Source organism: Phyllostomus discolor, chromosome 6, assembly GCF_004126475.2.
Source record: "Phyllostomus discolor isolate MPI-MPIP mPhyDis1 chromosome 6, mPhyDis1.pri.v3, whole genome shotgun sequence".
NCBI classification, from domain to species: Eukaryota; Metazoa; Chordata; class Mammalia; order Chiroptera; family Phyllostomidae; genus Phyllostomus; species Phyllostomus discolor.
Genome location: NC_040908.2, coordinates 136,476,030 through 136,547,936, shown reverse-complemented (window position 1 = coordinate 136,547,936; position 71,907 = coordinate 136,476,030). Strand labels below are relative to the sequence as shown.

At 46.1% G+C, this 71,907-nt stretch overlaps 1 protein-coding gene across 2 annotated transcripts; it reads left to right on the top strand.

Moving 5' to 3' along the window:
* The first annotated feature begins 40,271 nt into the window (after nt 1–40,271).
* On the top strand, nt 40,272–56,466 carry E2F8 (E2F transcription factor 8). 2 transcript variants are annotated; one of them, XM_028515999.2, is made up of 13 exons: nt 40,272–40,499; nt 41,691–41,815; nt 43,604–43,882; nt 44,231–44,387; nt 45,981–46,295; nt 46,494–46,655; nt 48,348–48,485; nt 49,948–50,151; nt 50,470–50,557; nt 50,832–51,363; nt 54,692–54,824; nt 54,942–55,336; nt 55,715–56,466. In XM_028515999.2, exons 2-13 carry the CDS (start codon nt 41,801–41,803, stop codon nt 55,895–55,897), a joined length of 2,601 nt encoding a protein of 866 aa, XP_028371800.1. In that variant the 5' UTR covers nt 40,272–40,499; nt 41,691–41,800; the 3' UTR covers nt 55,898–56,466. The 2 variants fall into 2 exon arrangements, with proteins under 2 accessions (XP_028371800.1, XP_035885030.1); XM_036029137.1 differs by having other exon boundaries at nt 40,272–40,511.
* Nucleotides 56,467–71,907: the final 15,441 nt, after the last annotated feature.

Genomic DNA, 71,907 nt, shown 5'->3' with positions numbered 1-71,907 from the left:
GCCCCTCAGAACTATCGGGGTCATCAAAAACAGGGACAGACTGAGATATTGTCCCAGATCATAAGAAACGACAAAGACTAAATTTAATATGGTATCCTTCACGGAATTCTGGAACAGTAAAAGGACATCCGTGAAAAACTAACAGAGTCTGAAATACTTCAGGGCGGGAGTTCGGTTAACAACAGTCATGCGCCTCTGCTGGTGGGTGCCTTCGTGCTGATGAACACGCCGTGGAGATGTCAGATGGTAACAACGGGGAAATTTAAGGCAGTATATGAAAATCCTTTGTGCTATACTTGCAGCTCTTCTATGAAGCTGAAATCATTCCAAAATTAAAACTTCGTTTTAAAAAAATCAGTTGAGGCAATAGATGCTTTTGTTCTTCTTACGGAATCTTTTCCCAAGATGTAAAGAGTATATTTTATTTTTCTTAGCCAAGAATTAATTTGCAAGCCAAGGACAGGAGTTTCTCAGCTTTAACTCATACAACCACCAGGCAGCCTTGTGGTGGGACTCATCCAGCTCTTCCCCTGCCCACCAAAGCCCCCTCTGCCTTTTCCCATCAGCAGAGCCACCTGGCTCTTTGAACCCAACAAAGACATCCTAGTCACCTGGAGAGCCAAGGGTCAGAGGGCAATGGTGGCCTCATGTGCTGCTCTCTTGAAGCCCTACTGGTCAGGTCTGCTCTGGGCAGGACCACTGCTTGGGCGGGAGGGGGAGGGGGTCCCATCTGAGGACAGGGATTCAGGGGATTGCCAGTGCTCCCCTTGAATAAAGTGGTGGTGTGTGTGTGTGTGTGTGTGTGTGTGAGAGAGAGAGAGAGAGAGAGAGAGAGAGTCGGAAGAAATTGAGCCCCGAGTAACGCTGTGGTGAGCGACATTGAACAGGCCCCTGGAAATAATTGCCCAGCAGAGGAGCAGTGAGTCCCTTTGGAAACCAATGAAGCAGAAAAGTGATGTTGACCAACCTATTGTGCAGGCGTTTATTATGTGTAAATAAATGAGAGGCTGACCCTGTCCCCTGCCTCCCCCACCCCACCCTCCATCAGCCCTTGGGGACCGGTTTTCCACCCGGCGTCTGCCATCGGTCCCTCCTTCACAGACCCTTCTCTTTCTGACTTGAGCAGTCACTACCGCTCTCCTGCTTTCTCTCCCAGATTTCCCTCTTTTCCCCTTCCTTCTCCTCTCCACCTGTCTTAAAGGATTGCTTTGCTCTTCAAATGTGGCCACTCACTTTGGAGCCTTAGCACTACCTGCCCCACGCCCCCCACCCAGCAGCCCTGGCCCTGGAAGGACAGCCACACCCCAAGGCCCAGGGCATCCAGCGGCCCGGTGGCCTGCTTGCCCAGGTGCTTCTTCAGAGAGCCTGCACAGGGCATCAGGAGAAAGGCCTGGCACCCGCTGTTCAGAGCAACGTCGGCACCTTCACTTACAAAATGTGCCCTTTTTAGTGAACTTCTCAGGGAGAGCGAAGTCTGCGTGGGCTGTCAGAGAGGGTCCAGTCAGGAAACAAAATCCACGTCAGCTATAGTGTAAAAACATGGCCACAACTCATTGTGGCAACCACTAATATAGACATTATATATGTCGATAATGTTGACATATAGTGGAACATGTCAATAGCTTCATAATACTGGGGGCAGGTGGGAGGGGGACAGTTATTCACCAGGGACTGGAGAACTGAAGAGGCAAACAGGGAGTACTGACGTTTCCCTGAGATGACTGCAGGAAGCAGCTGTGGCCCCACGGATGGAGGAACAACAGGGAGAGTGTGAGGCTGCTAGGACCTAGGTGCCTGAAGGTGGTCCTCCCAGGGGAGGCATACTGGCTGGCCAGGGCTGGAGTCCCCAAGGAGGGACAATGAGACTGTTTTGAGAGAGTGAGAAAAATAAAAACCAGAGTTACCTGCTCTATGGAAATAACTGCCATTGTGAAGGTAAGTAGGAGTGATGCTGGCAGGAACTGGGAGCAAACTGGAAGAAGCACATCTCTTCCCTCCTCTTACCTTCCAGTCTTTATCTAGCACCCCCTACTGGTGGAGCCTGTTTTTGATCCAGCTGGCAAAAAAGAAGGATTTGCAGAGTCCCAGCCCAGCATCACAGAGCAGAGTATAAATAGTAGGTTTGAATTTGAGACACACTAGTGTCATAACCAGCAAGAGCCAATAGAAACATAAGGCAGAAGGGGTATAAACTTAAATTTATCAAATTGCTATTGCATAGACAAACTGTGTGAATGCATACAGTGTGTGAATGTGTAATGTGTGTCTCTGAATAGTAGTGCATCATGTTTCATGGTAGCTCCCTTTTATAATAGTATCTAATACATGCTAAGAGGTTGCCAAGTAAAAGCCAAGTACCAAAGTCTTCACATCAATGATCCAATTCAACACACACAAGAATCAAGGAGGTAAATACTAAAATAATTTTAATTCGGAAGCACAACTACACAACCACAAAACCAAAGGAGAAGCAGGAGTGCTCGCATACCAGTGCAACAGCACCATATGCAGGCAGTAAAATGATGATGTAGAAATACATGTACTGACATGGGGAAATAATAACATTAAAGGAGAGGCTCCCACATGCTGTATTATGGGCTTTTATATGAATATATTTGATCCTCAGTCCAATGTCGTAGACTCTATCATTAATATGCTCATTTTACAGATGACGAAACTGAGGACCAGAGAGGTCATACAATTTGCCCAAGGTCATAGGGCAGTAATTGGTGGTATCAGTATTTGACAGGAGGCAGTCAGAGTTCGGGGCACGTGATACTGACACCACACTATTCTGACACCAGCAGAGTGTAAGAATTTTTGTGACACGTTATTCAGTTAAATAGAAATCAGGTTACAGAATAGTGTGTGTAGTATTTTTCCATGTCTGAGATAAATATATACAATTTTTTGTCCATAAAGGAAAATCTGGAAGGATTTATAATAAAATATTAACAATTGGTATCTCAGAGTAGTGGTTTCATTTTTTTTTACTTTCTTAATTTTAAATAACTGTATGTTCTGGTTTTTCTACAATAAAATGATTTGTATAATAAAAATTTTAAGATTTATTTCTAAAGAAATGAGTGTCATCTCGGGGAAAATGATCTGGCCATTTGAACAGCTCCTAATGTTTGGGGTGGACAAGAAGAGGCCCCTCGTGTTGCCAATACACACGTACAACAGGAAAGAGGCTCACAAGCACCTACTTCCTCCTGGCAGGGCCGTCGAACGCTGCCTGACAGTCACCCCCCCACACACGAATCAGCCCGGGAGCCACATCCCAGCGTTGTTTTAAGCGCGTCCCCTCTTCCGCTGCCTCTGACAAGGGTTTGCGCATCATTGAATGTGAGCATGATGACTACACTTTGAAACGCATGCCACCTCAATTCTAATCAAGATGACTGGGTTCCCCTGAACACCCGGCATTTGCGTGCTGGATGGCATCGTCGTGGCTGCTGTGATGTTATCCCTTTGCACCAAGACTATTCTCTCCAATTTCCCCAAGCCGTGTGTTGCCTTGGAAACATCGATTCTCGTAGAGATCTAAGCAAAGGGAAATAAAAAAATAATAAAATCTTACAGTTGAAGCCTATCTTTCATGCCACCAAGGCGCGTTGCTAAACCCTCCCTCTAGATGAAACGACAGGCAGGCAGAGGGGCGCATACCATGTGTCGTCCTGATAATTAACAATTACAGAAAACACACTGATCTCTGTTCTCTGGGTAATTCAGGTCAAAGTCGTTTTCCACCTGAATTAGGAGGGTTGCCAAGGCCAACAATTACATGAAGAGGAAGATTTTTAGTCCCATATCTAGAAACACCGGCATGAAAGAGGCCTCTGATCCGGGGAGCAGCAAAGCCTCGTGCCGTCAGCGTAGCTCAGCCCCGCTGCTGTAGGGTGCGAGCAGCCGTAGATAAAACAGAAAGGAATGAGCATGGCCGTGTTCCAATCAAATATTTTGTATGAAAACAAGTGGAGGGGTGGGTTAGACCTGCGGACCACAGTTTCCAAACCCTCGCTCTAGAGAATATACTGACTGGCCTCGAGGTGTGTCTACACCTGTGAGTGAAGGATTACCCCCCAGAAAACTCTAATGCGGCAGAGCTGTTCTCACCCATGTATTCAATAAATGTGTGTGGCACTCCTCTAGTGGGCCAGGCTCCGGCCGAAGCATTGCGAATCAGAAGTAGGGAAGCAGATCGAGTGCCCAGAGTCTCCATTTGACAGAGGAGGAGACAGAGGACTGCGCAAGTAAACAAACAAACACACACGAGACGTTCTGGTGACGATGAGCGATAGATGACACACACAGGTAACGGGTTACTTGGTGGGAGAGGGGAAGGTCCAGTCAGGAGGAGGTGGGCAGAGACGACTTCCTGGGGAGAAACTTTTGAGCCCGCATCAGAGTGGAGAGAAAGAGCTCAAACATGAAGGTCTGAGCAAAGGGCAGGCTCTAAGGCGGGAAGAGCACAAACAGGGAGAGCCTGGCGGCAGGTGGGACTCAGCAGGTGTGAGGGGTGTAATGAACAAGGAGAGTGGGGCCTGAGATCAGGCTGAAGAGGAGGTCACGAGTTGCAGCAGGCAGGGCCCTCCAGGACACGGGCCCCTCCCTGCCTTACTCGGCCGTGGTCCAGCGGCTCTGGCTGCCACTGTCACCTCCACAGACGTTCCCAGGCTCTGCACCTTCCTCAGTTCCCCTGCGTCCATCAACTGTGGTGAGCCTGGGGGGGGGGGGGGGGCGGCGGGTTCTAGAAACACTAAGATGGAGCAGGTTCCCCTACCAAGAAAAACACACTTCTTTTCATTGGAGCCATTGGAAGACAGACGAAAGTAAAATAAATTAATGCAGTAGTAAGATTTTAAGCATCTGGTTAAATGTTTTCTATCTCCCTTTCTTAAAGTCAATGACTAGAGCAAGAAGAATAAGGAAGAAACTAGCTGAGTACTTCAGGGCCATGTTCACAAATCAAAAAAAAAAGGGAAAAAAAGGAAGGAAGGAAGGAAGGGAGGGAGGGAGGGGGAAGGAAGGAAGGAAGGAAGGAAGGAGGGGTACTTAATTCCTTTAGCTCTGTCAATGACGATAATCTTTAAACTAGAAAGCATAGAATATACATGTTTAGGAAGACATTGAAGCACAAGGTAGAGTACTAGTAAGACAGTCTTAAGCTGTGTTTTTTTTTAACTTAAATTATATTTTATTGTTTATGCTATAACAGTTGTCCCAATTTTTCTCCCTTTGCCCTCCTCCACTCAGCACCCCCGTCACTCCCTCAGGCCACCCCCACACTGTAGTCCAAGTCCATGGGTCAGGCATATAAGTTCTTTGACTACTGAAGAAACAGATCATAAATACAGAGAACATGTTGATGGTTGCAGGACAGAAGGGGGTCAAGGGGGTGGGTGAAAAAGGTAAAGGGTATTAATCTATTTTAAACGAGATGGACCACCCACACCCATAAGCCCAGGGTAGAAAGCATATCCTGTACCAGTGTTATAATGAACCGGGGTCTGTGAGACCAGGAGAGGAGCCAGAAAGGGCAACGTTCTTTGCAGAAAAGGTTACCAGGCAGATTTCAAAAGCTACGACTCATGAATTGAATATCACTCCCTGCAAAGGACCTGTGAAGGATCATTAAACAATAACATTTCACCAGCCAGAGGGAAGTGGTGAGCAGTATGACTGGCACGGGTTGCTAGGAACACGCTGCACGGAATCAGCCTCATTTCTTTCTTTGATATGATGGTTACAGTCAACAAACCCTTACTACACCCCTCCTACGCTGGGGACAGATGTGACACACAAACAAGGCAGACACAGTGTCCGTCCACACCACTGGGCTCTCTCCTGCATCCTATCTTGTTCAAAACTCTCATCAGTAAGTTGTATGAAGACATGGAAGGCATGACTATCAGCCTATGCGTCACCAGATGGAGTCCAAAACAGTCTGCAATTAATGAGAAGAAATTGAATATGAGCAAATATTCAATCTCGCACAGGTTGACCCTAAAAGTACAGGGTATAGTCTTCTAGTTTAAACCAGTCCATTGATCCCAGGCAAAGAGAATGGGAAAGGGGACATGAGTGGACTGGAGGTTTGAACAAATTTTGGAGGAGGAAAAATTAGTGGAGAAGTGATGGATGGTGTAGCAGGACAATGAAAGGCACACATTCAAATATTTACAGAGGAGAATAAGGCAGAAGGATCGCCCGTCTGCCCTATGGAACCTTGGAGACGCTCGAGACGTGAGCGAGCAAGACTGCCATGGAGAAGGGCAGGACCAGGGCCGAGCTGCGGGCCATCTGTGTGTGGACACTGGAGGCCCTGGCCCTTCCACCAGTTATGCTTCCACTGGAAGCACCAGCAGCTGGACACACTCGTCACCCTCGCCCATCATCACCTCCCCCAGGGGGAGGTCAGGAAAGGACCTTCTGGGAGAATCTGACAGTCTCAAGGAAAAGGCTGTCATTCACACTGATACTCGGGGTTCTCCCAGTGCTCGTCTCCTACCGTGGGTCACCCAAGAGTCAAGTCTTCTGACTGACAGCCCCCATCCCCACAGCCAAGCACAAAGCAATCCATCAGCCCTTTAATGTTGCCATATTGTTAGACAGGAATGGACAACCAAAATCTTTGACAAGAGTCATCAATGCAAAGAGAGGCTAAACTCAGTCTGTAGGAGAAAGGAAACATTGAAACAGAGGGCCCTTACCGCTTTGATTAAATTCAGCGTTAAATCCTAGCTCTAGAAATATCTCTCTGTCTCTCTCTCTTTCTGTTCCCTCCCCGCCCACCCCCAACCACAGACCTAGCCTTGCCCTGGATAATCAGCAATCTCCAAGGCAGCAAAAGATAGTAGCCTGTACCTGACTAATGATCACAAGGTCTGGACCTCAGGCAGGCTGACGATTACATCTTGACCTAAGTTAGGTTTCAGCTCCTGAGCCCTAAGGTAGAACGACTCCCTCGTTACCCTCCCATGAAACCAGACAGAGGGACTCTGGAAAAGAAGTGATTTATTACCATTACCTCACCTCTGACCAATCAGCTCCCGGCACAAATTCAAACTCATAACCCAAGGTGTCTTGTGATTTTGCCCTAGATAATCTGTAACCTATATGCCCTCAGGGAGCTTGGGCTTTTGAGCATTAGCTTTCTATTCTCCTGGGTGGAGCCATTCACAATAAAATAGCCAATATTTCTCCACTGCAATTCTTGGTGGTTACCCTTTGGCTCTGCTAGCTCCAGGGGACAACTCTATTTGATAACAGTGTAATGCAGGAAGCAGACTTAACAAAGAAAAGTACATCTGATCTGTTTCCTCTGGCAGGAGGGAGAGGGACAAAAACCTGACACCTACGACCCCCCAAAAACCAACATTATGAAAAAGAGGTCATTGAATAATAACAAAGAGCTTTTGAAATTAAAAAATATGATACATATGTAAATGATAAATAACAGCCTACATAAGCAGATGAAATACTTGGAAGATAAAGTTGAAGAATCTCACAAGAAGTAAAACAAAGAAACTGACGATATGCGGACAGAATAAAAGATTCAACGTGTGACGCAGGGGAGGCCTGATATCCATCTAATGAGAATTCCAGAAAAACAGAGCAGAGCGAAAGGAGGAAGAAGAAAGTTGTGTGAAGGAGCGAGTCTCCGGGTGGAAGGGCCCGCTGCGGGCCCAGCACAACGCGTGCTCCCGCGGAGACTTCTCACGGTGAAACTCCGAGCCTGGGAATAAAGACGAAACCCTAATGCTTCAGAAAGAAAAACAGGCTGCTCACGAATACCAAGCCCAGACTGACAGAGGACTCCTCAAGGACGCAGCATTCCAGAACTTGGTTTTCAGCCTGTCGCTGACTGCTGCTTTTAGGAAATAGAGTACAGAAGAATTACTGGGAAAAATACAATTCAAAAAACATATAAAAGCCCAAATTTTATTATCTGCTTCAATAGACATAAAAGTGACACAAATGAGTATAAAAGTTTGGAAACACTTACTTTTGATTTCTGCACTTGACCTCCTCACAGATGGGTGACAAATAGTTTGCAGGTCGACAGCGGTCCCTGGACCACGCTTTGAGTAGCAGTGCGGTGGCAGAAATGCCTTCAAGATTCTAGTTCTCAGCCCAGAATTCTATAACCAAACTATCAATCGTGATGACAGCAGAATAATGGAATACTGAGACTTGCAAAAATGGAGACAGTGTATCTCCATGAATCCTTTCCTGGAAAGCTACTAGGAGGTGCTAAAGCAAAATGAAGGAATAAATCTAGAAAGTGTAAGACAAGTCCAGTGGAGGGGAAGTAGCCGCAGGGTCCTCCAGTCTCTCTGTTCCACCCTGGACGGCTGGCATGAGCCCGCCCCCTGCCGGGCTGCTCGGGTCCCTGCCCAGGGGTAGCACACAACCCCAGCGCCCTCCAAGGTTAAACCCGCAGGTGTGAGCCTGTGGTGGGGCTGTACACACGCCTGCGTCAGAGAGGAATGACGACAACCAGGCGAAGCAAGTGCCAGAAAAAGGAAGGCCTTGATTTCACCTGTGCCTTTGCTGGGCCTTTCTTATCTGCGTGAGTCTACCCAGTGATTCCATTGGGCTCCCACCCTCCCACTAAAACCCAGGCTCAAATCCTGAGATTGCTGCTTCCCTTTGGGGTTGTCAGAGGCAAGCACGGGAAGTGCCGGTGAGGTTCCCAGCTTGGTGTCGGCTCCTCTCGGGAGGTCCGTGGAGGCTTACTTCACTCGTGTCTTTCCACTCTGGTGGTCCTGGAGAACAACACAAAATCTAAAATACTTGCATTCCGTTTGAGTTAATGCCACATTTCCTGAAATTATCCCCACTGCTAAAATCACTTTCTTGTGTGCATGTTGAGCAAGAAAGGAGGGGCAGGAGGATACATTTAATTCCTTGGCAACAAAAATCTAATTAATCAAAAACTGTTCTTTGTCATTCAGAACCTCTTCGGCCCATGAAAACAGCAGCCAAAGGGAGCAGGAACAGTTAGCTTGGTAGTCAAAAAAAAAAAAAAAAAAAATCAGGGGCTTCCTTAGCAGCTTCCATGAATGTACATGCGGGAGGCATGGTGGTGCAGGAATCTGGGCAGGGGGCTTTGGGGAACCACCTGAGCGGCGTCTGGGTCCCAGCTCTGCTGCTTCCTGTGGCATAACCTTGAGGAAGTCACTCTGTCCCTTCGGTCTTATCTTTCCACCTGTGAAATGGGGATGATAATACTCTCTCTTAAGATCAGAAGAGAGATTGAAACGCTAACTCTAAAACTTTTACAGCTTTTATCAGATTAAAAACACAAAGGTTGATGATGAATGAACATCCCCAAGCCCTGCTGCCATTGCAGAAAGTATGAACTTTCAGAAGGCAGTTTTTGCAGATTTTTCAAAGCTGTTTTAAATGGCTTTAATAAGTGTGTTATATTTTCAGAAACACATACTAAAGAAAGGAGATGTATGAAGACAATTAGCGTAGGTGTGGCCATCATGCTGTTGATTCTAATAGAAAAAGGAAAACAATCTAAATGTTCTAAAATAGGAATTGGTAAAAATAGATCATGGTCCACCCATGAAATAATAATCACTCTCCAAAGTGCATGTCAAAGAGTAGTTTAGTGATGGGAGTATGGGGGTAGGAGTGTTGGAAGCCAGTTACTAGTTTATAAAGCATAAACAATATTTATTGTGTTCAAAATGTTTCCTACCTTTTGTGTGTATGTGTATGTGTATAGATAGATAAATAGATAATTTTCTGTATGAAAAAGATGGTTTTCTTTTTCCTTTTTAGTATTTATTTTCCTCTCCTGACCACCTGTATTGCCAAATTTCTTTACAGTGAACATAACTCCTTGTGATTTAAAACTTTGAAATTTACTTTACTTATTATAAAAAAAAAAAGCCACAGGCTTTCTAGCTCAGCTCAACTGCATTGCTCTCTGGCTGTGGCCCTTGAATGATTTAAAGCCAGCCTGGGGCTCTGTAAACACACGGGGTGCAGTGCTCTGGGCCCCCGTCCTCAGCCTGGGTCCCTGATAATTTCTGTGAATGCCACCAGTGCTGTGCTGCCCCGGTTAACAGGCAGTAGCTCCAGTGAAATAAATAATTCCACCCTAACGTTAACTGGGGTCACCAGCGTTGTGTGTGGGGTGGGGGTGGGGGTTTTTACTGAGCCGTATCTGCTTGCTTTGCTCTTCTTTGGGGAGGAGGAGCAGGGGACCCTGTTTGCTTGCCCTTTACCTTTGCTTCTCCCCTGAGGAGGCTGTCAGCTCCCTGAGAGCTCACAGGCAGGGCTGGGCTGACAGCCTGCCTGCTCTCTTTCCCACCATCTCCCAGCTGCCACCTTCCCACAAAAGCCCAACGCTGCTGCAGGGCGCAGGGCGGCAGCCTGCTTCTCCCCTCCAGCCCTCCTCTGCTCGGGGAAACAACCGTTCTTCTTCCTGTTCCCCTCACACAAATCCCTCCTTTCCCCCCTGGGAGGACAGACAGGCAGATCTGATATCAATCCCTTATAGCCACTACTGCATGAATTATCTCCATCCTCCGCTTCAGGGTGCAGACAGACGCACCGACTCGAAGAAATAACCTCAGAGGTTCACACGGCCCTTTGGAGTGTGCAAAACCCTCTCCTCTCCAGGGTCTCCTGCAACCCTCACAACAGCCCCTGGTGGGGAAGAAGGTGGCGCTGTCTCCCCATTTTACAGATGAGGAGAGTGAAGTGAGGCTGAGAGGTGAGGCGCAGGTCTGAACCCAGCTCTCTCGGTGCTCCATGCCAGGCCCGTACATGGAGCTGGGACACCAAGTCAGAGCTCCTTGCAGCAAATCTCATTAGCAGCTCACCACTCCCTAAGACAGAAACAGACTTGGGATTTTTCACAGAATTTGAGATCAGCCTGGGGAGTACTGAGCTATAATAACACCAGAACTGTAAAGAAAGAAAGAAGGGGGAAGGAGGGAATAAAAAGAGGGGGAAGGAAGAAGGAAAGAGAGGGAGGAAGGAAGTAGGAAGGAAGACAGGACGGCTGGCATGTCCTCCGGCAATGTTCACTGGTGGAAGCCAACTGAATTGAGATTCGGTGATAGACAGAGCGAGAATGGGCAAGCCAAAGCAGAATATGGGCAAAAGCTCACCACCCAGTCCTAGCATACTGTTCTTGTATGATTCAAACCCTACTTCCATGGCGAGTCTCAAGACTATGGTTTCAGGGTCCCCTGGCACCTCCATGCAGCCCACAGCACTCCCAAGGGGAAAATCCCCAGGCTCTGAGCCTGGCTGAGCAAAGCACAAGGTGATGTTGTCCTAGGAGCTGAAGGCTCTGGTGGAAATTTGAAGACATGCCTTTGGGGCTTTCAAGAACCGTCTGCCAGAGCTTGCGAGGTACGAACAGGTGCCGTAATAAAATGTCATCCTGTTGAATCTCTAATGGAGGAATGAAACTTGAAGCAGAACAACCCTGAAATGGAACATTTTGGCTGCAGAGGTAAAGGAGAAAGCAGTAAATAAGAAAGTGGAAGGAAGTGTAATAATAAAACCCCCCAAACAGCTTGATTTGGACATTCTGTATTGTTAATTTAATTCAGCAAACGCCATGTGGGTCTCTGTGGGCTGTTCTATGAGTGATACAGGGATCAGGACAAGGTTGGACCTTGTGGACCACCCATTTCAGGACGTGTTTCTTCAGGTTCCTTCATATGACAGACTGCATCTTCCGAAACTCAGCCAGCCGCAGTAAAAGTGGAGTCTGTTTCCCCTCCCTTCGGGTCCGGGCGGGCCTCTGTCACACAGCAGAACTGACCCTGCCCATCTTCTGAGCGGAGTCATAAAACCGATGTGACCTCTGACTCTCTTTTCTGGACTCTCACTTCCTGGGTTGGGGGAGGCAGTGCCACCCTGTTACAGGGAAGCCCAAACTAGTCCTTGCAGAGGGAGTTCCTGGTGAAGGCCACATGGAGAGGAACTGAGGCCCCAGCCTCAAGCCTCCCTCAGCAGACAGAGGCCTGAGAGGCCTTCCTTCCGCTGAGCGCAGCCTCCAGCCTTCGAGCCTTCCTGCTGAGGCTCCAGACACATGGGGCAGAAAGCAGCCTTCCTTCTGCCCTCTCTGAGTGTAGAGGTGAGCCCCACGGTGGGTGTCTCTGTTGGGAACCGCCCTGCCTGGTTTCAGAAGCTGTAAACCCCACCAAGGCTAAGGCTGAGGCAGCGACCTTGGACCGTAAGCCACTAAGGAGACAAAAGCTTATCTCCCTGGCAGAAGCACTGCCTCTGCCCACTTTACTTCATCCATAACTGGCCCCCAATGCTTGGTTGGTTAGCCAATGACGGGTAAGATTCCCCAATGGGGGAATGACCCAAGCCAGGCACGATCACGTAGAGGACCCCAAGGACTTTGGGAGCTACAGCAAAAGGGGGTGATGGACCCTCGCCCCTCAGCTTTGACGAAGCCCAATCTCTTGGCTGCCTTACTTCCCCTGCCTGACTTAAGCCTGAAACAATGACAGAGGGTGGTGCAGCCCTGTGCTGGAAAGGGCAGGTTCCCTGGATAATCAGGCCTAAGAAAGAATATGTAAAATCCTGTAAAACCTGCTTTGTTTAGAATGCTCTCAATTAAGTGATAAGGGTCCAAGCAAGAAATAAGTGTGTTCCTGAAAGTTTTACAGCTCTTTAGCTATCTGATCCTGACTCAAAATAGGCCCTCAGAGTTCCTTGTTATCTATTGTTTGATCCTTACTGCCTGGCAATGATTAATGAGCTTTACCTGAGTGCAAATGAACCCAATAAAAACCCATTGAGGAACAGGCTCCTGGTCCTTCTCCTGTGACAGATCGGCCACCTTTCCTCCCCAAGCAGATCATGTCTTGGTAGACTAATTCTCATCCGTGGCTGCTGGTGGGGGGGCCCTGCAGGCAGAGCTCCCCCACATGTCTCCAGCCACTATGTTTTGTAGAAACTAATTACTCACAGTGACTGGGACATCCAGGGTTTTTAGAGCCAGGCAGACCTGTTTTTATGCCCCAGCCCTGTGATTTCCTTCCAGGTGAGGGATGCTGGCAGAGTTATTTAATTTGTCTGAGCCTCACTTTTCCTCTCTGTAAAATGGGAATAACATCTATCTCACATGGATGCTTTGCGGAATGCATGCCACAGTGTGCATAATGCAAGTGGCCAGTATGGTGGGAACAGAGAGAAACTGCTGTGAGCACAGGGGGTCTTCCAAAGGGTGAGAGGCATCGACAAGCGTCCTTGAAAGAGGTGAGATAAGCCCAGCTTTGCACAGTCAGGGTCCCTCACATCAGCTCTGGGCCCTCTCAGTGTTTGGGGGAAAAAGTACTGTCTGAGAGAGCATAGAGTTCCTGTGACATGAGCTCTGGGTCTTCACCAGGAGTGTAAGGGGCAGTGTCATATCAGCCCTGGTCCCCTCTGAGACAGCAAGTTTCCTGCCCAATCAGCTTTTGGTCCTGTTAGTTTGGTTAGCGGTCCCGCCTGAGAGAGTATGCAGTCCTGCCACATACTCTTGGGTCCTACCACTCTGGGTGTATAGACTTCCTGAGCGTGGGGAGATGGAGAGGAGGTGCAGGGCTCCTGGGTGGGCCCAGGGGGCGCCATCTCTGGAGAAGCTGCCCTCGATGAGCAAGCTCTAGGTGGGCCTGCCTGGCCGCCTCCTCCAGGGCCCTGCTGTCCCTGATCCAGGGCTACTCAACAGCCATCTGGAGTTTCTACTCTGCTCTGGAAGCAATTCTGCCCAACAAGGAAAGAGCAATTACAAGATGCCCGAACTTAGATGCCCCACTTCCTGCCCATTCTATCCAACCTCCCTACAAGACAGCCATCGAGGCAGCTGCCGAGAATCCAGAACAATCCTGGCAACTGCATAAGCCTCCCCACATCGCCCCCATTATTTCTGACATGGGCTTTGTCTCATTTTCATCCATCCCTGCACCCGCTCTTTGCATTTGTAGAAGGACCCTGGTTTCCCAAACTTGAACTTGAACACTTTTGAGTGTTCTGGCTCTTCCCATCTTCTGGTTCTTTCTGCCTAACTTCAACACCAGCCAACCATAATGATAAAAAATAGCTCCAGGACGAGGCACACCCTCACATTAATCCTGCACACATCCAACATCCGGTGAGGTTGGTACCACTGGTACCAGCCATTTAAGATGAGGAAATACATGCCACTCAGAGAAGTTAAATCACCAACAAGCTAGTGCTGAAGGCTCTGGGGTCCCTAAAATCCACCTATTCTAAGTAAATCCTGATACTGTGTTACCTACTCGGCTACGTGCGGGTACACACCTACCCCACAGCCTGCAGCAGCACCAGGCCATTCTCCACTGCCTCCTCCCTCCCTCTGGCCCGGAATCCTGCCCTGAGGCCCCACAGTAGCTGTCTGGACACAGACCTGTCCAATCCCGACTGCTTATCTCAGCTCCCTGCTCAGCAGCCAGGACACCCCCACCCCCATCCCCAAGGGCCAGGCTACTTCAGATGATTCAGGCATTTGAAGTGGGGTAGCTACAGGTGCTGGGAGGAAGATGGGCTGGGATAAGGATCTCACAGTATCTGGAGAATGCAGAGGCCGCCCGGGGGCAGCCTTCCCAGTCCGGATCTTCCCTGAGATACCACTGCAGGGCTGCCGGCAGTTCCTCACATGTCCAGATAAGGCCTCAGCCCAAACATTCTCAAAACCTCCTTGTTCCTGGAGGTGGAGAATGTAAGTGTGCCGACTTCCTAGACAGTCCTTCTCATTTACTGCTACCGGTTCTCAAAGCAACTGTGAAGCTGTTTATTGGAAACTGGGCCCCTCAGTACAACCAAGCCGGAATGACTGGGTCCACTAGACAGAGTCAACACGGCAGGTGCCCAACAAAGACCTGAGTAAATGGATGAACACACTAAACTCTAAGTTCCGTGAGGACAATGCCAGGTCTGCTTTGCCCATCAGTGCACCCCCAATGCCCAGTGCTGCCCATGTGATAAATTCTTTGGAGGACAGGGGTGAGTTGACAAGGCCTGGGCCTTGGGGGTGGCACCTGAAGGAGGCCCTGTGACGGGCACCTGGAACACCGGGGAACCACTCTGTAAAGTACATGACTGTCTATGCTGTACCCCTGGAACGGATGCAAGATAATATCGGGTGTAAACTATAATTGATAATTATGAAAAAACATAAAAAGAAATTCTTCCAGGAAAAAAGAAAAACCACTTATCCATCACACCTATGCTTTTCTAGTCACACAAAAGGCGGGGCCCGGGAATTAAAACTCGGCAGACTAGCTGACGGATTCGGTGTGGAAGGTGGTACGAGAGAGAGAGCCAGGATGTCCCTGAGTTTACAGCCTGGGACACCAGAAGGCGGAGGAGGGCTGGGCCAGCAGATGTGGAGGAGAGGGGGGTGCTGACTGGAAGGGGCACGGATGCAGGGTGAGTGCTCCGTGGGCGGCTGTTGCAGGACAGGAAGGAAGGCATGCTGAGCTCGAGAGACTGGAAGAATCCTTAGGGGAAAATGCTCGGCAGGTAGCTGGCTAGACAGGAGCCGTCCTCTAGGGGGGGAGTCGTCTGCAGAGGTGATAATTGAGGCTGGTGGAGGAGGGAAGGAGGCGAGAGTCACTGGGGAGCAGGTGGAATGCCAAGAAGCTGGGCTTGTTTACTGGGAGATAAGCCACTTTCAGCTAACAGAAGGCCTTGCTCCGTGAGCGAGAGGTCTGGCATGACATCCTCGGGGTCAGTCAACCGGCTCCAGGGCTGCAGCAACTCTGACGAGAGCAACAGTGACACCGAGACCCCAGGAGCGAGCAGAGACTGTGGAAAGAGACCTGAGGGGTATAAAAGGGGAATTTGAAAGGAAAAGGAAATCAAATCATAAAGGCAAAAAGCAGTATCAGACAAAGCCAGGGGTCCGGGAAGGAAAGAAAAGCCAGAACAAGGAATCGGAGGGCAAACAGGGAAGGTCTGGACGGTTGTCTGGGAGACAGGGGTTCGAAGAGCCAGAGCAGGTGTGTAGCTGGACAGGGAAGAGCCAGGACCGAGGAGATAAGCCAGGATGCAGATTTCGGCCCAGCAGCAAATATTTCTCACACCCAAAGATGTGACTTTCCTATAACTGGAGGTATGTGACCCTAGCTGGATGCCCCTTGGAAGGGACAGGCAGAGGACACTGAAGCTTCCCTAGGGCACTGGACCAGAGGACCTTTAGGGTCTGTCGCACCCTGAGATGCCAATTCCCACCAGCCCCCTGCCACTCGTCATTAGTGCCTCATCACCAGCCCTTTCCCTCCCTCACTTCTTAGGTTATAATCTTCTCCCCATATTATTACCCTTAACAGATTGTCCCAAAACCTACTAACTCAAAAACAACAGTTACTATCTCATGATTTCTGTGGGTCAGGAACCCGGGGCAGCTAGCTGGTCCTCCCACTCTGACTCCCACAGGCTGCGATCAGGGTGCTGGCTGGAGCGGCCGTGTCCTCCAGGCCCAACAGATCGGCTTCCTGGCTCACTCGTGTGGTTGCTGGCAGGTTGGCTTGAGGCCTCAGTTTCTCAGGAGTTGTCAGTCAGAGGCCACCCCCAGTTCCTTGCCACGTAGGTCTCTCCACAGAGCCTCTCACAGGTAGCAGCCTGCTTCATCAGAGTGAGCAAGAGGGCAAGAGAGAGAGCGAGCAAGTTCAAGCCACTCTCTTTTGCAACCTAACCAGAAGTGACGTCCCATCACTTTGGCTGTATTCTATTTCTTAGAAGTGAGTCACTAGGTCCAGCCCACACTCGATAGTGGGGATTACACAAGGCTGTAACTACCAGGGGCCCCAGCTGCCACACCCCTCCACCCACCCACCCTGGAGGCAAGCTCCGTGACAGCAGGAACCTTCTCTGCCTTGCCCACCCCGCTCCCCCAGTGCCTGGAGTACAGGCAGTGCTCAATATATATTTTTAAATGAATGAACAAGGTAAACTGTAAGCTCTGTGAGCTCCCAGTCCTGGACTACGGAACACCTGCTCGTTGAGTGAGTGAGTGATCTGAATGCCGTAGTAAACACGATACAGTACCTAAATCACCAGCTAAAATAATTTGGGAGACTGAGTGGCTTAGTGGGTATCATGAAAAATGAGTTTTCAGGCATAATGACCAGTAAATCCTGTTTCCCAAATGTGCCCATGGGGCCATTTTGAAGATGCTTAATGACTTGGGGATTCCTCAGGAAGCCACGTGGCAAGAGGGCCTATTGCCCAGGAGAGGGAGGGGTGGAAGGCAGGCCTTTATCCTCTGGCCAAGTTGTGGCAGGGGCTTCGGAGAGTTTCGATTCTCATCATTGTTTCCCCTTGACTGGCTCCCCTCCCTGCTAAGGCTGGTGTCCTGGAGATGCCTTCCCCAGTGACGAGTGTATTGTCAGCTCCAGCCCTGCTGACGGGCAGGCCTATTCAATCACAAAGAAGGCCCCAAACCAGCAACTTGGAGGGAGGGCCTGGAGGAGGAGGCTGATGAGAACACATTTCCCCACTCCACCCCCACCCCTACCACGGCTGTTAATTGTGAAGGGGAGTCTCACTAAATTATATGGAAAACAGATAAAGAACTGGAGCTGTGTTTATTAAAAAAAAATAGTGAACGGCGCAATGCCTGCACGGAGGAGCTTCGCTGTAATCAGTGCATTTATTTCACCCAAAAGGAAAGCCTGTCCGGGCCTCTTATAAGCCTGATAAAGTCATTATGCTAAGTTTCAGCCTTCATAAAACAGAGGCTTTTCTATATGTTAATTTATTTTAGTAAATAATTGTTTGGCTGAGGGAAGGCATGTCTGCATAATTTAATAATTGGGAGGTTTATTACATGTGATTAATAGGAATCATAACCGAATGTTGAGAATATAATAAAGAGGGTCGGTGGGAGAGATTCCTCATCCCCCACAGCCCCTCCTTCTTTTCTTTCCAGAGTTACGGTTTGGTGTTTGGGACAGGAGAAATTGCCTTTCTTCTCCATCTGAAATCCAATTTTGATACATGGCACACTTCCCTTCGGAGCTTTGAAACGTGCCTCTGTGTATCGGTACGCAGCAGATGGGAAAGGGGGACGTCGAGAGAAGAACCAGAGAGCGAGATGAAGAGAGAGGCAGGAACTGAAATGATCGGTTCTTTCAGGCCAGAGGCTCCCAGATGCCCACCTGAGCCCTGACTTGTACCCTCACTGTTGACCAGTGAAGTTTTCAGCAATCCTCAGAAATGAGAAACCCAAGAAAAGCACAGTGGTTTTCCACAGAGCCAAAATGTACCCCAATTTTTTTAAATTCTGGGCTCATCCCTCATGCAGACAGAGTGTCAAATGTCCCTCTGTGCCATCAGGGCCATTGGCAACATCATTCTCCATCTTCTTACTTGGAAAAATGAAAAGCTAGCAACTTTTGACCTCATCCCTCTGAAATTTTTTGGCAGTTTTAGTTTAGAAATTTCCCAGTCTCTGAAACTCCAGTCTTAGAACTTCTGCTTCAGACCAGAATCTCAAGAATGGAAGCCTCCTGGGGCCAGACTTCCAAATATGAGTTTTCTAGGTTACTTCCTTGTTTCTTAAATGGCGAAACTGATTTACCAATTCCGACAATTCAAAAATATTAATTGAGCATCCACTATCTGACAGCCACTAATGTTAGCACTGCTGATAAAGCAAATGATGTATTCCAGTAAGTAAGTTATCTATTTGGTTGAAGGGGAGTTACTTCTGTAAATGTACAGATTTGCTGAACATTAGTAAGGCAACAACCACAATTCCTGGTTCTTAATAAGGGGTCAGTGTTCGTTGACTGAATGAATGAATGTACTGCTCATGGCTGTTATACTAGATATGTAGGTCCTTGACATATTTCAATGTTGTTGCTGTTTCCATTGTTCCTTCCTGCAAATGGACCCTTCTGGCCCAGCCAGGGCCAGCTCCTTATAGGCATCACACACGACTGCCACCCCACTATCACTCCAGACATGCTGGCTCTCCAGCTCCTCTTCTGGTCGGCTCCTCACAGCTGCTTCCCCTCCTGCCCCCCCCCCCCCCCCAAAGCCCAGACCTTCTCTCTCACCCTGCAGTTCTGATTCTGATTCTAGCCTTCCCCAGTCCTGGCCTTTCCCAGCCCTGCCCCCCTCACCTACTCTGGCCCATGGGTCCACGGTCCAGCCTCAGGGTGGTCCCCTCACCGCCCCTGCCCAGCTAGACTCTGCTTCTCAGATTGATTTGGGCAGAGGCTTTTGGGGATGAGGCTGCCTCTTGTCAGACAGGTCTCTTCTCTCCTAGGGTCCCAAAGAATGTAAAAATGTACCCATCCTGAGGCCTTGCAGGCACCAGTGACCTGGGCCACAGTCACTGCTCCTGTGAACACAGCGGCACAGAAAGGTAAAATCTCCAAGATGCATAATCAATCCAACAAATACATTCAATTTGTACCAAATATACACCAGTCATTGGGCGAAGCATTGAGCAAACAGCGATGAACAGAACTCCCCGTAGACACATAGAAATACGTGATATAACACTCAGGAGTGAAGACGAATAAAGCAGGACAAGGGGGTAAGGTCGCACAGCGAGCCTCTCTAAGGTGACAACCTTTGAGGTGAGCTTCACAGTACCTGGGGGGAAGGCGTTCCAGGCAGTGATAACAGCTAACAGCCTCTGCAAAGGCCCTGAGGCCCAAGCATGCTGGAATGTTATAACAATGGCAAAAAAAAAAAGCCAGTGTGGTAAGCCCTGGAGGGGTTGCAGAGTAGCAGAGAAAAGCTAATGGGCAGCCGGTTCACGTGGTGTCTACAAGACAGCTGGGAGGGCTCCAGGTTTATTCTGAGTACTTAGGGAACTCACCAGAAAGTTTCTGATTGATCAAAAGCCAGGGGAGGCTCTGAGTCCTGGCCTGGCCAACCGCATAGTCTCAGAAGAGGTCATATGTCTTCATAGTCTTCCTTCCAGTCTTTTCTACCTCCTATACCCCATCTGACACCCTTCCAACTGTCCCCTCCCCAAGGTCTCTCCTTGTCTCTCATTCCCACTGCTCATTGGATCCCTCATCAGCCAATAACCCTGAAGGTGGGGGTTAGCCGGATAAACACAACCAGCAGGCAGCCTGGTTTGGTAGAGACAATACCAGATATGGGACCGGAGGAGATGGTTCCAGTCCAGCTTTGCCATTTAATAGCTGTGTGGCTTTGCACAAGTTAGTTAACCTCTCTGGGCTGCCCTTATCTTAAATGGCAACTGAAATACCTGTGGCAATGCCCCAGGTAAACTGCAGCTTGTCGGTTGCTTGTGCCACACTGACTACAATTATTAAACCCTCAGCCTCCACATGGGATCTCACCCTTGCAGCTAAGTGTCTTTATAAACACACCAACCTTCCTGACTTCCTTAGGTGCTGGGCCCCAGAGCTGCCCCACCTCCATTCCACCCTTTGAACTTTCCTGACCCGTTTCCCAGCACTCTAGGAAATTCTGACCTTTGAGATCCCAGAGGTCACAGGGAACACATATGACACGTGCAGGGCATGGCTTAGTGTCTGACACACCCAGCACAGTACTGGGGGCCCTCCTATCGCTTCTCGGCCTTTTGGCTAAGATCAAGTGTCCTGGGGGACCTCCTCCAGACACCTGCCTCGACAGCCTCACAGACAGACAGATGGACACACACACACACACATGCGGTCAAAAGGGCCCTTGAGCACACTTTTTCCTCTGCTCAGTTGATCAGCTGATCGATGAGGATCAATGGCAGTGATGGAAAATCATGTTTATACATTCATTCAGTCCATCATCAAACATTTGTTCAGAGGCTTCTCCAGGCCAGGCTCTGGGCCAGGCCCCGAGGCTCCGTCAGTGAACCAGACAGACCTGACCCTGGCTTCCAGGAGCGTCCTCAGACAGCGCTGCTGCACAGCTGTGGTCAGCAGCGCCCGGGGCGCCATGGGGGCTGCAGCCATCCGAGGCGTCGGGGTTGACTAGGGCTCCTCTGGGGAAACGTCCGTGCCTCTCTCGAAGACTACGTTTGCCATTCTGTGGGGTGGCCCATGGGACAAGCCGCCTTTCTCCAAGGGAGTGGCCACCCCCGCAGCCTGGCAGTAGACAGCGAGCCAGGTGACCATGCCAGGTCAGCTTGTAACTTTGGACACATCCCTTCTGCGCTTTGGGCCTCCAGCCTCCCCATCGGTCATAGGAAGGGCCGAGGAAGCCAAGACTTTAGTTAATCTGGAACCATCCCCATCGCTCTGGCCCCACACACCCCTCCCACGTCCAATCCCCTTACTGTTATTTAACAGTTACTTATACTGGGCTTAGTGTGAGCTGGGGAATGTTCCAAGTGCTTCATATGTATTCACTCATTTAACCATCAAAACAGCCCTGTGAAGTGGCCCCTGTTCTTACAGGCGCGGGGCCTGCAGCTCAGGGCAGTGCCTGCCCATCACCTCACAGCTGGAAATGCCCCTGGGACAAGCCAGCTCCAGAGTCCACCCCTTTAACTATTAGAGTTCACTGATGGTCTTAATATTTGTCTTTAAATTAATTCACTCTTTTATGTCAATTAATTTTTTAAAAACTGTGTATCATGGCCATCAATGGCAAACCTAGATAATTTGCCATAAACAGAAAACATGAACATGCATGACCATAAATTTAAAGTTCAGTATTTCTCCATGTGACTCCCAAGATCATCTCTCAGACCACCAGTGGACACTCGGGGACATCAGGAGGGAATGGGCTAATGACCTTCCCCTCCATTACACTGTGACTCCATTATACTGTGACTTTCTGTTACTTTCCGGGGGGAGCTTGGAAGCAGACGGCCTTCCGCCTCTCCGGCCTGCTGTCAGCCCACAGGAGTGCCACCAGCTGCACACACACGCTGAGAGGGCTCCCAGTGAACTCAGCTGCCTCTGGCCTGGGGCTTCAGTGACTCATCTGCCCCCTCCCCTGTGGGTGAAGCACCTCACTTAGGGGCTGGCCATACCCCAGCCTGAGGCTTCCTCTGCAGTCTGCTTTCTCAAAAGACAACCCACTGTAGGTGTGTCCAACCTCCAGCTAGAGCAACAGATAATTCTCCATTGTCCCTGGTCCACTGGACACCTGCAGGGAAAGCCAGCAGCAACTGCAGGTGCCGGGGCAGGGGAGGGTGGCTGCTGGTCTCACTGGCCTGGGCCTCTGCCAGAGAGGAACCCTCAGGATAACCCGCACGAATCACACCTCTGCTGCTGAGACTCTTCGCAGACCAGCATCTCTCCTACCGCTCACCCCCACCCCGCCCGGCTCCCACACCAGAAAGTCGAGGGTTTTCTTGCATTGACAGTGGAAAGGAGGAAAAGTGGGGAATTGATGACACAGGACAAAAGAGCCCCTCCACTGAACAGTTTTCTTTCCTTTGAAGCACAAATCCACTAGGGGAAGGTATAATTGCTTGGGGAACGAAACTCTGTGAATGCCAGTGAGACACAGGCTGGCTGCTCAGGTGCCCAGTGGACACGCTGCAGAGGGAGAAGTCTGGGGAGTCACAGAGACGGGGGAAACTGACTGGGAACACCCAAAAAATAAAGTGTGAATCCTGTCTGTACCTCTCAGACAAGTGTGTGTGTGTGTGTGTGTGTGTGTGTGTGTGTGTGTGAATGGGGACAAGCTGTTTATCCTCTTTGGCCTCCATGTCTTCATCTTTAAAAGGGAGATGTCATCCCGGGCTCACCCAGCTCACAGGGCCGTTGTTGGGACTCACCAAGACGGCGGCTCTGAGTGCGTCCTGGAGGCAGCGGCACTCCCTGTGTGTGGGGAGGTTTGAGATGACGAGGCGCTGGCCACCCTCCCCTGTTGACACCAGAACTAGCAGCAGGGGCAAGGGCGGATGGTTCGGGGTTTGCCCTCTGAGGAGGAGGACGTGATCTTGCCCACCTCTGCAGGTGAGGCACCGTTTAACCTGTAAGGTGGGCAGGCTCCCGGGAGGGCCGGATGCCAATGAACTGAAGTCTCGGCTGAAGCAGGGTTGAAAGTATTTCTCAAACTCCTTATTTTGTTCTAGAGTTAAATACAGGTTTGGCTCCTGTTGTAAGTAGTTTACCAAGTGAAACTTAACAAGGAGGGTGGGGCAGAGACAACTTCATTTCACTTGGAAATTCCAATAGATGGCAGATTCTTGGGTTCCGTTCAGGTTGCACGCGGGAGGCTTGTTTGCCCTCACTTGAGTTTGGAGTCTGTTACATTTGCGGTTCCCTGACCTTTTGTAATGGGGTTTGGCTGAGCAAGTGACATTCATCACACCATGCTTTTCCAGTATGTTTGCAAGTCAGAATTAATTTGACAGATGACATTCAGATTTGGCTAAAACGGCTAAGAGAATAAGCTGGTGAACAGTTTACCCAGACACACAGAGGGAGCAGCTGCACGCTGCTCCGTTCATTCACTCATGCATTCACTCAACAAACACTTATTACACTCCTACTGTGCCAGACCCTCCCCCGAAAGCAGGGAAAATAAAGATACGACTTAGTCTCTGATCTCAGGAAGCTCACAATAACATAAAACAACAAGCCTGTAGAGAAATGCATCCCCATGCAGCACAGCAAGAGCTACGGTCAGACCGAGCTGCGGAACAGGACGAGGACAAAGGACTGAAGCAGCAGTGCAGGCCAGGGAGGCCTTCAGGGAGGAGTGGCCCCCCCCGCGTCTAGACCTTGAAAGACAAGAAGCTCACCAGCTACAGGACACTACACTCTGATTCCTGTTTGTTTGCTGGTGGGCATGTTTATTTCTACCCAAGTGTGCACACGCACACACACCCCAGGACATCAGTGCCACGAGGGTGAGGATTGATTTTGTTCGCTGCCTCATCCCCGGCACCCAGAACAACGATAGGAAGGAAGTATTCCAGGCGAAGAGCAAAGCACGTTCAAAGTGGTCATTAAGAGGAACCACATCAAAAAGAGTGGGCAGGACAGTTTTCACAGATGGTGGAAGAGGAATCAATCAGGCCTGGGGGCTGGCTCAGGCAGCTGCTCCGTCCCCAGCTGGCCGGCCGTCTGCAGAGGAGGAAGTTACCCGAGAAGGAGCCTGGGGATGGAGCTGAGCCTTTGAAAGTGGCCGTGTTTTTTAGAATGTTTCCCGTCACCCACTCCACCTGTCCGCACAGACTCAATATTTACACCACATTCGCCCACAAACTGGTAGGCAGAGAAAGCTGACAACAGCCATGGGGCAAGAACATCAGTCAGACAATGAGACAAACAGCAAAAAAGGGGGCATGTTGATACTGCACGGAATCCTGCTTTCCCTGACCAGCCATGGCGCTGGGACAAACCAAGGGGACAGCGACAGAGCTAAGGAGGCCGTTCTCATGGAACTGCTGTTGGGTAGGAAGCCACAGGAGCAAATAAAGTTCATCTCAGATTCTGTGGGGAGGCTTGTGACGACTGACACAGCTGTGACTTGGAGGGAAAGCAAAGAGTCTGAACCTTAATACCACACTCATCACTTATTACTGAGCCAGAAATGGAATCAGGGCGTTCAGTCTGCAAGTGTCAAGCAGCAACGTGATGTCTGACCTTGCCAGAGGGAACAGGTTGTGTCCTGAGAGCGTGCTAGCCACTGTGAGCTTGATTTACACAGGATCAGAGGGGGAGGCGAAGGACAGGGCTTAATTCTACCAGGGGAGAGGCAGCATGACAGGCGACTCGAAGTTTTCCACTCCACCCATGTCAGAGTGAAGACCTGTAAGCCCAGTGAGTGTGGGTTTGGAGGCTACAAGCACATTTTAGCAAGTAGGTGAATTTACAGACACAGAACCCGCGAAAAGTGAAGATCAGCTGTATCTGTTAAGAACCTAAAATGCTCCCACACATTCAAAGGGACAGGTGACACAAACCTAGACTTGACTTCACAGGGCCTTTTGAACTGGTCCTATTTCAGGTGAAGGCCCATCTGATCCCCACAGTGGGGGCTTGACTGGTAAGAACCACTGCGTGCTTCAGGCTGAGAACAGCAGTAAGAACAAAATCCCTTCCAGTTGGACCTGGGGACAGGATCACAAAGCCAGGCACAGGCTTCTCTCCTCTCACAGACATGAGATTCTGCCCTCAGGGAGAAAGTGGCCACCAAGGACTAAGCCCGTCTCTGGTTTTTGCTAGACATGGTTCTTAGGGTGGCTAGTCAGGCAAGGCCCCTTCTCCCCTCAGACTGAGCTCCCGTCCCTCTCCCCATCTCTGACTTGCTTCTGTCATACGGCTATTTCAAATTCAAATTTAACTAGATGTTCTGGGGGTGGTTTGCTTCTCAATCTGGTACCACTACACATTTTATAGACATGGAAACTGAGGATCCGTGACTTAAGGGACTTGCCCCCAGGGCACACACCAGTGGAAGCTGGAACTTGCCTCACCTGATGTCCAACAAGTAGTTAACCCCTTGCCCTCTAAGACCCTGTGCTTCCGTGAAACCGTGGCCGGCTCTCTGAATCCAGGTACTCCGAGGGTTATCTTGCAGTTGAAATGTCTCCTTGGCCTCCCGCAAGGAAGCAGTTTCCATGCCTGTGTTTAATCATTTTTAGTAATTTGTATCAATGGTAAAAATATATACCTGCAATATATCTGTAATGGAATTCTATACACCAGTGAAAAAGAACAGACTTCAGACTTCTGCTACACACAACAGAACAGATTGGTCAGGGTTTATGTATTTATACACATCAACTTAAAAAATAATATTGAATAAGAGTCCAGTACAAAAGACAATATCCTGCATGATTCCACTTATGTGAAGTTCAAAACCAGGCAAAAGTAACCTATGGTGACAGAATAGTAGTTCCAGTGGGGGGTGGACAGAGGGGCTACTGGAGAGTGACATGAGGGAACTTTTGGGGGTTTTGGCAATGTATGTCTTAATCTGGGTTACACATGGGTATAAATATATAAACCCAAAATGTTTACTTAAGATATACATACTTTTCCACTTGTAGGTTATACTTGAGTGAAAAACTAAATACAAATAATAAAATTAATACATGCTCACTGTAAAAAATGAACAAAGTACAGACAAGCACTAAAAGAAAAATCTGTATTCCCAAAGAAAGGCATCCAGGACCTAGTACCAGTCACTGGAGAAACTAATTTATTTAGGAGTCTGAATTTCCTAGACATGTCTTTCACTTAACCCAGAAAGCCTTGATGCAACTAGATTTAATTTGACCACTTTTAGAAGAGCATGGTACAATTAAAGGCAAATAAATGGAATTAAAATCAAATTGAATACAGCCTTTCAATGATATGACTTAAAATTTGATTTTAAATCCAGTAATGAATATAAAATTAAAGCTTGGCGTGGAAGGCTGCAAAGGGCTGAGCCGCCTGGGATCCAGAGCAGCACCTACTGGTCATAGTCTGCAATGACACCCCACCGCACCATCTAAGAGCATGGCATTCCTCCATAAGGTGCAAATAATGATACCTCCTTTATTAAATGAGTTTGTATACTTCTCTCAAGAGCTTCCCGGACATTTCTGCTTCCCTAGTGCATTACACAGATCCTAGCACATAGGTAGATTAGTAAAAAGTCTGAATGAATAAGTGGATGGATGGATAAGTAGACAAAGGGATGGAAGGGCATTCTCGTATCATTGTGGGATGAGGAAATAATCTGTCCTATCCATCTCTATTTTGTTTTTGTTTCTTTTTAATAAAAATGATATTGTGTGTGTGTGTGTGTGTGTGTGTGTGTGTGGAAAAAGTTCAACCATTGTTCACATAACAAGAAAGGTTTGTGTGACATCGATGTACCCTGGCAGCACGGAGAACTGGAATGCACATGCATGAACAATGACCACTCACTGTACTAGTCAGTGGGGACAGTAGACACCACTGAGTGAACATGTGTGCTGTGTGGCTGTCACATTCGAAATGACTGAGCAGCCCTGGCTGGTGTGGCTCAGTGGATTGAGCGCAGACTGTGAACCAAAGGGTCTCCGGTTCAATTCCCAGTCAGGGCACATGCCTGGGTTGTGGGCTGGGTCCCCAGTGGGGGCCATGTGAGAGGCAACCATACATTGATGTTTCTCTTCCTCCCTTTCTCCCTCCCTTCCCCTCTCTCTAAAAATAAATAAATAAAACCTTAAAAAAAAAGAAATGACTGAGCAAGTAAAGCAAATCTGCAGCAAATGTTGCATTGAGCTTGAACATTACTCGTGGAAACTATTCAGATGATTCGGAAGGCTGCAGCTATCCACAACTGGTGACTGGCAGCTTCATCATGACAACACGCCTGCTCATGCATCATGTCTTGTACAGAGTATTTTGGCGAAACATCAAATCACCCAGGTGACTCAGCCCCTGTAACAGCAGAGATTTGGCGCCCTGAGACTTCTGTCTTTTCTCAAAACTAAAATCACCTTTGTGATTTTGTGATTTTGTGATTTTGAAATCTCTTCCTTTGAAGAGATTTCAGAACATTGATGAAACTTAAGAAAATATGATGAGGCAGCATGGTGACTGGGAGAACTTCGTGAGGTCCCAAGGTGCCTACTTTGAAGGGGACTGAGGTGTCATTGTCCTTAGTACAATGTTTCTTGTACCTTGTATCTTCTTCAATAAACGCCTCTATTTTTCATAGTATGTGGCTGGATACTTTCTGGACAGGTGTGTGTGTGTGTGTGTGTGTGTGTGTGTGTGTGTGTGTGAGATTATTGTTCAAGACAATGTACATACTGTCTCCTCACAGTTAGATAACCTTGCTATGGTAAGAACATCTGAATTCTACCCTTAGCATATTTCCAGTGCTCAATAAAGGGTTAAGAGTAGCCATCATGGTGCACATTGGATCTCTAGAATATTCATCCTGCATAATTGCAACTTTGTTAGCCTTTGACCAACACCTCCCCATATCCCCACCCGCTGCCGTTCTACACCCTGCTTCTACATATTTGACTTTTTATAATTCCACATATAAGTGAGACCAAGCAGTTTATTCCTTTCTTCACAGACTTTTTTTTTTTTTGGAAAAGTGGATAACCACTGGGGGAGACCAGCTGCCTGTGAGGGATTATTATGACAACCAAATGCCAGGAAGCAGGAGTCAAGTGGTGACCGGGCTGAGCAGTGAGGCTGCAGAGACAAGTACTGTGTTCAGAATGGGAAATAGATGTGAAATGTCCTGAGCCAGACACTGAATAGGCACCGGACAGCTGCTAGCTTTTCCCCTTCCCTCTTCCTCCTTTACAGCCGGCTCACAAGTTCTTTCCATAGGACCTGAGCGTGATTTGTCCTTTCCTGGGTTCCCTCAGAGGGGAGGTGATGTTTGATGTTTTCCTGTTGTGTTTTGCAACAGCTCAGGGTCACCGTGCTCACAAGTGCGAGCAGGCCTGTCAAAGCCTTTCTGAGTTAGGAGATGTCATTTCTGAGGCGTCACTGGCTGGCTGCCTGATGGTGAGGTGCCCATCTGAGTGAGTCCACTGCTGACAGCACTGGACGAGTCGTGCTGGGCTTGCTTCTGGTTGCTGCGCAGCAGGGGCACTGGTCCACATAAAGGCGACATGAGGCAGCAGAAAGAATACAGTCTAGGGGTCAGAAGGCTGGGCTCTGCCACTTGCCAGCTAAGTGGCCTTAACCAAGTCGGCTTCCCCTTGTCAATATATAAACTATCTTATTAGGGCGCTGTAACAAGATAAAGCCTGGGAAAACACTTCATAAACTAAAGCACTGGGCCAAAGTTAAGGTGTGGCTGTTAATAGAACCCTGGATGAGCATCACCCCCCAGAAGCGGCCGGAGGAAGCTCAGACGCCACAGGTGACACTCCACCTGTATTGGTCTGGACCCAGCTTCTACTTATGGAATCCAACCTGTTACAGCAGCTGCACCACAACCTTACTTCACATGGAGCTTCAGGCCCCCTGACACCTACCCGCTCCTGCCTCTTAAAAAATATGGACTGCACCCCTTAAAGTATCACCCACTCTTTGGGCAACCAATTTTTTGAAACTAAATTGTAGACTTTGTGTTACATTTGCACTAGGTAAATTTAATGTTATCATTCTGGTCCATCCACATAGGCAATTAAAATATTTTAATACTACTTTGGCCATTCCATTTGTTCTCTCCCTGCTGGCTTGATGACAGCCACACATTCCACCCATCCATTCATTCAACATACATTTACTGAGCACCTGCTGTCCCCCAGACACTGTCAGAAGCCAGGAGACAGAGGGCATGTCGGACAGAGGGTGGCAGTGCCACCGTGAAGGTCTGCCCCAGTTGCTAGGGGCTGAGAACAGAGCATTCCCAACGCCGTCAGCAGCAGTAGGATGGTTCTCCTCTTCTTTCTGAGCATACATACCACTGGACTATTATCTTCCTGCCCTGATAATTCTTAGTGCTTGCATATTAATGACCAGGCCTTTCTTCCCGGGCAGGTGGAGATAAAGCCCACTGTGACCAGTCTCTCATGATTTCCTCTGCCTCCCAAGCAAAGAAACTGCAGGTGGCAGCAGCTGGCCCTCTCTTATCTATCTAACCTCACCACCCCACCCTCATCCCCTTGCCAGTGCACACATTCGTTTGGCAAATATCAGTGGAGTTCCTCCCAAGGGCCAGTACTGGGATAGGCTCTTAAATCCTCTCTGAGTTCAAAATCTCCACAATGGGAAGCAGGCACCTTCTCCATGTGGGTGAATCCCCTTCCCTAGCCCTTTCATCCCAGCCAAGATCAAGGTCTGGGCCTCTGCATCCCTACATGCCTGGTTTGGTATTTTCAGGCACTATGCGAAGGTGCCAAGGGAGGGAGGGAGTGCAAGGAGGCAAAGTACACCTTGTCTTCTCGGTCTCATCATTAGCAGAGCTCTGTAGTGAGTAAAACCTGGACTGCGAGTAATGACACAGACTCAAGTCCCAGATGTGCGACCCACCAGCTTTGTGACTTTAGATGTGGTCCTCTGGGCTTCGTGATAAAACAAGCTGTGTAGAGCAGGTCTTTGAGTTCCTATTCAGCTCTTAATAACCTGTTTCTTTCTATGCTAATCCCTCATTCCTGGACGAACCTTCCACTCTCTTATAATCTAGCTTTATAGAGGAATAAAGAATTTTACAAACAGGCAGAAGGAAGGGAAGTTTCACCAGCCTTCCTTATAATGAAACATCTGCTGGGAATTAGCAGCCCAAAGCTGGTAAACAATTTTTCAGGGTTGCAACTTTGGAACATCCTAAGATTCTTCCTTGCCCATACCCTGATTTCTTTCAGGCCCAGCCTAATCTTGAGTCCAGACTCAAGCTCCATACTAATTGTCAAGATCGGCTTGGATTATTCATGGAATCTCTACAATGGAATGGTTTGGGAGATATTCTTTGACAATGTATTCATCCTTTCATGTCTTCAAGAACGCTTAATAGGGACCCATTGAAATAGCTTAGTCCCTTCACTTTCTTGGGCCTTTGCTTCTTGACCTGTAAATAAGGAAGCCAGCTCCTTCGGCTCTAGAATGCCTTTGGCTCTGTGTCTGCAGGTGCCTCAGCCTGATACCGCACAAGCTGCTCCTAACCAGCAGCAAACCATGTAGATGAAAAAATAAAGTAAAAACGAAGAATGCCATCTGACAGTTAAATGCAGAAGAATTATGCAATTAGCAAAGGACGTGGGTCACACAGCACGTGAGCTTAATTGCCGCCCAGGCAAACATTTGCTGAATTAGATAAATACGGGTTTTCAGTTACTCTGGTTACACAGACTGAGTTGTGAAGTTAAGGGAAATATAAAAGTTAATTATGAGATGGGAGTGATAAACATAGGGTTTATGCACTAGGTCAATTAGGATTATTAGCTACGTAATCATCTCAGGCCTAGAAAGGAGTGTTATAGACATCGCAGGCCCATAGTCTGACTACTGTGTAAGGAAGTTACGACATGCAAAACACGCCTTATTTTCATACAGTATGTACCACCTGGGGAACCCCAGCACTCAGGGCTGGTAGTATTGGCTCACCAACCTGCCCAACGCACATTGCCAAAGCGGGCAAGGCTCTGTGTTCTGGCTTCAAGAAGAAATGCTGGGTCCTTACCATTCTCAGACTCTCCTGAACCCACCACAGATGATAAATCTATAAGCCCACAAATAGCTCTTATTTGAGGTCACCTATCAGCCTCCCATGGAAAGGTAAAAAGAGTCCTGGAGAGGCAGCCACAGTGAAAACCTCGGTCCTGGAGGCAGGCTGCTTGGATCCTGGGCCCACTGCTCATTCTTTGTCAAGTCAGTTCAACCCATTGTGCCCTGGTGTCCTCATCTCTGTCACGGGGACAATAACAGCACCTACCTCTCAGAGTGGTTGCAGGTATTAAAGAAAGCATTACCTACGAAGGCACAAAGAACACGGTCTGGCACACAGTACACTCCATACAACTAATTATTGCTATTTTGTTTTCCCTACTTATTAGTCCATTCATCAGTCAAGTAAGGGTCACCATGTGCATGGTACTAGGCTAATGAGAATGACCACAGTGGGGGATGCACGTGAGCACACGCGCAGACACGCGCACACACACACACACACACACACACACACAGGTTCCATCCTCATTTAGGGATAGGGAGGAAATACTGATACGAACAACTGCCGTGAGGTACACGTGAGATGTACTGCGTAAGTGTTACACTCCAGGGGGCGTCATCCGTGCAAAGCAGCAGGAGAAAGCTTCGTTGAAGACAGGCTGCTGCAGCTAGACCAGGATGGCACTTCAACAGAGGGGAGGCTGGGTGGAACGATGTGTGACATTCTAGGCAGGGGGCACCTCATGAGCAAAGATGCTGAAGTAAGAAAATTCAAGGCAACATCAAGTGATTGCAGGAAGGGAAGGGTAAGGCCGGAAAGCAGATTTGAGGTCAGTTGTGGCCAGTGTGGGTGGGGAGTGGAAGGGCATCTCGATGTCAGGCCCTGAGCACCCACTTTATCCTGTGAATCAGAGAGAGCCCACTTTAAGTGAAACATTTTAGGACAAAGCAGTGTTAAAGGAAGCTGAATCTGGCAGGGTAAGCAGAAAGGAGGGAAAGGGAAAAGACTGGGGATTGTGAGCAGGGAGGCTACTGCAATGGTCCGAGTGTGCAGTGCAAGGGTAAGAATGAAAAGAAATGCAAGGGACAGTGGAAGGACAGACCGACAGGACTCAGTGACCAAGAGGATGTGCAGTGGCTTCCTGGTCGACCAAAGATTCGGATTCCTAGTTACCCAGCACATTATCCAAACAGAGCTCTACCAGTAGACAGCATACAGCAGAAGTTCTGAACGTGAGCTTGCACGTCAGAGAGCGAGGGGTCCCTGCTGCGCTATTGCTATCTGTATTACCCTCAGCCAGTTTTGACCTCCCAGAGCTTTCCTCATTTGCAAAACAGGAATAAAAACAACATACTTCTCAGGGAGGAGGTGAAGACTGCATGAGAGAACAGTGAAAATAATGTAAAGCACCTGCAAAATACCGGCCCCATAGGGAGGGAGCTCTCGGTCAATGCCGGGGGGAGGGGGAACCAATGCCCCCAAAGAGAAAACACTAAATAAGTAAATATCTGCACTCATGGTTTACCTGCACTCATAAATATCTCCTGAACATGGTTTGTTCATGTTTTCATGATTCAGAAGCTCTTTCCAGATCTTGCAGAACCACCAGTATCACTAACATCCGGCCACCACGTTAAGCCCCACAGTAGCACTGGTTGGCACATATTTGAGTCCAGTTAAAGACCAGCCAGCTCTGTGTATTGATTTGAGCCAGAAGGAGTGAGAGCCATGAGGAACAATCCCAGATCCTACTGATGGAACTGGACCATGAATTTGGGTACATTTTTCCCATATTTTCATCAAGGACCCCATCATTTTCCTTCTCACCTCTCAAGCAATGCCGACTTCCCACATGCCTTTCTGGATCTCCTGTGACAAAGGTGCTGGAGACACTCCCAGGGGCTGGTGTGTGTGGACTTCAAAGGCCTGTGGACACAGCCAGGGGCCGGCAGGGGTGGGTTGCAGGCAGGCCCGTCTGAAATGCTCATGCCACACCCTGAGAGCAGCAGAACCAGCAGCAGGGAGACCAATAAACCATCCCAGCTTTTGGAGCACTGTTATTTAGGCAACAAAAGTGCAACCTGCAAAAGCAAATCAAGTGGGCCACTGGAGTTTGGAAATTATAGACGTGAGTCTTGGCCTGATCCCCTTGCCATGACTTCAGAGTTCTGTTCACAGCTGATGTCTTATTGCAGGAAAAGTTACCCTTCAGCCAAACTGCAGTTAATTTTCAAAAATACCCAAATCCTCTGAGACAAATCTTTATGGGCCCAGAAAGAAAAAGGCAGCATGCTGGGAAGCAGGGCATTGACCCCAGTCTGTCAAACTTCAAAGCCTGTGCTCTTTCCCAGTTTCCAAGGGAAACTCAGTATTGGCAGAAAATTATACAATGCGGGGCCATTCAAGTAATCCAGTCTGTGCCCCCATATCACAGGGGAGACAACTGCCACTCAGAGAAGCTGAATGATTTGTCTGAGATCACACGGCACACGCCAGTTTCTCCTGTGGAAATCAATAAAGTGGAAAGAGATTTGATTATATTAATTAGACTATTTCCTTACAATCAAATAGCAATTAATGTTTTCAAACATTTTTTGGCATCCATCGCCTCAGTTTGTCCATACTGTCCATGAAGTCTCTGTCATGGACATTAGCAGCTTTTCACAGAAGGTGAGCCTGAGGCTCAGAGAGGTAAGTGGCTTACCCTAGGTGGCAGAGCTAACGGGTGCCACGGCCAGGGCTAGGGCCAGTGTCCTTGAATTCTAAGCCAGTTGGCAAGTATTAACTGAATCCAATTCTATGCCCAGGCCTGTGCTTAGAGCAATTACAATGTTTGCATGCTGCTAGCAAAGACCGAGGAACAAAGAACAGGAGAGGCAACGTGTACTGACAGAGCCAATAAACTAGAGGGAGAAACCTTAAATTATGATGCACTTACTAAATGTACTAAGAGATAAATGTACGCTATCTTAGGCTATTTATCCTCTTCAATGCATCTTTCTCAAGCATTTCTATAAATTAATTCCTAAAAAAAAAATAAAGCAGGCCTCTCGTTGTGAGGCTTCCTAAGACACTAGACAGCTCCTCCCACAGCCGACACTGAGCCCAGGCACACCTGCGGCAGGGGCGCGGGAGGTAGCGGTGGAGGTAGGTGGGGAGAGACGTGAAGGATTAGGACTCAGTTGGTCAGGAGGAACAATATCCTGGCCAAATAATCTGGGGACTGGGAATATTCTTTTCTCCAGAGTGATTAAAACCAGAAAAAATAATTAAAAAATGAATATCGATTCATCTGGATTATAATTATACATAATGATAATTATTACTGAGTACATACCATAACGTGCTAACACTATGCTAAAAACTTTACATCCATTTATCTCATCTAATCCTCGGAACAACCTTTCAAGGAGGGTATTTTGACCCTAATTTTAGTGAGGAGGAAAAAGTGAAGCTCAGAGAGGTTAAGTAATTTGCCTAAGGTCACACAGCTGTAATGATGAGGTGAGCTTTTGCCCAAGGTCTGTTTCAACCCAAAATCCTAACTTTTATCCACATCTTATCCTCTATCAAGAAAGATAATTGACTAGAAGATGTCTCTCCATTTCTAGACCCTGAGTTTTTCTAAGAAGCAACCATCTTTGACATGATACAGATAGGACATTATTCATACAATGATGCCAAGACAACCAGCATCTAGAAATTTTGATTAACAAATATCTTTCTTTTTAATAAAAAAGTACTGTCATTTCAGATTATTCAAACTAACTTGAAAACAATTATAGATTTTTATTTTAAAGGTTGAATTTGTAACAACCTTAGCACTACTTAAAAAGTACATGTAGAGAGTCCTGGCCAGGTAGCTCAGTTGGTTGTAGCCTTGTACTGTACACCCAGAGATTTCAGGTTCGATCCCCAGTCAGGCATGTATGGGAGGCAATGAAACAATCTTTCTTTTCTTTTCTTTTCTTTTCCTTTCTTTCCTTTTCCTCCATCCTCCCTCCCTCCCTCCCTCCCTCCCTTTCTTCCTTCCTCTCTCTCTCCCTCTCTGCCCCCTCCTTCCTAACTACCAAAATTTCGTGTATCTGGCATCATGAGGTATATTAGGGCAGACCTGATTCTAGAAACCATGACTTTAAGGGAAGTTCACAAGTGCCAAGGGTAACTTAGAAGATACCTGTTTGAGGAAGAAGTGGGTCATCAGAAGTTTTGGTGACTGTCTCCAACCCTGTGGGGCGATGCCCCCACCCCAGCCTCACTTGGCTAATTAGGAGCCTGTTCTGTCTTCCTGGCTCCTGACTCCACCTGAGAGCTGGTGGAGGCTTAACTAACCCACTTAAGCTGAGTTCAGTGATCATTCCAGCAGAAACCAGGCCGTCTACAGTGACTCTGAAGCAGCAGTCTGAAAAACTCGGAAAAGTAGACAACGTGTCCAAATGAAGTCCATGTCCCTGGAAAAGAGAGAGAGAAAGAAAGGTGGTGAGTGAAAGTTTGGCTTTGTCGCTGCGCTCCAAGGGCAGTCACCATGTCCTGCAGCAGGTGCCCAGCACAGTCCCTAGGCTCAGAGCAAGTAGTCCATACACATGGGCCAAAAGAAGGAAAGAACAAAAGTTGGGCTCCTAGGGGGAAAACATAATTACACAAAACTAAAAATAAAAAAATAATAACACAGAAAAAAGGCTTTTGCTAAATTGACTAATAAAGAAGTCTCACCCTGGCTGGCGTAGCTCAATGGATTGAGTGCGGGCTGCGAACCAAAGCATTGCAGTTTCGATTCCCAGTCAGGGCACATGCCTGGGTTGCAGGCCACAGCCCCCAGCAACCACACATTGTTGTTTCTCTCTCTTTTTCTCCCTCCCTTCCCTCTCTAAAAATAAATAAATAAAATCTTAAAAAATAATAATTTATAAAAAAAAGAAGTCTCATTTACAGGAAAAAAATAAGATGTCAACAGTAATATTAATAGCAGTTAACACTCCGTGCCAGACACTGTCCTACTGCTTGGCTGTAAATTCCAAAAGGGCAAGGACTCTGCCTCTTTCACTCACCTCTGCCTACAAAGCATCTAATTCAGTGGGCATTCAGGATACTATGTTACAGCGAGTGAACAGATAAAATAGTCATGAGTAAAGGGGTTTAGAAATAGTACTTAGCTAAAGTAAAAATATTTTTAAAGGGATACTAATTATGAGATCATTTTTTTTCTGGCATTATAGAGCACCAAGTATGGGCCAGGCATTGAACTTGGCCCTGAAAATAAAGAAGAGACCAAGTATCTTCTGAGCTTGGTGATATGGCACTCAAGACTAGGGCTTATTCGATCAAGCAACATCAAGCCCTTGGTCTGAGCCAGGCACTCAGCTGGGCACTAGGGTGGAAGGGGGCACGGGAAGGGGAGAGAAAGAGGAAAGTTCCCCTCCCTGCCCTCCAGAAACTCACAGTGGGATGAGAGGGGTGTGTGTAAGCGATGCACACACAGGGTCACCTGAAGGAGGTCAGCACAGTTACACTCAGTACCAGATTTCAACTCAAAGAGAGCAATTATGGATCAGGGAGGTTACGGGATTCCAGCATTGGCTGGGAATTTTTCATGCCCCCATTCCCTGTATGTGTACTTTTTTAATGTTCTGGAACCTGGAAAAAGGGGTTCTTCCAACACACTGGTAAGTGCTAAGCCCACATGATCCTCAGCGCTGTGACAATTTGAAGATCAGATGACACAGTAAGATAATGAAGACAGAACTCAGACTCCAATTCTATAAAAGTGTCCTTAGTATTTTGTGTTCTATTATCTCCAAAGCACTGTCAAAATTTAGACAAAGTTATTACTCAATAAATGGCAGCAACTCTTACTGCTGCAGTTGGGTCCAGAGCTGCAAACACCCACCCACGTCTTATCAGCTGCATGGAGTGCCCCACGGGAAGTCACAGGAGAGTTGGAGGGACTTGACACATGGCCCAGCTGCAGCCACCAACAGGCTCTGGCCAAACCAGCTCCATGGGCAGCATGAGCCAGCTTCCATCTACTGCACTCCTTGTCATATTCACCCTCTTTCAATTCTGCCTGGATTGGACCCACTACAATTCATTTTTGAGCCGAGTAACCAATGAGGTAAGGGAATGGGGAGGGCTGAGATATGGTAGCAAACAACCGTAACCTAACCCAGCACATGGGGATTTGTGCAATTTAAAGCTCTAGACAGCTGTTTTGTGGTGACTGTGCCTACATGTGCTGCAGACACGGTACAGCCCCGCATCGCCCCACTGGGTCAGGAAATAGAGCTGGTGATGAAGCACTTGGGGAGGCGGGGGCAAGAGGGCAAGAAGGAAAGGGCTAGGAGCCCACTAGCTAGAGCAACTCCTTCCTTAGCCCCTTGGCCAGCCTGTCAGTCACTGGGAGAAGAGCCTGATCTTTGTATGCACACCCTGTGTAAGGCTCTGGTGATGACAAAAATGGACATGATTTTGAACTCCTGAAAGTTATCTTCAAATCTAGACACCTCAGATGATGCCCACCTTCCCCTTTACCTCTGATAGCTTTTTCATTATTTGGTGCTGAATGTGTTACGGAACATCCCAGCCCTGTAAGGTGTACAAGCCATAAGGGTGGCAGGGCAGAGCTGAAAAACCGGTTGGGCTCCAGTGACACACCCATTACACAACGTGATGAACGAAAGACCAGAAACAAATGCATGGATATCTCCTTGGGTTATATAATAATAACTGAAAAACACGTTTGATGGGAAAATAAGGGGGGAAAAAAGACTTTCGACCTGTCTCCTGGTCCTTCTTTCTTGGCTAGATTGCAAACATTAAAGTTTTCAATAGATTTAAATATCTTTCTTTTACACTCACGCTGAATTTCAAGTCTACACACTAAATAGTGTTGAGTGGAACTGTTGCAGTTTGTTCGTTGTTTTCATTGCCTTTAGCTGAAAGGGTTAAAAACTATGTCACTTCACTCTGAATAGAGCCACTTTTCATCACAGTCAGGGATCTGGATTAAAATTTCACATGCTTCTATAAGACAGGACAATTATCATTAAAATAAGAATAACATATAATTTTTCTGTATTTTGTTATGCTGGGAGAGGGATTAGATGGTTAAGGGCTAGTCTAAGGCATCACCAATACTGCTTTTACAGGAACTTTCAGAAGCAATGAAAGGGGATTTATAAACTGGGACCAGGTAGACCTGGATTGTGATACTCTACAGCAAACTTGGCCATCTGAAATCTTTTCTGTGCCTCAGTTTTTCTTCTCTATAAAATGGGCACAACTATCCTGCAAAGGAAATAAGGATGAGCACCATAAGACATGTGGCTCTCAATAAAAAACACTTAGGAATAAACACTTAGCTTCAAATCTCAGCATTGCCTCTTACCCTAAGACCTTGGGTTTGTTACTTAAAAATGCTCTGCTTCTCCTTCTGGATCATAGCCCCTTGGTAAACGTTTGTGCTGAAAATTAAATGAGATGCCATCTGAGCGGTGTCACCAGAGATGGCTGCTCCTTGCATTACCGCCTGCAAGTATTTGGCACTCAGACACCTGGGGCATGAATGACCCTGGAGATCACAGATGTGAGTGCATTAGTCACCACCTCTGAAAACATCGGCTGCTTCTGAAAAGAGTCCCCTTAAAGAGGACCCCTAGGCTGTAAAAACTTAAGGCAGGCGGGGCCCAGATAACAGAAGCACTCCTGTAGGTGCAGGAGGGGGGTTGGGGGGAAGCCCGCACGACAATCTGTGAAACAGTGGCTAAAACAGAAGCATCAACTGCCCACTTTTGTTAATGTATTTGCAGCCGCACCTTGCTCTAGAAAAGGTGTACGGGGGCTCAGTAAGAACCGGGGGCTCAGTAAGAACAGCTGTCGGTGGTGGGGGCCCGCCCTGTGACCCTCGCTTTATTTTAAATCTAAGAGTTACAGGCATCACACCAAGAGCCAGCTTTCAGGTCCAAGCACTTTATTGAGCAACATTTGCCTGAAGCCCGGACGTACCGCACGCACCGAGCTGGCAGCGAGGGGAGGCCAGAGACACCGTTAGGGGCAGTCACCCTGCGCGCCCTTAAGTCGGCTTTCATCGGGGTAAGAAGCCACTACTTTTCACGCGGACCTCTGGGCCTGCAGCCGGTCGCTGCAGCACAGCGACCGTAGCCTCAGTATCACACCATTCCAGCCCTTCTATCGCATCCGGGAATATAAAATGTCCCGCGCGGCAAGCCAGCACGAGATGATTCACTGACACGCAGGTATGAAATGGGATTGGGGAATCCGCAGCCCTGGGTTTGCTGTAGTTTAAAGACGTGAGATTACAAAAGAGGAGGAAGCGCTCAAACCAAACAGTCGATAGATGGGCGCCCAGTTCTAGGTGCGGTTAGGCAATATATGCGGCCCCTCAACTCCAACACAGATCCCCAGGAAAGGGGAAACGAAAGTTTTAAGGCAGATGACAGGGGAGCAAGCCAACGAAGGCGAAAACAATCCAGGTACAGGCACGGTAGCGCTGCCAGCCAGGCTTCGGTCTCCCTGTCTGAAAAATGAAGCGCTTTGGGCTACAGTGTCTCCCAATCCTAATATTAATCTAGAACTCTGTATTTCATGCTGAAGCTGCCCTAGGCTCGGAAACAGGAAAAAGGGAAAGCGAGGGAAGACGACAGGGAGGGGAACGGGAGGAGCAAGTGGGAGACCAGAAGGAACGGTGGACACCCAGAACAAGCTCGGGAGTGTTCAACCTTAATCCTCCTCTTCACACACCTGAGGTCTCACATCTCGGACAAGACCCCCGTGCCCATCCAGTGTGGTCACCAGTTGGCCAAGCCTCTCTCTCCACACACCAATTTCTTCTAGAAGCCATGGGGCAGATAGTGGACCGAAAATTAATTCATGCTAGGGATGGACGGGGGAATGGCTCTGGCTGGGGTCCGAAGAACAGGTGAGTGGATTTCGGGCTGGGCAGTGGATCGCAGAGGGACCGCGTCCCTGCCCGCGCGCGTGCCCCGGCAGGGCCAAACTTCATTCCCCAAATTTGAGCAAGAGGAGGGGGTACTTGCAAATTTTAAAAAAAAGTGGGGGGAAGTTGCTGAACTTTTCCCCCAACACCATCTCAAGAGGCGGGACTGGAGGGCGGCGCCCGCACAGTGATTCGCAGCGGGTTCGGGTCTGGAGGCTCGGATTGGCGCACTGTGTCTGGGGCTGGGAAGAGTGGGCGTGGGGGAGGGGAGCGGCCCGCCCCGGCCGCGGGATCGGCTCGCGCGGGGAGCGGGTTAATTTCAAATCGGGGGCTGACTACTCCTGGACGGTCACGCTCCCTCTACCCTCCTGCCGGCCTGCCAGTCCTGGGCTCCGCGTTTCCCTCTGGCACCCACCTCGGCGCGGCGTAAGGACAGACTGAAGGCCCGACTCGCGGGCTCCGGAGCCTGAGCGGGGAAAAGGTGCCAAGAAGTCCCCGCTCAGATTCCGCCCGCTCCAACTGCAAGGTGAACTGACAGGTCAGCGGGACTCAGAGAGAAGCAGTGCCTGGCCGACCCAGCACTGGGAGAGAGCGAGGGAGGGGTACCGCAGCAGCAAGCAGCAGCAGCAGCAGCAGTGGCTGGCCGTTTCCCGCCTCTCGCTCCGCTGGGGGCCGTGAAGGGAGGAGCTGAGCTCCCGCGCAGAGGGGAGGGGGCGAGCGAGGGGGAGGGGCTGGGATGCCTTGGTTCCGGGTGCAGGTTTGCCCGCGCTCTAGCTCAGCAAAGCTAAGGGGCGGTGCCGGCCACGGTCCGGCTTTCCGCGCCAAATTTTTAAATCGAAGGCGGAAGGTCCGACCCGCCCGGCAGCGCCAACGAATCGCAGGCCTGTGGCTGGCTCTCTGATTGGCCAGAAATCGTTGCTCTGGAAACCTGGGGATGCTGTCCGGAAACTGTAGCGCGGGCTGCGCGCGGACCAGGCATGGGGGAGGGGAAATTGACCAGGCTTTGGGGAAGCGCATTGAGGATGTGGCACCAGCTGGACAGTATCTGGTGCCTTACCGAGCAAGGGCAACCAGTCTTCCAGGGTGGGGTCCAACATCGTGGTGTGAACTAGCTAACCGAATGGCGAGCGCTTTGTAACTTTAGGGAAGTCTTTATTAAAAGTTTGAATCATAAGGCGTTCTTTAAATACCCAGATTAGGTTTGGAGTTTAAGGACTGAATTTGGAAGTTTCCTATGAAGGTATTTCCCAAGACTTCACTGCTGAGCCTTATGCACGTGTGTGTCAGGGGGAAAATGCAAGCGCCGAAATGCAGACTTCTACCCCGATGCTTAGGGTTGTGTCAGTTCAGCCAGAACCTGGGCTCGCGAGTTCAGTCTCAAAGCCTGATCTGTGACTTCGGTGGGTGCTTGTGCTTATTACAGTCCGTTCGGTGGGGTCCCAAGAATGGCCTGACTTCTCTAAAGGTGAGAAAGGGCTGTCATTGGAAAGTCTGTGGGTTGCTTGAAGTCTCATGGCAGCGGATCGGTTTGCTGAAAGCATTTGCCGGTGTTTGATGTAGTTTCCTCCCCAATGGGGCTATCTCTGGTCTGGAATAAAATGTAAGTGCAGTTTTTCAGTTTTCGTTAGTCTGTTTCAGTAGCCTGTTGTGTTCATGAAGGAATTTTCGGCGGATCCCCTGCTTTTCTTTAATTTTTCTATTTCCTTTTTTCCTTAAGGATACTAAACTTTTAAACAATTGATTGGACTACTTGAATCATCAGGATATTGGGAGGAACTTCAGAATTTTTTTTTTTACGAAATTCTAAATGTATGAGAAATTTACAGGATGGAGAACGAAAAGGTACCTTTTTAACTTCAGTATTCATCCTTGCAGTTTTAAATGCAATATCATCCTGACTTAACTCAATTTTTCAATATCCAATCTCTTATTAATGCCACATCCCCTTCTAGTTAGTCTTTAAAAACCCAGAAGGAAGGGAAGTTTAATCCAATTTTGAGGAGGGAGAGAGCTGCCCAGAGTTAATCTTTCTAGTTTTCAATAAAAGACTTGGTGGAAGTCTCAAAGAAATAAGCAGAAAGAAAAGTTATTTTTAAGAATAATAAAATTTGTTAGTCTCATTATAATTTTTCTGAGAATTCTTGAACAAAAGGAATTCAGAAAAGGGCATTTGACATGATTTGAGATTGGATTTCTTTTTAAAGATAATTTTCTCCCAAATCCCCAGCTTCTTTAACTATGGGGGCTGCAAACGCTGAGAGAAAAACAGTTTTGTAAAAATACAAAAGAATTGTCAGTGTCGGGGTGAGAGGGGGTAAATTGACTGGTGTTCAAACTGCGAGGTTACCAAAAAAAAGAAATATACAATTTTCCTACACGTCTTATATGTCAGTCATATAAGAAAATTGCTGTTATTTGATAGCCTGAGGTAAAGGACAGCAGGCTTTAGAAAAAAACCATTCTTGGGTCAGCACCTCCCAGGTGCTCGTGCTCAGGAGCATTTCCCATTGGATAACTCACAATGACTTCCATGTAACAGTATCGTAGTTGGGCAGAGGGTTGAAGCCCTGTGCTGCCTCCCAGCCTGGCCTCCCTCTTCTGCAGAATAGGACTGTAGAACTTGGTGAAAATACAAATGGAAAAGCACTTGATAAATCTTGAGGAGTTACAGGCATACAAAATAGTCCCATTCATCTTTGTTTCTAAAGTCATTTGAGGAATTAGTGTGTCTTAATATTCTTTCACTTAATTGTCATTCCAAACATTTTCTTTAAAATAGACTGGAAGAGTGTGTGAAGTCCCCAGTAGCCAAAAGAAGAAACATGGTCTCCATTAATCCAATTTAAGAACTACTGTCAATTCACCCTCTTATGTCTCAGTGGCAGTCTGTGTGGAGTGCATCCCCCTGCTCCCGCTTCCCAGCTGCCAGGAAGTAGCTCTGGGACCTCGAGTAACTAATTTTACTTCTCCATCTGTAAAGTGAAGGACTAGATAGTCAAAGGGCAGCCTTTCCTGGTCAGAAACCCCACTGCTTGGCACTCTGGATTTTGCCAACAAATGTGACCACATTCTAGCCCTCACCCTCACCTCCAGGGCTCTCTGACTCTTCTACATCAATGGTGTTTTATTGAGCACCTACTGCATGCAAGCCATTGTGCTAGATGGATACACAGATGAATGGGACATGGCTTCTGCTATGGAAGCCTTTACTCACTACAGTTGCTGAGTGAGAGTAACTCCTAGACATTTGGGATCATTTAAAATTATCGCTTCTGTTAGGGGAAACTGAACGAAAGATACATAGAAACTCTCTATGCTATCTTTGCAACTTTTCCCTAGAGCTAAAATTATTTCAACATAAAAGTTAAAAAATAGAAGTTTTGATTGTCTTTAAATCTTTGAAATAGAAGGTGAAAAAAACTAAGTCCATGTTTTGTTGCATAACTAAAAATGGGAAATTTAATTTTTAGAATGGACAAGTAATCAGTATAGTGACTAAAATAATCAACTCTACAACCTCATTAGGCATTCTTTTCCTTAGCAATATTTGATTTATTGTATAATTTCTGGAGTCAAAGGCTACCTGATAAATCCTGTTTTACAGTGAATTTAATTATTGTTTTAAACCAGGAAAATCTCTTTTCTGAGCCACATAAAAGGGGACAGATGAAAACACCTATGAAAGAATCCACTGCAGCAAATACAGTGTTGACAGAGATCCAGTCTGACTTTGGCGCTTTAACCACGCCCACCAAGCCCAAGGAAACCTCCCAGGGAGAACCCTGGACACCAACAGCCAACTTGAAAATGCTCTTCAGTGCCGTGAGCCCCGAGATCCGCAACAGAGATCAGAAAAGGGGGCTGTCTGACAACAGGAATGGATTACCAGAGCCCAAAGACTGTTTACACGTAGGTTTGCAGAGGACTGGAGGGACCTGGGGGGAGGAGAATAGTCGCGGATGGCAGCAGTATAGAGCATCGCCAGCCGCAGACTCTCAGCCTCCCTCAAAGCCCAGAGGGTTTGGACCCCATCCAATATAGCATGGAATTCTGAACCTTTGACTTCCTTTCAGTTCAAGCTTCCCTTTTAGATCCGCCAAGCAGTTTATACTGGTTCCCTACCTTTTTTCTCCTGCAAATTTTGCAGCTGTTGAAGTGAAGTGCTCATACCAGTGTTAGTCCCAGAGTGCAGAGGCCCCTAATAAATCTGTTAAACTTTATTTCAGAATAAGACATTATTTACTTCTTCCTTTGTAGGAACACTTATCAGGAGACGAATATGAGAAATCCCAACCGAGTCGAAAAGAGAAAAGTTTAGGATTGTTGTGTCATAAATTCTTAGCACGATATCCTAAGTATCCCAACCCTGCCGTGAATAATGACATCTGTCTCGACGAGGTAGCTGAGGAACTTAGTAAGTATGCAAACAGCTTACTGAAATGGTTAACAGTTGACGTGACTTCATGGACTCACTCCTTCAGACCCACACTCATCTAGCCAGTGTTTGTAGTGACACACACTAGGCCAGAGGGAATGAGACATCTCTAAAGCCCTATTAATGTAAGAATAAAGGCATATAGTTTCCCATTTCAGTGAATCTTAAAACAAGCAAAAAAAATCACAGTGGAGATTGCTTCTGAGGGTATTTCAAAAATGCCCATAGCTTTAAAGGAAGGCAACATTGTTTTATGACTTGTTTTATAACAGCTCCAACTTGGAACTTCTCTCTGGGCTCTGTGCTGGAAGGGCCAGTCTGTGGGATGGTGTCTGCATGGTTTATGATGATCGTCCGCTGCTGTACGGGAGCAAGGCTTTGGTGCTCCCTGCCACTCAGCATTATTCTGAGAACTAGTGTGTTTTCCAAGTGTTTAGCAAAATTACTGTGTCCCCCTGCCTCCTTTTATTCCTCTCTATAGATTCGAATCTAGTTATAAATAAAAAGAGGTCTATGGCAAACGTGGCTTACCTTTACAGTCATGAAAATATCATAAACTGTGAAGAGATATGCAGGGTATTTTCATACATATCTAATATGCCATAAAGTTTTGCCCTTCTAATACATGTTTAAGAATATGCAATTGAGATTCATCCATTCACATATACTCCATTGTAGCTATGTAGGATGTACTTTGTAATTCAGCAGGAGTCTTGAGCACCTACTATGTGCCAGGCAGTGTTGTAGCAGTTTGTGATCACATCAGTGCACAAAAAGGACAAATGCCTGTCCTGTGGGATCTACATTCTAGTGGGGACATTAGATAATATTCAAAGGACATAAGTTAGAAGGTAATACATGCTACAGAGAAAAAGAAAATGTAGACCAGGTTCAAGGAGGATCGATTGGGAGTGCTGAGGGCATGCTTTACGATGTTAAATTAAGTGGTCAGGTCAGACAGCAGTTTGAGAAGGTGACGTCTGAGCAGAGACGAGAGAATCGAGGCGGAGAGCCATGAGACATCTGGGAGAGGGATTCCAAGCAGAAGGAAGGACCCAGCACAGAGGTCCTTGGGCAAAGGCATGTCTGTCAGTTTCCAGGAACAGCGAGAAATCTGAGCACCTGGTACCTATCATATGACAGCCGTGTGTGTGTGTTGGGGAGTAACATAGTAAACAAGTTGTAAAGTGTGGGATTTAGAGTCGTAAAGACTCGGTTTTGCCTCTCACTGGCTCTGTGCCCTGGGGTGAGCCGGTTAGCCAGCCTGAGCCTCTATGTCCTCATCATGAAAGCGTGCAGGAAATAGCTACCTCACAAGCTTAGGCTAGAAATTTTTTAAAGCTGTATGGCACACAGTAGACCCTCAATAAATGGCACCTCTAATTCATATTAATTAATTTGTACCCTTCGAGACCAGGAACATGTCTTTCTCATCTTCCCCTTTGCTGAGTATAAGTAAAGTTGTATCATCCAGAACTTACTGACACATAAGCCACAGGAGAAAAAGTTACTCAGTTCTGTACACATTGCACAATCTGATCCTAGTAACATGCAGTTGCTCATTCTCTGTAGATGTCGAGCGCCGACGCATCTACGATATCGTGAACGTCCTAGAGAGTTTGCACATGGTGAGCCGCCTCGCCAAAAACAGGTACACTTGGCATGGGCGACATAATCTCAACAAAACCCTTGGGACTTTGAAAAGCGTCGGGGAGGAAAACAAGTACGCCGAGCAGATCATGATGATCAAGAAGAAAGAATATGAACAAGAGTTTGACTTCAGCAGGAGTTACGGTATAGAGGATCACCTCATCAAGGCAAGCACTGAGCAAAACGGACACCCGGACATGTGTTTTGTCGAGCTCCCTGGAGTAGAATTTCGGGCAGGTGAGAGACACTAGCGAACGCTGGGGTCCAAAGAAAAGGCTCCTTAGGAAACTCTGCTCTGAAGCTACTGCCGCCTTTAACGTTCAGATGCCGCAGTTGTCAGCTTGGATCAGTTGGTAGTATTTTTAGCCTTGTTACTTTAGAAGTCACTTGTCCCTCGATGAATTTTAATTCATTAATCCTCATCCTTCTTCAAAGCTTCTGTAAACAGCCGCAAAGACAAGTCTCTGAGAGTGATGAGCCAGAAATTTGTGATGCTGTTTTTGGTGTCGACGCCTCAGATAGTGAGCCTAGAAATTGCTGCCAAGATTTTAATTGGGGAGGACCATGTGGAAGATTTGGATAAAAGCAAGTTTAAAAGTAAGTGTCATGACTCCCTGGGCTTTGAGATCTACTCTTATTTAAACAATAAAATCTCAGTTACAAGCGGATTTCCAAATACAGTTGCTATATAAACAAATCTTCTCTAATTGTGCCTTTTGTATCTTTACTTCTCCCCAGAAGCCATGATCATGGCTTTAATTAATGGGCAGGATTCAAACATATGTATGTAACTACTCTGGTTTGTCTGACACTTTGACCTATAAACTGTTCCTTAAAAGTTACCTCATTTGATACTGTAATATTGTCCTTATTTTACTAATATACAATCTGTAGTTGCCTGAAGTCTAAATGAAGAGTAAAATGTAAACTAGGACTGGAACCCTGGTTTCTGCTCTTTATACTCTCTCATATGTGCAAGGACAAATAACTTCTAAAATTGTCACCAGAAGTCACCTGCAGCACTGTTGGTTTGCCAGTTTGAAAGAATGGCTGTAGCCAGAATAAATGCTCAAACTTGGAATGGGATTATAGGTTTGATCCCTGATGCAGAATCATGTCCTCGCCTCTCAAACAGGCTTTGTAGGAACCTCCACAAAGAGACGTAGGTAGAGACAGGGTGTGGAAAGACAGGCTCAGCAGATGGGGAGGGTTCTGCTGCACACCCTCTCTCTCCTGGAGGCATTAGCAAATCTCCAAGCAGGGAATGAGGCTAGCCTGAACATGGGACACTTTGGGGACCCAGCTGTACGGTGGAGGAAAGCCACCTCCAGCAACAGCAGAGGCTGTGGGAGCACCTGGGAGCTGTCACACACACTTTCTGTCCCTGAAGAGCTGCACCAGTCCTATGAAAATACATTCAGACATCCCCAGGTTGGTAGTGTCTCTATCAAGACAAAAATAAGTGGAGAGAAAAACAATAATGCTGGCAACTGGCTTGGGAGATGTGTGATTTCAGAAAACACGTCCCGCTACTACTGATGGGCTGCCTGCTTTTCTGAGTCACCAGCCAGTTTTCCGCTCTCCGTTTCCCTGGTTAGTCACAGCCTTGGCAACCATCCCTGGAACTGGAGCTGTGTAATTTGCTAAACCTCCGGGGAACTCAGGACCTTCTGGCATGACTATGGAGAAGGGGCTCAATTTATAATTTGGGACGATCAAGCTGGAAGTAAAAGCAGACTTTCTAACAAAACTTTTTAAGATACCTAAGCCCTGTAGAATTAGTAAATCCATGCTTTGCATATTACATAAGGACAGTATAACAGTTTATAAGTTTTGATGGTCTATGGAACTTTCCATGCTTGTGATAGTAAATCAGTCTTACTGTTATAAAGTATCACAAGCAGGAAAGTAATGCATTTATCGTTGATACTTTCTTTTAAAATTCTTCTGAATCCTCATTAGAAGATGCCTAGCAATAGTGGCCTTCTGTAAAAAAAAAAAACTGTAACATATAGTTTCTGATAGGGTGACCTCATTAAGTCATTTTTCCTTTTGTGACATGTGCTTTTGTCATTTCACAAGTCAGTACCAGCAGTAACTGAGCCTTTTCAGTATTTAAAACTTTGTTTTAATTACAGCAGTATCACTAGTGTAACTCTAAAAGATTCACATTTTTTCTCTCTGACACTGATGTTTCGGATGACTCTTTGAATATAGAAGTCCTTATGAAGCAGAGTCCTTTGATCTTTTGTTATTCCATTAACTGGTATATAATCTTTTCTCCCCCAGCAAAAATTAGGAGGTTGTATGATATAGCTAATGTTCTGAGTAGCCTGGATCTTATCAAGAAAGTTCACGTTAATGAAGAAAGAGGTCGAAAACCAGCTTTTAAATGGACAGGCCCAGACATCAGTCCTAATCCCAGTGGTATGTATTTGTTTTCTTAAATTCTTTGCTTCATTGTTTTTGAATTAATGCATATTTAGAGGATATGCTCCCTTCCCCTTCCTACCCACACCCCCACATGGAGAGAATACATACAAGTGACTGAAAAGACAGAGATGAGTGCCAATAGGTAAGTTTGGCTTCCGGCTCCATCAGCAACCCAAGGTCCATAGCCACCTCCCGCACAGTACCCAGGAGGTAGAATCTGTATATGAAAGGACTTGAAAAAGTCAAAAGTATCACATAACATGAGATACTGTTGCTGCCATTATTATGCTTCCCAGTGACTGTAACAGAGCTTATGCACATTGAGAATATGAAATGAATTCATTCCAGTGTCCATATTCTAGTCCCGTCTGTCTCACCTCTGGGAGTCTGATATTTTGCATTCCACCAAAGCTCCCGCACAGGAGTGTTGCAAAGTGGCAAGAACATGGGCCATGGCAGCAGAGGGAGACTTAGCTTCCAGACTCCGCTCCGGCACTTACTAGCTGTGTGGCCTTGGGCATGTTACTTCTCTGAGGCTGGGTTTCCTCACCTGTAAAATAGGAAGAACCACGGTGCCTTTGTGAGGTTGCTGTGATTTGGAATGTAATCTCAGAGAGAAGTCCTTTGGCGCAGGGATTTGGGGTGCAGGCTCTGAGGCCACAGTGATGGAATTCACATCCCAGGCCTACATTCCACTAGCTGAGAGCCCATGGTTCACTTGGTTAATGTCTCTGAAATGGGGACGCATTTCTTGAGAAGAACTTCCCCAGCAAAGGTGTTGAAAGTGTCTTAGTGTGTTCAGGCTGCTGTCACAGAATACCATAAACTGAGTGACTTAAAAACAACAGAAACTTCTTTCTCACAGTTTTGGAGGCTGGGAAGTCCAAGACCAAGGCACCTGTATATTCAGTGCCTGGTGAGCACCTGTGCTCTAGACAGCCTTCTTCTTGTTGCAACCTCACGTGGCAGAAGGGGACCTCTGTGGGGTCTAATCTTTCAAGAAGGCTTTGCCCTCGTGACCTTAGCACCTCCCAAAGGCCCACTTTCTAATATTATATTTATTGAGCTTTAGATTTCACATACGAATTTTGGGGAGGGCACAAATATTCGGTCTACAGCAGCGAGGGTCACCATATTTCATCAGATCATGACTCCACTGATTATATAAGATGCACAACTTTTTATATATCAATAAGAAAAAAAAAACACTGACAATTACACTGCAGCACACCACTGGTTATAAGTTACCATGGGTTTTAGAAATACTAAATATGAAATTTTGTCTCAGAATTCATTTAATGAGATAAACAAGATTTCGTGTAGATAAAAGTCGTTAAAACAGTATCTGGCACAGGACCAGTCCTCTGTTGCCTCTTCGTGCCAAGGTCATTGTAGAGCTGCGCTTGGACTCGCTGTCCCAAAGGAAGACGAGTCGCCGGGCCCTTCTCTCTTTCAGGTCTCAGCCCCGTCGTTCCCTTCTCCCCCTCAGACCGGGAAGGAGGGCAGCCTACAAAAGAGAACTGCGCCAAAAACCTCTTTTCCACACATGGGAAGCCAAGCTTTACTCGACACCCATCTCTCATCAAACTGGTAAAGAGCATCGAGAGTGACCGGAGGAAGATAAATTCGGCTCCCAGTAGCCCTATCAAGACCAGCAAAGGTGCGTTTTCAATCACGTCAGGGCTCTGCTCGCAAGAATTCCTTGTTACCTGATTTATTTTCAAGCCTACTTGCTTCTGACGGCGCTTGTGAGAGAACTGTTTCCCTATCCATATGCCTGCCTAACCCCACCCGAAGCCTAACTTGTGTGTGAATTAAAGGACAAACAGTCGTTCGTGGGGTTTTTCATTTAATTGCTGTGTGATTGCGGGGGAGGTGCATGTTTTCGGTTCCTTGGGCTTCGGTGATATGTCATCTGCGTGAGCATTTATTCTTCTGCTTTGACCAGCCCCCACCCCCGACCTTTCTATTTTACCAGCTGAGACTTCGCAGAATCCTGTGCCCTTCCCGAGCAAAATGGCTCAGCTCGCAGCCATTTGCAAAATGCAGTTAGAAGAGCAATCAAGGTAGGTTATTGGCAGGGCTCTTTACTAACGGGATGAATTACCTTTAGTTACATCACTAGGATTCTTTATTTTATGTAAGAACGGGCACTAGCCTTGGCAACTGGTGAGATAATCTTTTCTTTAACTCATGTGCAATTGTTACAGGGACTATCTGCTTTCATAAAAGCTGGGCTTCGATCTGGGACTCTGTAAAGTGGTAGAACGTTTTTAGAGAACGTGTGTTTATTTTAGAGCATTTTAGAAAATACGTCCTGTTTTAAATTTTGTCTTTTAGTGAACCCAGAAAGAAAACAAAACTACAGCTGGCAAGATCCGGGCACTGCCGGCCAGGGGCCCCACTGGACTTCCCAGTGAATGCTGAGCTGGAGCTGACAGCACCAGCCCTCCTCCAGCCCCTGGGCGTGGTCCCCCTGATCCCCAACACACTGTCCTCGGCAGTGCCCGTGATCCTGCCTCCAGTTCCTCCAGGCCCATCCTATGCCATCTACTTGCAGCCCCCCCAAGCCCAAACCATGACGCCACCCCAAGGCCTGAGCCCAACAGTCTGCCCTAACCCCTCTTCTAAAGCTACGAGATCAAAAGACTGCCCAGGTGTCACCACCGAGAAGGAGGCCAACGAGGCCACAAAGCCCAGTACCTCCACCAGGCCCAGGAGCCTGTTGCCGGTGCCGGAGAGACAAGGTGAGCAGAACCAAGACAGAGAACCTGCAGGAGAAAGAGGCTCAAAGAGGGCGAGCACGGTCGAGGACACTGATTCCAAAAAGAAATTCAAAGAGGACCTAAAAGGACATGAAAATGTCTCCACAGTAAGTATACCCTTTTACTACACGAAGCTTTAAGAACTCCCCAATTGATTAAAGGAGGATTTGGGGGCTTATGAAATTCACCAGGGCGAAGAGCAGTCCCTCAGAAGACAGGGAACTGTTTTTTTAGCATCCATAATCCAAACAAGGTCCCCCAGACAGCTAATCCCCCTGCCGGGATGACAGCAGGGACATTTTTAACCTTTGGAGGAAGGGATTATTTGCTCTCTTTTTAAAGCACCACGGGTGGTTGTCCTTAAGTCCATTACTCTACCACATACCGGAATGCAAACACCTGTCATGAAAGTCTTAAATAATTTACAAGCAGATGTAACCCCAAATAAATGGATGGATACACAGGGCTCCGGTGACTCGGCTTTCTGAGTCATTACCTAATATTTGTTCAATGTCATGCAACTGGCATCTGTTGCCTAAAAGATAAATTGTTCCCTCTCCTTTTACTTTCTAAAATTTAAACCAAAATTTCTATGCTGTGTGAATAGAAACATCTTGTCCTGGCCAATCATAGGTATATTTGACAGGACACTCTGGTTTCTAGGGAGTGGGGTGTTCCGGATCATTTTTTTTCTAGGCGGGGTTTATCAAGAAGGAATTAACATTTATTGGATGCCTACCCACACACCAGATGTCAGAAGGATTAGGCACTTTTACATACATTGTCTCGTTTTCCTCCCTTAGGACAATTATATATGAAAGCCATGATCACCACCAAATGTGGAGGCAGAAGTTAATCTCTTATTTTGTCCCTGCTGTTAATTTCAGTTATTTCATTTCTCTACATCCTGTTTTCCCACATCTCTGAAGAATTTGTTCCACCAGGGTTTCCCGATCATCTCCTGGGCGTAAAGCACTGTGCCCTGGACCAAGTCAAAGCCAGCACCTGCCTTTGGCAATGGTTGCTTTTGAGTACTTGCCCCAGGGCCGTGTTGCGGTTTCTGTGAGGCCAGGTGAATTTGCTACATGATGATACACACAAAGGGGTTGTGATTCTTTTAAGGCACCATATAAGATGTGGGGTATTACCTGTAACTATCGTTATTAAGGAAGCTTTAGAGTTTGTCGAGTCTTCCCTTAGGCTGGCCTCATGGTAACCATTCAAAATATCTACCTTAGTGCAGTATCATTTTGCATTTAATATCCATGCTAGGGGAAAAATTATAAGGCTTTACGCTGATTGGATTTTCTGGGAGGTCCATCATCTCTTCAGGCCAGTGGGGTAATTTAATAATGGTCTCCTGGTGCTCGCTTAGATATTCAGGATTAGGGTTTTCAGTGGATAGATTTTCCATGCCGCCTCCTTCTTTTTTCATCTCTGTGACTTCAGTTTAACCATTTTTTTTTTAGCATGAACTGAGCAGAACAAAGAAAGTGTGTTAGTTTGTGTGTTAGTTCATTCGGTGAACATTTATGGAGAGGCTACAGGTGTGAGAGTGCAGAGAAGACAGTGTACAGATAACACGAACATGTCAGGGAGTGAAGAATGAGAACTATAATGAAAATCAAATAGGCTGTGGAGGAGGGTGGAAAGGGGCTGATGCAGCCTAGATGAGGTAACATGCAAGTTGAAATATGTCAAATTCATCCTGCTAATTTAACAGTTCTCGAGTAAATAAAAAAAAAAAGGAATTGGCATTATAGGTCAAAGGATGTTGTGATGAATGTAGTTTGTAGAAAATGGAAAAATAATACTTATTAGAGTACTACAGGTTTTGCTGAAGAATTGAATTAAACCACCAACCAGAGTAACTTGTACCACAAGGAAGCAGGATTAACAATAGCAAAGAGGATTTGTAAAATCCCTCAATTCACTCGTTAAAAATTTCTATTCCTGCAGCTTTCAAGGAACCTTCCAGTAAGGATTATGAACAGTGCTAAGCAACTAAGAAACAAAATTTAAAGTCTGTGGTACACTTTTAGCAGTGTGGATTCTGGATTTAATGGTTCCCAAGGAAAAGACAGTACCTGTTAGCCGCTGCATCGAAGTGTAGGCTGTTGTCTTAACAATGTCCAGAAGAAAGATCTGGAGGGAGACAGAAGGAGGGCCCCCAGTTTCACAAGAGCTGCGTTTAGTTTTTGCCAGTCCTGCTCATGGTAGGGCTGAAGCAGACTTTCCGGGCCGTTCAGCCACCCCTGGCTTTCTCCGTTTGGTACAATCCAGTGATCTAGCTATGAGAGAGGAAACATAGCCCAGCATTCTGGCCGTTTTCATGGGGTTTATAACTTTATTGCCTAAAGCTTTTGCTCTAGGATAGTTGGGTCCACTAATGTGAATTAATCAGTTCTCTTTTTTTACCTGTAGTTTGTGAATTCTGGGGCCATGCCCTTCAGTTTATAGAAGTGTGTTTGCTCAGTGTCGTTAAAACCTAAAGTATTAGAAACAAATCTGTGGTTGTGTCACTCCTTTGTTCTAAGTCAGGGGTCTGTAAACATCTTTCTGCAGAGGACCACATAGTAAATATTTTTGCTTTGCAGACCATATGGTCTCCGTGGGGCCTGTTTGACTCTGCCATTGTAAAAAACCGACAGGGAAGCAGCCACAGACGGTACATAAAGGAATGGGCACGGCTGTGTCCCAGTGCAGCGATGTTTACACAAACAGGCAGGAGGCTGCATTTTGGCCCATGGCGTGGCAACCCCCTACTCTCCATCAACATTTCTTAAAATGTTTTCCTTGAATTCCAATACTACCAAAAATACGGTTGCCAGGTGGCCTAGGGAGCACTACATGCCGGACACCCCCTTGGAGAGTTACAGTGCATGCCACTCTTAGACCCTCAGAGATTCTCTAATTAAAATGCCGTTTTCCTTTGTTGGATTCAGCATTTCCCAAACATATCTGAGCAGGATTCGAGCAGTGCCTGCTTGCATCCCATGAAGCTAGGGTCCCTCGGAATACTCTTTGGGAACTACCATTCTATGTAATTCAAGATCAGTAGTAACACGGCGGCGCCGTTGTGGTGTCCCACGGCACCGGTGTGATGCTGACGGTCAGCACCACTGCACACCAAGCAGTCTGAAAGCAGGATGTAGGATGCCGGTGTGCAGGGGGTCTGCTGGGGGACTCCTCCTCTACGCAGGCTCAGTGGTAGTTTTAGCACATTTCCTAAGACCACAGAGGGCATTTAGAAACACATGGTCTTTATCAGTCAGGACAAGCGTTGGAATGGGAGGGAGGTACCTGCCCCCAGCCTGTATCGTTGGGAGTTAGTCTAATGAGACAGCCCCCAAGGTATATGAGTCCTGAAGAGGCAGGTGCCATTTTTCTTCCAGTATTTGTGTGTAAAATAAACCCCTCCTCCTTATTTTCTAGACCTTGTTCCCATCAGGATACCTAATCCCTCTTGCCCAGTGCTCACCCCTGGGGGCAGAGTCTATTTTGCATAGTAAAGAAAACTCAGGGACGCTTTCTCCAAACCACACGATCTACAGCTCCCCAATCGCAGGTGAGTGTACGGGAGATGCCCTTCCAACCTGGGGCAGTCTCAAGTTCACTTAAGCACGGTAAGCTTCTCAGACAAATGCCTGTGTTTTGAGGATATTTTCCTCCCTTTTATTTCCAGGTGTTATTCCAGTGACATCATCTGAACTCGCAGCTGTTAATTTTCCCTCTTTTCATGTAACTCCTCTGAAGCTAATGGTCTCCCCAACTCCTGTGGCGGCTGTACCTGTGGGGAACAGCCCGGCTCTCACTTCGGGCCACCCTGTTCCCGTCCAGAACCCAAGCTCAGCCGTTGTCAACTTCACCCTGCAGCACTTGGGGCTCATCTCCCCCGGTGTGCAGGTGTCCGCCAGCCCTGGGCCCGGAACTGTCCCCATGTCTCCAAGATTAGAGGCTGTTAGTGTCGTACCAGAAAATACAGGCTCTCAGCAAGGACGGGCCACCAGGTACGACTCTCCGGTCCTGGGCCAGAACCAACCAAACGGACAATCCATTGCTGTGACAGGGGCACAACAGGTGAGAGTTTTTTCGTTTAACTTATTTTTTTTCCTTGGGTTATTCAGTCTCAAATGTCAGTGTCACAGGAGACTTGCTTTTGCTGTTCTTCTCTGGAGATGGAAAGGATGGGAGAGTGAGGAGAGCGAAGGCCTACCTCCTCTCCAAACCTGGGAAGAGTGTGCAGGCAGTCCTTATTACTGAGTCCCCAGGAGCTTTTTTTCTTGCCTTAACAAAGAATACCTGAGAATGTAAAACTCATCCAGGTGCACCTAGCCGATTCCAGTTATGCTGGGCGCCCACGTGTGCCACGCCCTTCCAGTCCAGCCTTCAAACGATGCCAGAGCATACCCGTCTGGGTCTGACTTCTTTTTCCCCCGTTCCTCTCTTTCCAATCAGCCTGTTCCGGTCACGCCTAAAGGGTCACAGTTAGTGGCTGAAAGTTTCTTCCGTACCCCAGGCGGACCAGTGAAATCAGTGGGCTCCTTCTGCATGGATTTTGATGGTGCTAATAAAACCTCCGAAGGAACTCTGTTTGTCCCACAGCGAAAACTGGAAGTCTCCACAGAGGACGTCCATTAATTGCCAAATTCAGCTTCATTTAATTTTCTAAAGAACTGCTTCATAGAGAAGGTGTATTCAGACTGGTTTGGAGAATACATTCTCTGAAGATACTATAAATATGTTGAGGATTTCTTAATTTCAAAACAAATAATTGTTTTTACACACACACATGCACACACACACATATACACACACATATATATTTGTATTAAACTAAATTCATTCATCAGTCCTAAAAAACAAAAGTAAAATGTTGAACTAAGGTATAATACCTTCTAGGGGGGAAAGAATGAATTGTTTCACCTGTGCCTATACTATGCCATTATGCAAAGTAACTGTATTAAAGTTTACATCTCTTTGAATGAATATGTGACATGCCTAACACAGCGCTCTCTTAAACTTTGCACAAAGAAAAAGCTGTGATTTATAATGTATTTTTAAATAGGACGGCTAGAACTATATTTTTTGTAATTTTAATGTTTTTGTTGCAGTATGTCTTTTTGTAAAGTTTGCAACAATCTTCAATCAAGTCTATGGAAAAATTATTTATAAAATGTATTTTTAATCATAAATTGTTGAAATTAAAACTTTTCTAATATGTATTTAACATTTTCATTTGGCCAGTGAGGCACTGCTGGGAGAAATGAAAATTTATCTGACTAAACTCCAAGGCAAATTCTTGGTATGGAGAATACATCCTGGGTTCCCTGAGATATGCAAAGTTTACAAAATGTTCCTACCTTCTGCTCCCCTTTTGATCTCCCACATGGCCCATTTTTACAGAAGTGAAAAGGGCTTCGAGTCACTGTTGCTTGGCCACAGCCGTGCAGCTAAGTTCCGCGTGCTTTCCTTCACACCCTGGGAGATTAGAAATGAGAGGAGGAGCCAGGTTGCTGCCTGGCCTGCCCTGGTCCCACCAGCGTCTTCCCCAGGCCTCCTGCTGTCTACAGAGGAGGGGTTGCAGATACAGTCCTCTCTCCACACTTTCCAAATGGCCCAGCTCCAGGAATGGGAAAGCAGCAATAAGGTTTCTGATACCCCCCACCCTCCAGAAACTACACCAAACCCCATGAGCTCTGAGATACGAGCTATAGTGTGTGTTGAGTGTGCATCTCCTTGACCCCTCTTTGCTATGGGATGAACTGCATCTGGAGAATTGACGTGTATCCTCCCCAGTCAGGGTCTTAAAGGATCATTGTATCTATTTCCTATGTGTTCACTATATGCGAGGCACTGTGCTATTCATTTTAAAGGCATTACTTCTATGAGCTAGAACTGTGAGGTCACTGAGACTCTCAGAAATTAAAGTAACAAGTCCAGAGTCACACTACCAGTATATGCAGGGACTCAGCCATGTCTACTGGCCCTTTTTATGCATTACCCGCCTGCCTCCAGATGCAAGCCTAGCAGCTCTGGTAGAACCAAGCGCATTGTTTCAGTATATCTGAGCATTTGTAAGGTTACCCCTTTCAAATCTACTAAAATATACATGTTTTGTTTGCATAACCAAGTACAGCTAAGAGAGGAGAAATTTTCACATTAACTTAGAGACCCCCTTCCTTCACACCACTAGAGAACCAACATGTGCTATTCCAAAGTACCTCTGCCTTTTACACTACTTGAAGGACATGTGAATGGTTCCTGCCTATAGAGGCTTATTTATAATACAAGGGGTGGGCAAAGGTAGGTTAACATCGTAACATAAACAAAAACCACAAGAATAAACTTACACATACAAATGTAAACCTACTTTTGCCCACCAATATATAGGTGAGGAAGACATATACATGTGAGGAAATGAAGAAAGAGTTTCCATACAATAAAAAAAATTGCCAGATGGTAAATATGGACAAAAGACAGTTCAGTGGAGGCCACTGCATTCAGCTGCACACAGAGAGCTTCAAGGGAATCACCAACTAGAAAGACAGCCATAGTAGCTCAGAGGAGGTGAAGCTCCTTACCTCTCCTCCCCCTCCCCTAGAGCTGAGCTGGGGAGATTGGAGCCTGAGGTTTTGTCCAGACCCCTCATCAGGTCGCTATGCGAAGTACCTCCCCCGGACTGAGGTTTGGAGACCCCAGATGCACAGAAAGAGGCAATTTAGACTTCAAGGCGGCTCTGGAGATTGTCCCACTCAGTTCTGCAGCTCTGACAGATTTGTGGGTTTGCCCCTCAACCCTACCTCCTGGTACTCATTCCCCTGTGTGACCCCCTCCCCTTGATTGTATGTGGGGTCTATGAACTCCTAACCAGCAAGATACAGTAAAGGTGACGGGATGTGTGTGATTATATGTACACAATTATGTGTTTACATGAGATTGTAGTGCCTGCCTTGCTGGAGTCTCTTCCTTGCTAGCTTGGAGGAATCCAAGTGCCCATGTTGGGGAGTCCAACACAGCAAGGAACCGTGTGCAGCCTCTCGGAGCTGAGGGTGACCTGCAGCCAACACGCAGCAAGAAACTGAAGTCCTCAGTCCCACCTAGAACCACAAGGAACTGATTTCTGCCAAGAGCTGGAGTGAGCCCACGTGTGGTTCTTTCTCCAGCCGGGCCTCAGAGGAGACCACAACCCTAACTGATACCTTCATTGCAGCCTGATGAGATCCTACACAGAGAGCCCAACTAAGCTGTCCCCGGACTCCTGACCCTTAGGAACTGTGAGATAATAAAACTGTGTTGTTTTGAGAGACTAAGTTTGTGGTAATACTGCTAGGCAGCAAGAGAACGAATGCAACCACTATTACGTAGTGGTACAGTTACCACCAGCGGGACAACCAGTAACACACTAGTGCTCATAACTGTCCTCCACTTTGTCTTCTTATTGTCCCTTTGCTTCACAGGCATTCATAGGTGCAAACACCATGGGGACATGGGGACCCCAAAGGCTTTCATGGGAGAGGTGCTGCCCATTTTTAAAGCTGAAAGCAACTTTAAAGATGCCAGATAGCACAGTGGTGGACAAAGTTATCCGCCCAGCATGCAATTCTGTTTCCAAACTGCCTTCTGATTTCCTCTTAAGGAATTACTGGATGGAGCCCACCCAGTGGGCTGTAGCTGGAGGTCCTACCCATATCTACAGCAAGGGTGGGCTTGTCATCCAGGCCAGGCCAACCTCCCCAGAATCTGATACTTCATTTCATCGTAGCGATGACCTCACCATTTTGGTCCCACTGCAACTTTGTTGCTGGGGTTCCTGCTTCCCAGTTTCTAGAAAGGCCTTTGTACCTGCCCATGTTCAAACCGATTTTCAGCCCTCCACTGATTCAGTGGGCCTTTGCTGTCCTTCCAGTAAGTTTCCTTTGCTTGAAGATGCCAATCATTTCTAAGCCTACCAACTAAAGGACTCTTACAAACCACAGAGGGAAACCCAGAGCCAAGGCTTCCCAATTCCCACACCAGTCAGTTTTCTGTTCCCTGGTTGTGCTGAAATCCAGCAAGAGGGAATAGAAGAAGGCTTAAGAAATGCTGATCACACCAGAAAATGCAAGCAAGTCACCTATATTCAAATCAATGTAAAGTGTCATTTAAAATATCTGAAAGGGAAATAGTTGAAATAAGAGACACAAGAACCCGGGAAATTTGAGCAATAGAATTTGATGCAAAAAAAAAAAAAAATTAAGCCCAGCTTTAAAACAAGTTTCCCCGGCCTTGTCCCTTTCAAGTGATTAGTGTTCCTGCAGAAAAAGGATAAAGAGATTTCCAAAACTTAAGCAGATAAGCTGTCTGAGCAATCCTATTAATACTGTAGAAGACTTGGGGTTGGCTGTAGATTCTTTACAGTATTTATGGAAGTTTTCAAATCTTGAGGTCTTAAGAGATAAGCTGGAAGGAAAAGTGCCATTATACATTAAACACGTATCAACCTTTTATTTAACTTTTAAAGAAGCAGTTTTGCACCTCAATTTCCTATTTGAGTGCATTCAAGTCAATTACTTGCTCCATCAGATAAGCAATGAAGTGCAGACTCCTCGTGACTGTCAACATTTTGTAGGAAAATGCAGGTAGGGAGTATATTACCAGTGTCTTCCAGCAGGCACGTAATTAACTGCATTTTTGGAAGGCTACAAAAGAATCTTCCATATTCTATGAGTTAGGCTCAGAGTCTGATTTGCCCTGTGTATACTGAATTCTATTTTTAAAATATTTATTCAACTATTGTCATGTGCTCAGCACTGTGTTATGCAAAACAATGCCTATTATCCTACTTCGGATAATAAAAGATCCTCTGTTTATGAATCTTCTGGAAGTTTATCCTGAATGAAAACATTTTTATTTTAGGTACTACTGATTAAAATCTTTCTAAAATGATAAAATGGCTCCCCAGATTCTTAAACAGAGTACTTCAAATATAATTTAACTTTTCCTTCATGCTTAAGAAACTCATGAGTACTATTGTCAAGTTCAAATTCAACAAATAATTTAGGCCACCTATCATACAGTAATGCCCTTGGCAGCTATTAAAAGTGTAGGTCTATATCCTCCTAAAATGAATGGCTCCAGAATACTATACTTTTCAAGTTCTGACTTTGTGGTTCTCTGTCTCCAACTGTTGACATCAGCTTCAACGTTCCTTTGCCCACTACATTCATGATCAATCTCTGTCCTCTGACCCAGGAAAACAGCAGGAGTCCAGGGGAGCTGATGCCATCATCCGTGCTTTTCCACACCATTGCAAGATTTATAATTACTTAAGGAGCACTCTGCTTCTCTCTGGGAGTGGGGTGAGGGACAAGGGGGAGGGAAGGCGGTAAAAGCAATGAGCTTCCTCAGGTATTTCCCTTCCCGATCAGTGGTCTTTCTAACTGTCCACATGAATCCCAACTTGTTGATCCTGGCAATCTGGGACCTCATGAAATGCCTGGAATGCTGAATATAAATTATATACCCATGTTCATTATCAATATCCAACACTTCGATAACAAGAGCATTTCTACATGGAGATACTCTGTGAGACATGACATGGCCTAGATATATTAGGGAAAGGGTGAGACTTGAGATATGAATAATTTTTATTGAATATCTACCATTATACCTACTTCAAAATAATATTACGAGGTGGTTACTATTGACCACTAAGGAGAGTGTCCCAATCACATAGTACATGTGCAAAAGCCAACCCTGGCTGACTCCAGAACATCACGCTCCAGAATTTCATCCCACTAAAGCTGTCATGTGCTTTCAGACTGGGGTGAAATGGGCCAATTCCAGATTGTTCATGACCAATGAGAACAGAGCTTCAGGAGCATCACTGCCAAGGTGTGACAGCTATTCCTATTTCATGCTCGCTACCTATAGTGATTTATGCCATCCAGTTGTTTAAGCCAGAACAACCTTTCCCCCAAACCCCTGTGTGTGTGGCTGTGCATTGGAGTTAGCCGAAAGAAGAAGGCTTGACTTTTCAGACTGCCTGCTTGGTGACAGCTGCCATTCTCCAACTCGCCCTTTCAGACTCTCAGAACCCATAGTTCTGCTTCCTTGATTAAACCGTGACTATGCAATACCATGTGGCACTTTTGAGAAGAAATGGGGTGGGGGGAGTTCCAGAGGTGACCAAGGGCCATCTGCTTCCCCGTGCCCAGAGGATAGGATGTGCCACCAGACTGGCACTTTATACACTGTGGGCCATTTTGGTTGCCAATATTTTTATAGCTGCAAATCCAGGAGCTCAAACATTTTTAGGTCTAAGTGTCCTTTGCAAATAAATGCATTGTATGGAACTCAGCCACTACCCAGTACAGCTTTCTGACCCACATCAGGTACCAGGCCAGGAGACCCTGCATCCAAGATCCCACCTGGCTCAGCTCAGATAGAAATGCATGGCCTGGGGGTTCAAGTCTGGCTGCTCAGCCTAGCTCTGACCTCCTAAATAAGGCACTTAACTGCTCAGGGCTGGTTTCTTCTGACATTATAGAAGTGAGCTCAAATAATTTCTGAGGTCCCCTGGAAATAAATTTTTATGAAAAGTAAATTTAAATTCACTAGTAATTCCTAGCACATAAGCAGAAACTGCACTCGACCAAAAGAATTGTGTCAAATGTATGGAAAGGGCTAATCCTAAGGAGGAAAGGAGGCTCTTAATGAAACCACTAATCCTCAGGCTGGAGCATACATGGCATTCCTCCTGGCTAACGCCACGTAAAGCGGATTTAGAATCGACTGCTGTTCTTATTGCAAGAAGTTGCAATTTCCACAAAACTCATCTGACAGGTTGTAAGTCCACTCAGTCAAGATACTTTTTCTACTAGCTACATTTTTTTTTGCTCTTCTCTGTTACATTACTTTTCCTACATGTTCTCTCTCTGTTTTTTGTCTGCTCTAGACCTATGAGATCTAGAGCTTCAGGGAAAAATTGGAAGGACAGGCTGGCACCTCACTTAACAGGCAGCTTTATGGATGGGATATTCTGAATAACATAGAGCCTGGGGAACTCAGGGTCAGAAAGGACCTTGGAGATCATCTCAACCAGGGATTCCCAAACTTCCAGGCTGGACCCTCATGCTGGGCCCCCCAGCCAGCAGCAGGCTGGCTATATGTGAAACCCAGAAGCATCTTGTACAGGTTCTTAGGTTCCCATCCTCATAGATAAGCCCCGGGGTAGGGCTCTGGAATCTATGTTTTTTGAGTTTCTCAGTTAATTCAAATTTGTTCTATGTCTGAGAATGAGGATCTGAAAGAAACATCATCCAGTATCTAAATTGTCATTACAAAACTTCTGATGTTCCCTGGCTGGTGTGGCTCAGTGGATTGAGTGCCTGCCTGTGAACCAAAGGGTCACTGGTTCCATTCCTAGTCAAGGCACATGCCCGGGTTGTGGGCCAGGTCCCCGGTTGGGGGTGCACGAGACACAATCATACATTGATGTTTTCCCCCCTCTCTTTCTTCCTCCTTTCCTCTCTCTCTAAAAATAAAATAAATCTTTAAAAAAAAAACTTCTGCAGCTAATCAAGACAGAGTAAGCCTGTCACAGCCCACCTCTCCCATCAATTATAACTAAAGCCCCTAGACAGACCATATTGAGGACTCTGAAGAGTAAACAGGAGTAAGCAGATTGAGAAATCGAAATTTGGTCCTGGCTGGTGTAGTTCAGTGCATTGAGCACGGGCCTGAGAAACAAAGGGTTGTCAGTTTGATTCCCAGTCAAGGTACATGCCTGGGCTGCAGGCCAGGTCCCCAGTAGGAGGATGCGAGGGGCAACCACACAATGATGTTTCTCTCCCTCTCCCTTACCCTTTCTCTAAAAATAAATTTTAAAAATCTTTAAAAAAAGAATAAAAAAAGAAGTCAAAACTTGGATAGCTGGTATGGCAGTGAGCTCATTTGGTTCCTTCCTTCCTTCCTTCCTTCCTTCCTTCCTTCCTTCCTTCCTTCCTTCCTTCCTTTTTTATGCTGTTGGCTTTCATCTGAGGGTGGGCTAAGTCCTGGAAATGTGCTACAGGTTTAGACAGCAAAGTACCTGGAAAAAAAAAGCCCTTTCAAGCTAGAGGAACAGGAAAATAGGGCCCTGAAACGGAAGAGTATAGGGGAATACCTTGAAGTTTTCTATTTTTATTCTTTTTTTTTCTCCTGAAGCCAGCCTTACTCTTGAAGCTTCTCACAATGACAGCAGCAATAGGCCCCTAAAACCATGAGACAAGCCATCAGTTTACAGGAATTGGTAACAGGAGTGTCAATGGTTTGAAAAGTGTGGGAAGGATTCCCATTATTTTTTCCTCTCTTTTTTCTTTTGAGTTGCCCTAAAGGCACCCCATGTGTTCAGAGTTATGTGAAAGCACATGAGCTAAAATTCTAAAAGAAACACTGGTGTTGGAAATTGCTGTGCCTGTTTTCAGGAGCTGTAACACTCTCCCATGGCTAAGGCTGAGTCAGTGACCTTGGGACCATAAGCCATGAAGGAGACAAAGCTTATCTCTCTGGCAGAGGCACTGCCTCTACTCCTTTTACTTCACCCTGCCTGGCCCCCAATGCTTGATTGGTTAGCCAATGATGGGTAAGATTCCTCAAGGGAAAGACAACCTAAGACAGGCATGGTCACAGGGGCCCCAGGGAAGGACGTGGGGGGCTATAGCAAAAGGGGATGATAGACCTTCACCCCTCGGCTTTGACAAAGCCTGAGTCCTCATTCTGCCTACAAGAAGTCTCCTAATCTCTTGGCTGCCTTACTTTCCCTGCCTGACTTATGCTGAAACAATGACAGAGGGCAGTGCAGCCCTGTGCTGGAAAGGGCAGGTTCCCCAGGACGATCAGGCCTAAGAAAGGATGCATAAAATCCTATGAAACCTACTTTGCTAATACCCTCAATTTAAATGATAAGGGTCCAAGCCTGAAATGAGTTTTTCCCCTATAGTTTTATGGCCCTTTAACTATCTGACCCTGACTTAGAATAAGCTCTCAGAGTTCTTTGAATGTTATCTATTGTTTAATCATTTCTGCCTGACAATGATTGATGAGCTTTATTCCTGTGCAAATTGAACCCAATAAAAGCTTCTCAAGACAAGGGTCGGGTGCTCTCCTCTTGAGAGAGTGGCCAAGGCCCTCCAAGGCTTTTTCTCCTCTTGAGAGAGAATCCATGATGTCCCTTTTCCTCCACAGGACTCAGTCTATCTGAATTTCTCTAGTCTCATCCATAATGTGGAGGACCCCATGAGCTGGGGTCTGCATCACACTGGCTTTCTAGCCAGAAGGCTGGAAAAAAAGACCCTGGGAGCCAGGAAGTGCTGGGGTAATTCCAAGGATGAGAAAGCTGCAGAAGGAAATCCCTTCATTCTGTGTGGACACAGTGTCAGATGCACCTCTGAGTTATGCATGCACAGCAGACCCAAAGAAGAATAGAAAAGCCTTAGCAAACTAAACTATGATATAAACCACTGCCCAAGTAACAGATTAACACCTGAGTGGTGCATGTGTTGGGCAGACACACCTGCTTGGTGTTCTCAGAGTGTCCCAGACCTGTGGTTTGGTGTTTGACATGAATTTTGGGAAATTCTCAGTCAGTATTGCTTAAAATATTTCTTCTCTTCCTTTTATCTCCTTCTAGTATTTCCAGTATATGTATGTTACACCTTTTGTAGTTGTTCTACAGTTCTTGTATATTCTATTTCACTTTTCTCAGTTTTTCTCTGTGCTTTTCAGTTTTTGACATTTCCATTGACACATCCTCAGGCTCACTACTTCTTTCCTCAGTTGTGTCCAGCCTACTAAGGAACCCATCAAAGTTATTCTTTGTTTCTATTACTATCTTTTAATTCTAGCATTTCTTCTTGATTCTTTTTTTAGAACATCCATTTCTTTGCTTACATTACCTATCTGTTATTGCATATTGTCTACTTTTTCATTAAAGCTTTTAAAATATTAACCAAAGCTGTTTTAAATTCCTATACCAATCGTTCTAACATCCTGGCTGTATCTAAATCTGGCTGTGGCTAAACATGATGTATCATTTAGTACATCATGATAAACAGAATGTACTCAAGAAACCTAATACTGGTTTGGTTCCCAAAGAGTTTTATACTTGTGAGTTCCTGCTCCTAAATTGTGATTCTCTGTATCTACCTGTTTGTCTCTCCAGTTCGAGGGGTAGCTCTTTGTCCTGTGATCTCAGTTTTCTGACAGATCTAAGTTGTTGATTGTCAGTTTGCTCAGCTTTTACTTGTTAGAGTGGAGTGATGGCCTCCAAGCTCCTCACATGCCAGAATGGAAACTAGAACTCTCTGCAGTGTTCCTCCAGTGGTAAGTGGATGGGCACTGTGGTAGATCTATACAGTGAAACATAACTCAGCAATAAAAAGCAACAAGCCATGGATGAGTCAACAACACGGGTGAATCTCAATACATTTTGCTGAGTGAAAGAAACTTGGTTCAAAAGGTGGGAAACTGTGATTCTATTTGTATGCCATTCTGGAAAAGGCAAAACTATGGATTTAGAGTACAGATCAGTTGTTAACAGTGGTTAGGGATTGGGGCAGATTTTGACTATGAAGGGTAAATACAAAATAATTTGGAGGAGATGGTGGAGTCGTTCTGTGTCTTGACTGTGGTGGTAGTTATGAGTCCATGAATTTCTCAGAATTCATAAAACTGTACATAAAAAGTAGATAAATTTAAAAAATTAGTTCTGGCTGGTGTGGCTCAGTGGATTGAGTGCTGGCCTGCAAACTAAAAGGTTGCTGGTTCAATTGCCAGTAGGGCACATGCCTGGGTTGTGGGACAGGTCCCTAGTTGGGGGCATGTAAGGGGCAACCGATTGATGTCTCTCTTGCACAAAGATGTTTCTCTCCCTCTCTCCCTCCCTTCCTCTCTCTCTAAAAAAAGTAAGTAAATAAATAAATTCTTTAAAAATATGCCCTGGCTGGCGTAGCTCAGTGGATTGAGCGCGGGCTGTGAACCAGGCATCGCAGGTTCGATTCCCAGTCAGGGCACATGCCTGGGTTGCAGGCCATAACCCCCAGCAGCCACACATTGATGTTTCTCTCTCTCTCTCTCTCTCTCCCCCTCCCTCCCTCCTTCCCACTCTAAAAATAAATAAAATCTTTAAAAATATATATATAAATAAAAAATAGAAATTAATTACCATTATTTCAACCCATCTGGGTTATTTCCAAACTCTGCTAGAAGGTTTCCCATGAAGAGGAATTAGTCTTTCCAGAGACCACTGATACTACTAATGCAGAGCTTCCCAATGCCATGCATGGGTTACAGATTTCCAAGATATTAAACATCTCAGTCCCCAGGCAGCCAGGATTCATTGGACTACTCTTTTCCACAGTGAGCACTAAAAATTCTGTCATTTTCTATCATTGCCACAAAGTGAAAAAGGATTAACTGTGTTATTAAATAGCTCAAAGGTTTTTTTCCACATTGAAACAATGTCAGCCTATCGGTAGCATCTACCCTCCTTGGTCCTAGGTTTTCCCTTTCTTGAAACCAATTTTCTTCCTCCTTATATATATGACAACTCATAATTGTCATTATGTCAGATATTTGGAGACTTGCTACATGTTTTCATATTCCTACCACCACCAATTTTTCTCTGAGTAAATGTGTCTGGTTCCTTAGGCTATTCCTCACAGGGCATGCTTTCAAGATTCATCATTTCCCAGAACATGATCTTCATAGTCAATATTTCTTCCCAATTTCTACAATAAAACATGATATTTAATTCTCTACTAGCATAGAATCTATACGGAAACATTTTTGTTTATTGAAAACAGTCCCATGACATCTGCCTCCACACATACAGCAGAGAATGCACAATACAATCTTCCTTTGCAGACTACAGATACTACAGGTTCCCATGGATACCAAGTGTTGTGGTCTACATGTACTGGCTCTATAACCTTTGAGTTTTTGCAACACATTCAAATCCTAGCATTTGGGAAGAACTCACTAGAAGAAATTCAGACACTTGCAACATCACCAAACAAGTCAACAATAACTGTAACACAACCACCAGTACCACCTTCAGCATCTATAAAAGGATCCACATCTATAAAAATATCCATAGTTGTCATACCACATACTTGGCCAGCCTCCAGCACTATTGGATTCTGTTAATACAGCTCCTTACTATGCTGACCACCTTCTCTCAAATACTCATGTGCCAAGTTCTCCCCATCTTGGAGTGAAGAGGAGACCTTTCTTGGGTTCCAGCTAATCCTCTCAGGAAATTGTTTTTCACTCGCAAAGCTCTTACCATCTACTTAGTTCACATTCCAGTGGACAGACATTGTCATTACAGTATGTATACTCAGTGAAAAATAAATTTTATCTCCTGCGGGTTTATGGAACATTAGTTGAAATCCCTTGGTCTATGACTTCAGATGTAGCAAAAGTTGGGTTAAGGAATTGGGTTGAAGCCTGCCAACCCTAGACATTCCCTAAATGGATATTTTGAAACATACATTGGGAGTTACAACTCAGATTTGACCACAGATGATTTTTCTAACTTCTATTTCTATTAATTCCTACATCAAGGAAATACAAATAAAACAAAGCCTATTTCTAAATGCTAGAAAGACATTTATGGATAAGTGGGATTTCTGCTAATGTGATTCAAAAGTAGACTTTGCTTTAATGGGTCTATTAAAAATGAGGAGAACAGCTCTGCAAAAGACACTGACAAAAGAATGAGAAGATAAACCACAGAATGGGAGAAAGTATTTGTAAAACAGAATCTGATAAAGGACTGTTACCAAAATATACAAAGAACTCTTGACACTCAACAATTAGATAATAAACAATTTGATTAAAAATGGGCAAAACACCTGAACAGATACCTCACCCAATAAGATATACAGACAACAAATAAGATATGAAAATATGTTCAATATATATCTCATTAGGGAACTGAAAATTAAAACAATGAGATACCTTCCTGACTTCTGGCCAATATGGAGGCATAGGTGGATACATTTTGCCTCCTCGCACAACCAAAATGATGACAACAAATTTAAAAACAAAAAATAACCAGAACTGACAGAAAATCAAATTGTATGGAAGTCCAACAACCAAGGAGTTAAAAAAGAAACATTCTTTAGTAGAAGGGGTGGAGGCATGGAGACAGGCAGCTGGGCAGAGAGGACTCACGGCAAGGAGGCGGCTGGAGGACCAGGGTGGGCAAGGCGGCAGCTGGCAGAGTCAGTGTGTGTGGATAAACTGGGAGGAGCAACTGGGGAGCCAGACAGACCACACAACACAAGTTTCCAGCACAGGGAAATAAAGCCTCAAAACCTCTGATTGAAAACACCTGTGGAAGTTGAGGCAGCAGGAGAAACTCCCAGCCTCACAGGAGAGCTCGTTGGAGAGACCCACAGGTCCAGAATATACACAAACCCACCCACTTGGGAATCAGCACCAGAAGGGCTCACTTTGCTTGTGGGTAGTGGAGGAAGTAACTGGAAGCCGGTTGAGAGACAAGCAAGAGGCATTGTTCCCTCTTGGACCCCTCCCCCACATACAGCATCACAACACAGGTACATGGATTGCCTCGCCCTGGCAAATACCTAAGGCTCTGCCCCTTACTATGTAACAGGTGCACCAAGACAAAAAAAAAATAGCTCAAGTGGAAGAACAGATCAAAGCTCCAGAAAAAATACAACTAAGTGATAACGAGATAGCCAACCTATCAGATACAGAGTTTGAAACACTGGTAATCAGGATGCTCACAGAAATGGTTGAGTATGGTCACAAAATTGAGGAAAAAGTGAAGGGATGCAAAGTGAAATAAAGGGAACCAAGTGAAGGGAAGGAAACTGGGACTCAAATCAATGGTTTGGAGTAGAAGAAAGAAATAATATTCAACCAAAAAGAATGAAGAACAAAGCATTCAAAAAATGAGGAGAGACTTAGGAACCTTTGGGACAACTTTAAAAGTTCCAACACCTGAATCATAGGAGTGACAAAAGTAAAAGAGGAAAAGCAAGATATTGAAAACCTATTTGAAAACATAATGAAGGAGAACTTCCATAATCTGGCAAAGGAAATACACTTCCAGGAAGTCGAGGAAACTCAGAGAGTCCCCAGAAAGTTGGACCCAAGGAAGCACACACCAAGGCACATCATAGTTACATTCCCCAAGATTAAAGATAAGGAGAGAATCTTAAAAGCAGCAAGAGAAAAGGAGACAGTTACCTACAAAGGAGTTCCCATAAGACTCTCAGCTGATTTCTCAAAAGAAACTTTGCAGGCAAGAAGGGGCTGGAAAGAAGTATTCAAAGTCATGAAAACCAAGGACCTACAGCCAAGATTACTCTATCCAGCAAAGCTATCATTCAGAATGGAAGGGCAGATAAAGTGCTTCCCAGATAAGGTCAAGTTAAAGGAGTTCATCATCACCAAGCCCTTATTATATGAGATATTAAAGGGACTTATCTAAGAAACAGAAGAAGATCAAAAATATAAATAGTAAAATGACAACAAACTCACAACTGTCAACAACCAAACTTAAAAAAACAAACAAAAAAACTAAGCAAATAACTAGAACAGGAACAGAATCACAGAAATGGAGATCACACAGAGGGTTATCAGCAGGGAGGGGAAGGGAGAGAATGAGGGATAAGGTACAGGGAATGAGAAGCATAAATGATAGGTGCAAAATAGACAGGGGGACATTAAGAATAGTATGGGAAATGTAGAAGCCAAAGAACTTATATGTATGACCCATGGACATGAACTAAGTTCGGGGAATGATGGTGGGAGGTGGGGTGCATGGAAGAGGGGAATAAAGGGGAGAAAAAGTAAGACAACTGTAATAGCATAATCAATAAGATATATTTTTAAAAGTAAATACAACTGTACTGAAATAAATAAGTAAAAGTATACCATCCTTTGTGGAAAAAAAAACAAAAGAAAACAATGAAATACCAATTACACACATTTGCTGTCAAGAATGTGGAGCAACAGGAATTTTCATTCATTGCTGGTGGGAATGTAAAATGGTACAGCCTCTTTGAAAGACAATTTGGTGGTTTCTTACAAAACTAAACATACTGTTAGCATACAATCCAGCAACTGCACTCCTTGGCATCTACCCAAAGGAGTTGAAAGGTTACATTCACGCAAAAACTTGTACACAGTTGTTTAGCCAAGTTTTACTCAAAATTGCCAAAACTTGGAAGCAACCAAGATGTCCTTCTGGCTAATTTAGACGGCTAACTAACTATGATACATCCAGACAATGGAATATTATTCAGCATTAAAAAGAAATAAACTATCAAGCTATGAAAAGAAATGAGGAACCTCAAGTGCATATTACTAAGTGAAAGAAACCAATCAGAAAAGGCTACATTCTGTGTGATTGCAACTATATGATATTCTGGAAAAGGCATAACTACGGGTACAATAAAAAGATCAGTTTTCATAATGGGGGAAAGAAGGGGAAGGGTCAAGCCAAGGAACAAGTATAAACAACCCATAGACAAGGACAGTGGAGGGGAGAATTGAATGTGGGGGGTAAGGGGTGGGCAGGACAGGGGAGAGGAATGGGGGAAAATAGGGACAACTGTAATTGAACAACAATAAGAAAAGAAAGGAATAACACCTACTGGGGAAAGCAAAGATCAGTTTTCCAGAGGTTGGGGGGAGGAGGAGTGAATAGACAGAGCACAGAGGATTTTTAGGGCACTGAAACTATTCTGCATGATACAATGATCATGGACACATATCATTATGCATTTGTCCAGAACCATGGGGTGTCACACACCAAGAGTGAGCTATGGGTTTGGATGCTAATGCTGCATCAGTGCAGGCTCTCTGACTGCACACCCCACACTGGCGCAGGACACTGAGGTGTGGGGAGCCTGTGCATGTCCGGGCAGAGGGCACATGAAAACTCTCTGCGTCTTCCACTCGATTTTGCTGTGAACCTTAAAATGCTCTAGAAAATAAAGCCAATTTTTAAAAAATGGGTAGAAGAGCATTTCGGAATATTGGGAGGTTGCTATAGGGTTTCTTGTTACACAGAAGGAAATTGTCACAGCACCCAGCGGGAGCCAGCAACACAGGTCCGCTCACCATCTTGAGGATTTCCAATGTTCTTTGTACCTGTGACATGTTGTAAGAATGCCTTCCCTAACGATCTGAGCTTAAAACTCAACATCCAAGCATCTCTCCTTCCTCTCCAAACTGGATCATGAATGACCTGATCTCTTTATTCCCTCTTTCATCGTGATGAACCCAACAGATCAACCATTATTTCTGAGGTCTTTCTCTTACCTTAATGTGTAGCTTTTCCACTTTAAAGGGATGGAGCCCTGATGTATTTTAGTGGAAAGGAGTTTTTTGTTAGGGTATTTTCTATTTGTTTTTTCCCTGTATCAGGACCTCTCACTTCATAAAACACTTTGTACTCTTTCTAATGCCCGAATTTTATGTAACGGGGCCACAGTAAGACACACGTGTTTTTAGGACAAGACAGAATGTTTGCTCTTATTACTAAGGGATCATCACACCAAAAGGGAAATAAGGACTTAGTTTTTGTAGCTAGAAGAGAAGAATCATCAACTTTTAGAATTAGAAGATACCTTCAAAGTCATTTT

Bases quoted from the DNA above. Each gene is read 5' to 3' on its own strand.
- E2F8 (XM_028515999.2), top strand. The intron at 50,558-50,831 runs GTAGGTTATTGG...TTTGTCTTTTAG, and splicing joins CAGTTAGAAGAGCAATCAAG to TGAACCCAGAAAGAAAACAA. The intron at 55,337-55,714 runs GTGAGAGTTTTT...CTTTCCAATCAG, and splicing joins CTGTGACAGGGGCACAACAG to CCTGTTCCGGTCACGCCTAA.